General features: G+C 49.1%; 3 protein-coding genes and 2 long non-coding RNA genes across 8 annotated transcripts in view; 3 read left to right on the plus strand and 2 right to left on the minus strand.

Moving 5' to 3' along the window:
- The first annotated feature begins 360 nt into the window (after nt 1–360).
- LOC101116169 (cationic amino acid transporter 3-like) lies at nt 361–6282 on the plus strand. Its single transcript, XM_042231420.2, is given in 12 exon segments — nt 361–882; nt 1449–1609; nt 2426–2603; nt 2810–2922; nt 3076–3298; nt 3463–3602; nt 3708–3810; nt 4939–5126; nt 5322–5488; nt 5892–6000; nt 6166–6244; nt 6246–6282. Coding segments are annotated over 12 exon segments (1857 nt in total). The 5' UTR covers nt 361–523.
- A 14910-nt stretch (nt 6283–21192) lies between these two features.
- On the minus strand, nt 21193–29216 carry LOC105601998 (uncharacterized). Of its 2 annotated transcripts, none has more exons than XR_009596231.1 (3): nt 29169–29216; nt 28958–29049; nt 21193–24008 (listed from the first exon to the last, which is right to left on the minus strand). It is a non-coding gene; the product is annotated as an uncharacterized LOC105601998 (long non-coding RNA). The 2 variants fall into 2 exon arrangements; XR_003591419.3 differs by lacking the exon at nt 29169–29216 and having other exon boundaries at nt 22215–23270; nt 23854–24008; nt 28958–29051.
- An 11807-nt stretch (nt 29217–41023) lies between these two features.
- On the minus strand, nt 41024–51692 carry LOC132657792 (uncharacterized). The gene is made up of 3 exons (XR_009596455.1): nt 51490–51692; nt 41518–49529; nt 41024–41262 (listed from the first exon to the last, which is right to left on the minus strand). It is a non-coding gene; the product is annotated as an uncharacterized LOC132657792 (long non-coding RNA).
- Nucleotides 51693–52874: 1182 nt separating this feature from the next.
- Nucleotides 52875–60647, plus strand: MYADM (myeloid associated differentiation marker). Of its 3 annotated transcripts, none has more exons than XM_015100701.4 (3): nt 52875–53018; nt 56321–56398; nt 58250–60647. In XM_015100701.4, the coding sequence occupies exon 3, from the start codon at nt 58252–58254 to the stop codon at nt 59218–59220; it is 969 nt and encodes a 322-aa protein (XP_014956187.2). In that variant the 5' UTR covers nt 52875–53018; nt 56321–56398; nt 58250–58251; the 3' UTR covers nt 59221–60647. The 3 variants fall into 3 exon arrangements, with proteins under 3 accessions (XP_014956187.2, XP_060255133.1, XP_027834551.1); XM_060399150.1 differs by lacking the exon at nt 52875–53018 and adding an exon at nt 54260–56104; XM_027978750.2 differs by lacking the exon at nt 52875–53018 and adding an exon at nt 54260–54320.
- A 4131-nt stretch (nt 60648–64778) lies between these two features.
- The window catches only part of PRKCG (protein kinase C gamma), a 20585-nt gene continuing 15399 nt past the window's right edge, over nt 64779–69964 (plus strand). The window contains exons 1-4 of the mRNA XM_042232424.2: nt 64779–64877; nt 66196–66403; nt 66778–66809; nt 67788–67870. Coding sequence (XP_042088358.1) covers nt 66234–66403; nt 66778–66809; nt 67788–67870 — 285 coding nt within the window. The 5' untranslated portion in view covers nt 64779–64877; nt 66196–66233. The remainder of the gene's footprint in view (nt 64878–66195; nt 66404–66777; nt 66810–67787; nt 67871–69964) is intronic.

Consider the following 69964-nt stretch of genomic DNA (forward strand, 5'->3'; position numbering starts at 1 on the left):
GAGTCTGATAAAAACTCTAAGGCCCAGAGACATTCAAGCAATTGAAGCTTATATCTAAGGAGAAGGGGGTCAGGGCCTGGGGGTTCAAAGGGGAGGAAGACAAGTCACAGGACAATGGGGAAGAGCAAGTGCTTGGTGAACAAATATTTGCTGCTCCAGGTCTTTTTGAGATAAAAATTCTCTCTGGGAATAGCTCTCTTCCTGGCATAGGTCCCCTAATCTATACTTTCAGCAGCTGAGAGAGAGGCAAGGAGCTTCTCCTGAGTCTGCTGGGTCTAAATTGCCTTCAGCTCAAAGCAATCCCCATGTCAAAGTGGGACATTTTGGGGAGTCATGTTCCCCTTGCCCTCACTTCCAGAGCCCAGAGGCAGAGAACTTGTCTGCTATGTCCGTTTACCACCAGCTCCCCATCACTCCATTGCTTCATAGAACTGAACTCCCAGGGCCAAGAGTGGACGGACATTCCTGATGGCCTCGTGTCTTGCTTCCTCAGCAGACCGGAGCCTCCTCAGCTGTGTCTAGGATGCTGCGTCGGTATTTTCACCAGTTCGGTCGGAAGCTGGGGCCACTGGAGCCCCAGGAGAAGTCTGAGAGCCGCAGAGCTCCTCTGAACACCCTCAACCTGGTGATCTTGGGTGTGGGCAAGATCCTGAGAGCTGCCATCTACATCCTGATCGGTAAAACGGTCAAGTACATAACTGGACCAGCGATCGTCATCTGCTTCTTGGTGGCCGCCTTGTTTTCTCTCCTGTCAGGGTTCTGCTATGCCGAGTTATGGGCCCGGGTACCACGCTCCGGTTCCGTGTATCTCTACAGCTATGTCACCATGGGTCAGCTGTATGCTTTTATCACTGGCTGGAACCTCATCCTGTCCTTAGTCCTTGGTGAGATCACTGGATAAGGATGGTGTGCGACTTGAGATTAGGTAACTAGAAGTGAGGATTGGGGTGTTTGCTCATTCGTGAGCACTTTGTTATTGACCTTGCAGGGGGAGGTAACAGTGGCAAGAAAACCCCACAGGTTCATTCTACTCAGCTCTCTCCTTCTTTTCTTAAACAATTGGACCAAGAATCCAGAAAGAAAGGGACCTGTATGGAGTGGGGGAGGGGAGGCATGGCCCGCGGGCTCATCCCTTCGCCATATTGAAGTCTTTGCTCCTTTGTTGCCTTCACGGGATGTTCTCTTACACCTCAACTTAAAAACTCAGCCCTCATCTTCCAGCCCTCCATTTCCTATTGCCCTGTTTTCTTTTCTTACATAACATTGATTTCCTCTTCACATAGTAAATAGTTGACCTAAACTGTGAATCATCTGGGTCCTCTCTCCCCATCCCATGGGCAGGGGGGAGTGGAAAACATTTTCAGATTAGGTGTTTTGTCTGTTTCCCAAAAATTCATCTCATGGTGCATATTAGGAGTTCAATTAATGCCTGTTCCTTCTGCCACTGCGGGCACCGCCATTTTGGCCAGGGCTTGGAGCTACATCTTTGACAGCCTCATTGGGAACCACATCTCTCAGGCATTGCAAGGAACTTTCTCTCTGCACATGCCCCACTTCCTGGCCAAGTACCCAGACTTTCTGGCCTTGGCCCTGGTGCTGCTGCTCATGGGTAAGACCGGGCCCAGTGACCAGAGGGGAAGATCGTGGGGTGGAGGGGTGGGAAAGGCAGGGAATTGGGGAGCAGAATGGAAGGGGATTAGAACTGAAAAGCAGTGTCTAGGATGCGAGTGACCGTAAGGCAAGTCATCGGCCAATGTTTCCCACCCTTGGCGACACTGACATTTTGGGCTGGATCATTCTTGGTGTGGGGAGATGTCCTGTACATTTTAGTTTTTTTAAAATATCATTGTCGGGTGTTGAGTAGCACCCCTGGCCTTTATTCACTAAATACAGGTGATTCCCACCCTCCAGACTGTCTCCAGACATTGCCAACAGTCCCCTGGGGAATTATTTCTTAGTGTGAATTATTATAAAGTCATCCCCTTGTGAGAATTATTTACTTAGACTGACATGTTTCTTCCCCTTTACTGAGACCAAAGACGTGTTTTTAATTGAAAGGAAGTTCATATAACATAAAGTTATCCATCTATGATTCTTTACCAACTTTACTGAAACACAGTTGACGTGCAACATTGATTAAGATGTGTACAGCGTCAGGATTTGGTAGACCTGCGTATCGTGAGATAACGGCCACAGTTAGAGATGAACCACCTTAAAGTGTACAAGTCAGGGGCGATTCAGTTCAGTACATTTCCAGTGCTGTATAACAACCACCTCCATCTAGTTTCAAATATATTCATCACAACAGAAAAGTCACTGTCCATCTCCCCCATCTCAGTCCCCGGCTAGCTTAGGAACCCCTGGTCTACTTTCCGTGTCTGTGGACTTAGTTACCTAGGATGTCTCATCTTTATCTTTTCCTCAGGACTACAGGTGCTGGGAGTTCATGACTCAGCCCTGTTTAACAAAGTGTTCACAGGCATCAACACTTTGGTTCAGAGCTTCATCATCCTCTCGGGCTTCATTAAGGGTGACCTGCACAACTGGCAGCTCACGGAACAGGACTACGCATCGAACATGTCTGAATCCAGTGGCACCTCTAGGTTAGGAGGGTATCTTGGACCATTCTGATGCTCGGCGTGGGGGATGATTTATGCGGAGCTGGGACTCTGGTGGGGACTACCAGATCTGAATTGACAGACTCAATTAATGGCGTGTTGGAGCCCAGGACTCATGATATTAACCAAGGAGCTCAGAGCTGGCTGAGCAACCTCCCCCATGTTCTTCCTCATTCCTTCTCTCACCATAGGTTGGGCCCTCTGGGTTCTGGAGGGTTTATTCCTTTTGGCTTTGATGGGGTTCTCCACGGAGCAATTCTATGTTTCTACGCATTTGTTGGCTTTGACACTGTTATCTCTAGAGGTAACCTGGGCCCTGTGTGACCCCATCTGGGGTTTGGCCACAGCCTGGGCTGCCCTTGGGCACAGGTACCACTTGGAGGTTACAGAGGAAAGGGGACTTTGTGCCTTCACCCCAGCGCGTATCCCTGACCCAATACTGCCTCCCAACCTTCAGGCGAAGAAGCCCTAAACCCTCAGTGGTCCATCCCCTTGGGCATCACGTTCTCCATCTTCATCTGCTTTTTGGCCTATTTCAGTGTCTCAGCATCCCTCACCCTCATCCTGCCCTGCTCCCAGATTCAGCCTGACAGCCCCTTATCTCAGACATTTCTGCACAGTGGGTGGGTTTCCGCCAGATATGTCCTGAGTGTCGGCATCATTTGTGCTATTACATACAGGTCAGTATCTTGGCTTTCTGCCCGTCTCCTGTCAAATGCCAATCCCATCCCTTGGGATTGAGAAACCAAATAAAGGCACCTTACCCCATGCAGACCAGGGAGCAGACACCCCGGTCTCTCCTGCTTCTGCACCATCTCACACACGCTCCCACTTTCTCTTCCAGACTCCACAGTGCCATGTTCCCCATGTCTCAGGTGATCTACGCGATGGCAGAGGACGGGCTCCTTTTCCGGGCACTTGCCCAGGTCCGTGCCCGCACAGACGCCCCCATCGTGACCATCATGTCTTCCGGAAACCTCGCAGGTGAATAAACAAAACCCACTCCTTCCTTGATTGACTTTTTTAACTTGGATATTTCCGGTGGCTTCTCGCTCCCTCCTTCCATCTTGACTGTGCCCTCCATTCCAGGGGCCATGGCTTTGCTCTTCAAGCTCAGTGATCTTGTGGACTTCCTGTCAGTTGTGACCCTGCTTGCTTACACTCTCGTGGCATTTTCCGTCCTTGTCCTCAGGTAAGACTCCACTACACCTTGACCGGGGGCCTTGGACTCATGGAAATGAATCACCTTCTGCCTTCATGCTGCTTCCTAAAGGCCTTCTAGATTTAAGCTAAGAAAGTGGTGGCATAGGCTATGTAATGTTGGCTGAGTCGGGGCTGCTGTTAATATTACCTTGTTGTTGTTCAGTCACTAAGTCTTCGCCAACTCTTTGCCACCCCATGGACTGTATCACGCCAGGCTTCTCTGTCCTTCACTATCTCCTGGAGCTTGCTCAGATTCATGTCCATCAAGTCAGTGATGCCATCCAATCGTCTCATCCTCTGTCACCCACTTCTCCTCCTGCCCTCAATCTTTCCCAGCATCATGGTCTTTTCCATTGAGTCAGCTCTTCACATCGGGTGGCCAAAGTATTAGAGCTTCAGCTTCAGCATCAGTCCTTCCAGTGAATATTCAGGGTTAATTTCCTTTAGGATTGACTGGTTGGATCTCCTTGCAGTCCAAGGGACTCTCAACAGTCTTCTCCAGCACCACAGTTCAGAAGCATCAGTTCTTCAGCGCTCAGCCTTCTTTATGGTCCACCTATCACATCCATATGTGACTACTGAAAAAACCATAGCTTTGATTATAGGTATCTTTGTCAGCAAAGTGATGTCTCTGCTTTTTAATATACTGTCTAGATTTTTCATAGCTATTTTTCCAAGGAGCAAATGTCTTTTAATTTCATGGCTGCAGTCACTGGCCACATTGATTTTGGAGCCCAAGAAAATGAAATCTGACACTGTTTCCACTGTTTCCCCATCTATTTGCCATGAAGTGATGGGACCAGATGCCAGAATCTTGGTTTTTTGAATGTTGAGCTCTAAGCCAACTTTTTCACTCTCCTCTTTCACTTTCATCAGGAAGCTCTTTATCTCCTCTTCACTTTCTGCCATTAAAATAGTACCATCTGCATATCTGAGGTTGTTGATATTTCTCTGGGCAATCTTGATTCCAGCTTGTGATTCAGCGAGCCTGTCATTTCTCATGATGTACTCTGCATAGAAGTTAAATAAGCAGGGTGACAATATACAGCCTTGATGTACTCCTTTCCCAATTTTGAACCAGTCCCTTGTTAATATTGCCTTAATATCTCATATTCAGGTACAAGTCACACTTGAAGGAGAAAACAGGGAAGGAAATTGAGATGGAGCCTGAAGCTGAAGGCAGTCCTTTGGACTCTGTACCTGAAGTAGGAACCTCAAACATCCTGAAAAGTCTGTGGTTCCCTACCAGCAGCACCCCCACAGAGAAATCTGGCCGGATTGTCTATGGATGTGCCTTCCTGCTTGGTGAGCAGTGGCATTTCTCTTTGGTCACATTCTGATATTGACAGGATGAGTGGGAGTGTGTATTTCATCAGTTGAGGAGTCTTAGAGATATGATGGCCCTTCATGAGTTGGGCAGGCCTGGGAAGGGATGTGGCCCGAGGTCCTGACGTCTGTCTTCTGGGTCCAGCCTGTTCTCCTCCACCTTGACCCTTGCAGTTCTCCTGCTGGCCATCCTGAGCCCGGTCCTGGCCCAGTGGCCCAGCCAGGTGTTCTCTGGAGACCCCGTGCTCACAGCAGTGGCTGTGCTGCTGCCGCTGCTCATCACTGGGGTCACGGCCATCATCTGGAGGCAGCCCCAGGACCCCTCTCCTCTGTATTTTAAGGTAGGTGATCTTGGGAGTTCCTTGGTGGTCCAGTGGTTAGGACTCTGTGCTTTCACTGCCCTGGGCCCAGGCTCAATCCCTGGTCAGGGAACTAAGATCCCACAAGCCATATGACATGCCCCCCCAAAAAAAAAGTAGGTTATTATATGTCCCCAAACTGTCCACCTTGAGTGAATGAAGTCTGCAGGCTTTGAGGTCTGAAGACTCTGTGCTGGACCAGGGAAGGGGGAGGGCTTGCTAAAGCAGTGGACTCTTCCCTGATCCACGCTCAGTGCTTTACAAACCCCCTCGCAGTAGGCACTGAGCACACAGCCTGGCTAGGACTGTCTTCCTCCCCACTGGGGTAGGGTGTCCCTTTCAGACGTCTGGGCTGTGCTCAGGGATGACCTGCCTCTGCCCACAGGTCCCTGCTCTGCCTGTCCTCCCACTGGTCAGCATCTTCGTGAACATTTACTCTCTGATGAGGATGACCACTGGGACCTGGGCGCTATTTGGCATCTGGATGGTGGTTGGTAAGTGATTTTCTGGGCTAAAGAGGCTCCTTGAGGGGTTAAACCCAGTCTTCTTCCTACTGCCTCTGCCCTAAACTGTCAGACACCATAACAGGAGGCTTACTGGGCATTTTTAAGTGGGGTGAGCACTTTCTTTCCCTTCTCATCGTCTCATTTCCCTGCTAGGGTTTGTCATATACTTTGGGTACGGGATTCAACACAGCTTGGAGAACAACAAGCCACAGCCACCAGCCTCCACTCTTCAGACTTGAGAAAAACATCCCTGGTGCTGAGTCATCTTAGCCACAGGAAACAGATGCTATTGGAATCCCTCCGTGCACTGGAGGATCTGCTGGTTCAAGGGGCACTGTGAGCCTCAGTGGAGCATGAGGGTGAAATGCATTTGGAGCCACGTATTCACTGCCAGTGGACAAAATGACTTTTTTGTTGTTTAAGTTTTAAGTAGACTTTTAAAACCATAACATACACCCAGAAAAGTGCATGCTTCATAAGTGTGCAGCAAGATGGATTCTCACAAAGTACAACAGTGTAACCAGCAACCAGAGGAAGAAATAAAATATTAACCTGGCACATGAGAAACAACTCCTTGTACCCATTTCCAGCAAGAACACAGAGGTGGGCACACGAGAAGGAAACACAGGTAACTGTGTATTGTGTCAAGAGTTGCCCTTTAAATATTAGGTCACCAAGAAGTTGGAAAGGGCTGCTCTGGTGGCTCAGATGGTAAAGAATCTGCCTGCAATGCAGGAGACCCAGCTTCGATCCCTGGTTTGGGAACATCCCCTGAAGAAGGGCATGGCAACCCACTCCAGTGTTCTTGGCTGGAGAATTCCATGGACAGAGGAGCCTGGCAGGCTATGGTCCATGGGCTTGCAAAGAGTCAGACATTAATGAGCTATTAACACTAATTAACTAACTAATAAGTTGAAAGTAAAAGGAAGGGAACAGATGCATTGTACAGAGTAAAACAAGAAAGCTACGGTAGCTATATTAATATCAAAGTAGATTTTGAGAAAAAGAATAACAAGAGATAAAGTGGAACATTTAATCAGGATTAAAGAAAATGATCATTTTATCTTTTCCCCAGGTTTACTGAGATTTAGTTTAACATGGTTTAAATGATCATTTTTCTTTACTTTTCTGTGATCACAGACCCTTACGGTCACACAATAGAGTTGATGACAAAAAGTCCTTAATTGGAAAAAAAGAAAAAGAAAACTCCTGCATTGCCAGAGGTGGGGGAAGGGAGGAGGAAGTAATGGTTTATAGATAAATGGTTACAGTTTGGTAGAACTAAAAGATATAAAGGGACTTTATATATAGATATATAGGACTTCCCTGTGGTGTTGGAGAAGACTCTTGAGACTCCCTTGGACTGCATGGAGATCCAACCAGTCCATCCAGGAGATCAGTCCCGGGTGTTCATTGGAAGGACTGATGCTGAAGCTGAAACTCCAATACTTTGGCCACCTCATGCGAAGAGCTGACTCGTTGGAAAAGACCCTGATGCTGGGAGGGATTGGGGGCAGGAGGAGAAGGGGACAACAGAGGATGAGATGGCTGGATGGCATTACCAACTCGATGGACATGAGTTTGGGTGAACTCTGGGAGTTGGTGATGGACAGGGAGGCCTGGCGTGCTGCGATTCATGGGGTCGCAAAGAGTCGCGCACAACTGAGCAACTGAACTGACTGAGGGCTTCCCTGGTGGCTCAGACGGTAAAGCATCTGCCTCTAATGCAGGAGACCTGGGTTCAATCCCTGTGTCGGGAAGATCCCCTGGAGAAGGAAAGGGCAACCCACTCCAGTATTCTTGCCTGGAAAATCCCATGGACAGAGGAGCCTGCTAGGCTACAGTTGTAGCCTGTTTGGCTCACAAAGAGTTGGACACGACTGGGCGACACTTAGGGGCTTCCCTGGACGTCCAGGGGTTAAAACTCTGTGTTTCCACTGCTGGGGGCACAGGTTTGATCCCTGGTTGGGGAACTAAGATCCCACATGCTGCACAATGTGGCCAAAATAAAGTTAAACCAGAAAGATAAAAAGTTGTTGCTGTGGAACAGAATGCGCGAAATCAGCCTTATAGACACTGAAGATGTTGGTAATAACGAAATATTGTTTCTGAGAATGCACAGCAGCACTAGAGTGAAGGGGGTATGGCAGGCAAGAAACAAGACAGCAAAGCTATCAGATGAATTAAAAAGTAGACAGAGGAGGATTAGCAGAATTCATTGCAAGTTCTACTGAAATTACAGGGTTCAGTTCAGTTGCTCAGTCGTGTCCAACTCTGCAACCACGGACCCCAAGGCTTCCCTGTCCATCAACAACTCCTGGAACTTGCTCAAACTCATGTCCATCGACTCAGTGATGCCATCCAGCCATCTCCTCCTCTGTCGTCCCCTTCTTCTCCTGCCTTCAATCTTTCCCAGCATCAGAGTCTTTTCCAACGAGTCAGTTCTTCACATCAGGTGGCCAAAGTCTTGGAGCTTCAGCTTCAGCATCCCCAGTGGCTCAGACAGGAAAGAATCTGCCAGGAATGTAGCAGACCCAGGCTCCCTGAGTTGGGAAGATCCCCCGGAGGAGGAAATGGCAACCCACTCCAGTATTCTTACCTGGAGAATTCTGTGGACAGTCCAGAGGAGCCTGGTGGGCTACAGTTCATAGACTTGCAAAGAGTTGGACGAAATTATAGGGTTAGGACATGATGAATGGAGACTGGAACTGTTAGGTGAAACTTAGGAGGAACAGGTTGACATCACCTGATTATCATTCCTCCCTTACTGATGTGAGACAACCGGATATGCTGGACCGTTAAAACCCAGTGTGCTGTGATAGGCAAGGCAGAACACTGCCCATGAAAGAGACTTGATAAAGGCTGAACCAGAATGTACTCAAGTTTCTAGATCAACGATAGCTCATGGCAGACGTGAGGGATAGATTCAGATTTCAACTGAGAACGCAGTCAGCCAAAACCAGAGTGTGGGGAAAACGGTGCACTCTTGATAACAATTAAATAATATGACCCAAAGTGAAGAGTTAATACAGGCGTACCCTGGAGATATCACTGGTTTGATTCCAGACCACTGCAATAAATAGAATATGGCAATGAAGGGAGTCACATACAAATTTTTTTGGTTTCACAGTGCACATAAAATTACAAAGTACATAAAAGGCACTGCAGTCTATTCAGTGTACTGGGACATTGTTTTAAAAAACAATATACATCCCTTCATTTAAAAGGACTTGATTGCTGGGAAGTCCCTGGCAGTCCACTGGTTAGGATTCAGTGCTGTCACAGCCAGGGCCAGGTTCGATCCCCAGTCAGGGAACTAAGATCCCACAAGCTGAACAGCCAAAAACATACTTTATTGCTAAAAATGTTAACCATCATCTGACAACCCAGTGTTGCTGCGAAACTTCAAGTTGCAAAAAACTGCTGTGTGTGCAAAGCAGAAATAAATGGCATACGCCTGTAAGAGTGTATTGTGTATACATATTAAAATATATGTGTAATTAATACACATAAAATCTGTATACCTATAAAATATTATGTATAAAAATATATTTTTAAAGTTCATCGTTAATCTGCAATTTGCTATATGTAGGTGTCTTTCCTTTTTCTTGGACAACGGCTTGAATTTTATTCTTGTCCCTATTTCAGCCCCAGCCAGCCAGATAGCTTTCCTGAAAACAACAGAAATTTCAGGGGCTTCCCTGGTGGTCCAGTGGTTAAGACTCCACACTCCCAGTGCAGGGCGCCCATGTTTGATCCCTGGTCAGAGAACCAGATCCCACCCGCTGCAAGGAAGATTGCAACTACAGAGCCCATGTGCTGCAACCCGGACCCAGTGCAGCCTATTAAGTTTAAAAATTTAAATTTAAAAAAATTTACAGAAAATTTAGGTTTTTATATATAACCTGGATAAACAACAATGTCCTATTCTATAGCGCAGAGGACTGTATTCAATATCCTATGACAGGACTTCCCTGGTGGCGCAGTGATAAAGAATCTGCTTGCAATGCAGGAGACATGCGTTCAATCCCTGGTACAGGAAGATCCCACATGCCGCAGGGCAGCTATGCCCCTTGGCCGCAACTACGGAGCCTGTGCTCTAGAGCCCGGGAGCTGCAACTACACAGCCCACACAGCCCACAGCCCACAGTGCTGCAACTGCTGAAGCCATGTGCCCTAGGGCCGTGCTCCACAACAAGGGAAGCCACCGCAGGGAAAAGCCCAGGCGCCGCCACGAAGAGTAGCCCCCGCTCGCTGCAACTAGAGAGAGCTTGGGCAGCAACAAAGACTCAGCGCTATCAAAAAATAAATACGTACATTTTTAAAATATATATCCTATGACAAACCGTACAGGGAAAGAACATTGAGAGAATGTTTTGCTATAGCAGAAATTAACACATTGTAAATCAATTGTACTTTCATTTAAAAAAAAAGAAAAGAAAAATTACAAAATATAATAAAGTTATTCTTTCATGGCTCTGAAGGCCAGAAGTCCAAAGCCAGTGTCGCCAGGCTGAAACCAAGGTGTTGGCAGGACCACACATCCCCCTGGAGCTTCTGGGAGAAAAACTGGTCCTTGGTTTTTCCAGATGCTGGAAACTGCTGCCTAGAGGCCGCTTCCTCCATCCTCGAGGCCAGCAGCGCAGCATCTTCCGGTCTGTCTTGGTCCCATTTTCTCAGGTGCCTTGTATTTGCATTTCCTCCCTCTCGCACCCCTTGGTGTCTGTATGTACTGTCTGCATTCCAGCCTCCTCTTCTTATGAGGACCTATTCATCATGGGTTAGTACCACCGTGAAAATCACAAAATCTTATAGGTGGGTGTCTCAAGGTAAGTTACGAAGGATTTTTCAAAATGATTATTATTGGTTTGGATTGACTAGGGGGATAAAAGAGTTGCAAAAGCAGGAGACAGAGCAAATCATGAACCTGTTATTTCACCGAAATTCCTAAAATGGGTGGTTGCCACAGGTAGCCAGGGGTCAGTGAATGTCGGTGAGCAGGGCGACAAGGTGAAGTAGGCGTCTGGGGAGGTGATTAAGCATCTGCTGTCTTCCCAGGGACAATGATGCAAATGGAAAGGAATTGATTTCTTACCTCTGTGTTCTTCCCCAGTACCTCCAGAGGGTTCCCCATGGCTCACGCCTCAGGGACCCAGAAAACTTTGAAAACTTCTAATTATCCCTAAGGGACTGATTAACTCAATTTCCTTCAAACTCTACTCAAGGGAATGCATGTAGGGGTTAAAGTTGTGGGGAGAGTTGCCTTTTTCCCACCCTTGTCGCTTTTCCCCCCAAGAATGGAGTATGGGGACTTCCCTGGTGGTCGAGAGGGTAAGACTCTGTGCATCCCAGTGCAGGAGGCCCGGGTTCAGCCCCCTGATCAGGGAACTCGATCCTACGTGCCACAGCGAAAGTTCTCCCATGCCGTACCTAGGGCCTGGCAAAAAGAATGGAATATGACCAGTCTCCATAATTTAATTTTCTATTCTCCCACTTGTTTTTCAGTAGAATGATGAGTCCAAAATAAACAAAGAAACAAACAAAATCACTGCACTTAGGGAATTGGTGTTTGTTTATTCCTCTTGCATGTCCGAATTTTAGCTCTGTAATAATCACCAGAGTGATAGTCTGTGGATAGCATTAAAATCCCCTAGAGCGGGTGTGCGTAAATTTTCAGCCACCAAGCTACATCTCTTTTTTTCTAAAAATATCTCAATCAAGGGAATGCGTATAGCGGCTAAAGGACTTACTTGGTGAAAACAAAAATTTAAGTGATTAGTCAGTGGTAGAACTGCCCTGGCATCCAGTGGTTAGGGCTTCACACTTAATGCAGAGGGCTCGGGTTCAACACTTGGTCAGGGAACTAAGATCCCACATGCCGTAAGGCATGGCCAAACAACTGAAAACGTCTTTTAAAAAGGACTTCCTTGGTGATCCAGTAGTTAAGACCCTGGTCAGGGAAATTCCACTTGCCATGCCATACACCAAAATATGTATACATGTGTGAAAGTATGTAAGTCATTCAGTCGTGTCCGACTCTGTGTGACCCCATGAACTGCAGCCCACCAGGCTCCTCTATCCATGGAATTCTCCAGGTGAGAATACTGGAGTGGGTTGCCATTCTCTTCTCCAGATCTTTCCCACCGAGGGATCGAACCTGGGTCTCCTGCATTGCAGGCAAATTCTTTACTGTCTGAGTCACCAGGGAAGCCCTATACATATACATATAAAATCTCAATCAATCATCATTTGGGGGAGTTGATTCTTACCAATATATTACAGAGACTGAGGGCGGTCCTCTACCTACTTGCTTCCTGAAAATGTTCTATCTTAGGTGGGTTCGTGGCTATTTAGAATAAAGACTACATTTCCCAGCACCCTTTGCAGGTGGGTAGGGCCACTGGAACAGGTTCTAGCCAATCAGGTGTGGGCTGCAGTGTCTTGCCTACTTCAAGTTCATCCCTTAAAAAGAAAGCTTCTTCCCTTATTCCTATGTCTCACTTTCCTGATTGGAATATGGTCGTATTTGGTGAGCCATCCTGAATCACACTGCCCACATTCTCTTCTTCACCTCCCGTTTAGAACTCACTCTACGGTGTCTGGTAAGAAATCAAAAGTGTAAGCCTAAGGGAAAATATTCAGGAGTTTGAAATGGACTGAAAATATGACTTGAGTGTCTTCAGTGAAAACAAGCACATCCATTTGGCTTATTTGATCCTTTGGGGTGTCTGGGACTTTCTAAATCTTTGAGCTATTTCCACCCTTTCTTTGTATTTATTTATTTACTGTTGATTGTGTTGTTGGGTCAGGTCTTACTTGCCCAGTGGCCCGTGGGATCTTAGTTCCCTGACCAGGGATCAGACCTGCTCCCCCTGCGTTGGAAGGCTTGTTCTTCACCACTGGACTACCAGGGAAGCCCCACACTTTATCTATCCATCTACAAAGGACATTTCAGTTGCTTCCATGTCTTTATGGCCACTCATACTTGAACCCCATATTTACATGCGTTGAGTAACAACATGCATCCCAATTTTAGAAATGCTGAAGTTGAAAAAAATTATGCCTGCAGAAAAATTTTCCATCCAGTTAGTGTTAGGAAAAATTTAGCGATTCAAAGTGAGTACTTAAGACTCAGGATCAGTGCTAGCCCTCCTGATAACTCTGTAATGTCTCACACTTGAAGGTACCCAAGAGATTTGATGAAACACGAAGGAAGTTAGGAGTCAGCTTTTATATAAGAGCAGATAGAGGCTTTAGTTACCTAGCGAATATTACCTGCAAATCAGAAAGAATTTTACCTAATTGCCTAACAGTCGATTAGGGAAAGAGAAATTTATTTAATTTTTAGATTTCTAGGATGGGGGTAATCAAATTTTGAATTATTTTCCACGGGGACTATGAAGACTGCCCGTTTTAATTTTATACAGGGACCTCTGACCTCTGTCAGGGCACCGAGCCAGGACAGGCCCGAGACTGCAGAGGAGTTCTGTCACCACGAGAGGGCGCTCCGACACAACAGGTGCGGACACAGCCAGGCTTGCATCATGAGGAAGGGAAATTAACCAGGTGTTTCCTGTAATTTTTTTTTTAACTGAAATATAGTTGATTTATAAGGCGTCCCTGGTGGCCTTTTTTTTGAGTTTTATAGAGGGACCTGTGGCCGCTGTCTCAGGACGCCGAGCCAGGCGACTGCAGAGAACTCCTGTCGCCACCAGAGGGCGCGCCAACACGAGAGATGTCAGCAAAGCCAGCTTTAGGCCAAGAGGAGGGGAAACTAACGCCTGTTGAAATATAGTTGAGGCCCCAATACTGAGGCCTGGCGTGCTGCGATTCATGGGGTCGCAGAGTCGGACACGACTGAGCGACTGAACTGAACTGAACTGAACTGGATACTGTGGTATTTCAGGTGACAGCGGGTTAATTCACATTTACGCGTTTACATATATGTGTTCTTTCATATTTTCTTTTTAATTAGAGGATTATTAAAAGACATTAAATACAGGCCACTGTGCTATACAGGAAACGCTTCATCTCTGTGTTATGTACAGTAGTGTGATTCTGCTAATCCCAGATTCCTAATTTGTCCCTCCCTCCATTTCCACCTTGGGTAACCATATGTTGTTTTCTGTGTTTGTGACTCTGTTTTGTACAGAGATTATTTGCATTATTTTCTAGATCACACATATACGTGATACCAATATAACATTTGTCTTTCCATTTCTGCCTTACTTCACTTACTATGAAAATTTCTAGGTCCATCCATGTTGCTGCAAATGGCAATGTTTTGTTCTTTTTAGTGGCTGAGGACTATTCCACTGGACATATATACCACGCTTATCTGTTCATCCGTGAAGGACATTTCAGTTGCTTCCATGTCTTTATGGCCACGTCTTGAACCCCAGTAGTAAGATGCCTTCTGTGACAACATGCAAGCCAATTTTGGAAACGCTAAAGTTGAGGAAGAACGCTCATGTAGACAAACTGCCCATCCAGCTAGTTTTAGGAGAAATTCTACTGTTCGAAGTGAGTACTTAAGAGCCTTGGGACCCGTGCTAGCCCTCCTGATACTCCTCTAACGCCCCACACCTGAAAGTACTCAAAAGAGTTAATGAAACACGAGGGAATCTAAGCGTCAGCTTTTGCATATGAGCAGATGGAGGTTAACTTACCTAGTTAAAAGTACCTGCAAGTCCGAAAGAATTGTATCTTCGTTGCCCAGTTCTCGATTAAGCAAGGGAATTTTTTTTCAATTTGGAGCTCCCATAGATGGTGCTAATAAAATTTTTAATTATTTTCCACGGGGACTATGAAGACTGCCCCTGTTTTAATTTTATACGGGGACCTCTGACTTGTCTCAGGGCACCGAGCCAGGACAGGCCAGAGACTGCAGAGGACTTCTATCACCACGGGAGGGCGCTCCGACACAACAGGCGCGGACACAGCCAGGCTTGGGCCGTGAGGAAGGGAAATTAACCAGGTGCTTCCTGTGATTTTTTTTTAATTGAAGTATAGTTGATGTATAGGGCTTCCCTGGTGGCTCAGCTGGTACAGAATCCGCCTGCAATGTGGGAGACCTGGGTTTGATCCCTGGGTTGGGAAGATCCCCTGGAGGAGGGAAAGGCTACCCATTCCAGTATTCTGGCCTGGAGAATTCCAAGGACTGTATAGTCCATGGGGTTGCAAAGAGTCGGACACGACTGAGAGACTGAGCGACTGAGTTGATTTACAACATTATGTTAGTTTCTGGTATTCAGCAAAGTGATTCAAATATAAATATACCTATTCCTTTTTTCTGTTCTTTTTTCATTATAGGTTACTGTTATGCTATATAGTAAATCCCAATTTTATATATATATATATATATATATATATATATATATGACTGTATCTGTTAATCCCAAACAATTATTTTCTCCCTTCATCTGTGTTTGTGACTCTGTTTTGTACAGAGATTCGCATTATTTTTTAGATCACACATATATGTGATACCAGTGTAATATTTATCTTTCCATTTCTGCCTTACTCCGCTTTCTATGAGAAAAATCTCAAGGTCCAACCATGTTGCTGCAAATGACAATCGTTCTTTTTAGTGGTTGAGGACTATCCCACTGGACATATATACCACGCTTATCTATTCATCCGTGAAGGACATTCCAGTTGCTTCCATGTCTTTATGGCCACGTCTTGAACCCCAGTAGTAAGATGCCTTCTGTGACAACATGCAAGCCAATTTTGGAAACGCTAAAGTTGAGGAAGAACGCTCATGTAGACAAACTGCCCATCCAGCTAGTTTTAGGAGAAATGCTACTGTTCAAAGTGAGTACTTATGAGTCTTGGGACCTGTGCTAACCCTCCTGATACTCCTCTAACGTCCCACACCTGAAAGTACTCAAAAGAGTTGATGAAACACGAGGGAATCTAAGCTTCAGCTCTTGCATATGAGCAGTGGAGGGTTAAATTACCTAGTTAAAAGTACCTGCAAGTCCGCAAGAATTGTATCATCATTGCCCAGCAGCTGATTGAGACAAGAGAAATTTTTTTCAATTTGGATCTTCCATGGATGGTGGTAATCGTATTTTGAATGATCTTCCAAGGGGACTGTGAAGAGAGCCTCTGTAAAATTTTAATTTTATAGGGGGACCTCAGTCTCCGGGCGCCAAGCCAGGACTCATGGCAAACGGCCGAGGATTGTTAGACCACCAGAGGGCGCTCCGGCACCGCAGGAGCGGGGAAAGCCAGTCTTGCCGCCGAAGTGAAACCGATCAAGTGTTGCCTGTAATCAGACCGGTAAAGCGTCTGCCTGCAATGCGGGAGACCCGGGTTCAGTCCTGGGTTTGGAAGCTCTCCTGGAGAAGGAAATGGCAACCCATTCCAGTACTCTTGCCTGGAAAATCCCATGGACGAAGGAACCTGGGAGGCTACAGTCCACGGGGTCGCAAAGAGTCGGACACGACTGAGCGACTTCACTTTTCACTTTCTGAGTCAAGCTGAGTGAAAGCAAATAGAAACAATCTGAACGGACAGTGGCTTTTCCCCGCCAGGCAGCAGAGTAGAAAAGTTCGGATATCTTAGTAACACATTGAGAAATACAAGTGTAACGACTGCATTATTCTCTTCGCAGAAGGGAGGAAAAAAAAAAAACCCTCTGAATTGCGAAAACCCAGCCATAACCAGTTAGAGGGTAAAGCAAGTTCACAGGGTCGGGTGTCAGTTTGGAAATTAAGATGGTCACGTGTCTAAGATCCTCCGCGGGAATTCTATACATATTAGCCAGGTTTTTCTGTAGCGTTTTCAATGCTGATGAATACAATGTGTAAATTAAAGGCAAGGCAAGCAAATAGCGTCTTAGTTTGGAAGGAGGGAGGGGGAAACAGACACACCAGCTAAAAAGAGTCCATTCTTCTTTTACAAAACCATACTCACAGAAAACTAGTCAATCTAATCACACTAGGACCACTGCCTTGTCTAACTCAATGAAACTGAACCATGCCCGCGGGGCAACCCAAGACGGGCGGGTCATGGTGGAGAGGTCTGACAGAATGTGGTCCACTGGAGAAGGGAATGGCAAACCGCTTCAGTATTCTTGCCTTGAGAACCCCATGAACAGTATGAAAAGGCAAAATGATAGGATACTGAAAGAGGAACTCCCCAGTCAGTAGGTGCCCAATATGCTACTGGAGATCAGTGGAGAAATAACTCCAGAAAGAATGAAGGGATGGAGCCGAAGCAAAAACAATACCCAGCTGTGGATGTGACTGGTGATAGAAGCAAGGTCCGATGCTGTAAAGAGCAATATTGCATAGGAACCTGGAGTGTCAGGTCCATGAGTCAAGGCAAATTGGACGTGGTCAAACAAGAGATGGCAAGGGTGAACGTCGACATTCTAGGAATCAGCGAACTAGAATGGACTGGAATGGGTGAATTTAACTCAGATGACCATTATAGCTACTACTGCAGGCAGGAATCCCTCAGAAGAAATGGAGTAGCCATCATGGTCAACAAAAGAGTCTGAAATGCAGTACTTGGATGCAATCTCAAAAACGACAGAATGATCTCTGTTCGTCTCCAAGGCAAACCATTCAATATCACAGTGATCCAAGTCTATGCCCCAACCAGCAACGCTGAAGAAGCTGAAGTTGAACGGTTCTATGAAGACCTACAAGACCTTTTAGAACTAACACCCAAAACAGATGTCCTTTTCATTATAGGGGACTGGAATGCAAAACTAGGAAGTCAAGAAGCACCTGGAGTAACAGGCAAATTTGGCCTTGGAATGCAGAAAGAAGCAGGGCAGAGACTAATAGAGTTTTGCCAAGAAAATGCACTGGTCATAGCAAACATCCTCTTCCAACAACACAAGAGAAGACTCTACACATGGACATCACCTGATGGTCAACACCGAAATCAGACTGATTATATTCTTTCCAGCCAAAGATGGAGAAGCTCTATACAGTCAACAAAAACAAGACCAGGAGCTGACTGTGGCTCAGATCATGAACTTATTGCCAAATTCAGACTCAAATTTAAGAAAGCAGAAAAAACTGCTAGACCATTCAGGTATGACCTAAATCAAATCCCTTATGATTATACAGTGGAAGTGAGAAATAGATTTAAGGGCCTAGATCTGATAGATAGAGTGCCTGATGAACTATGGAATGAGGTTCGTGACATTGTACAGGAGACAGGGATCAAGACCATCCCCATGGAAAAGAAATGCAAAAAAGCAAAATGGCTGTCTGGGGAGGCCTTACAAATAGCTGTGAAAAGAAGAGAAGCAAAAAGCAAAGGAGAAAAGGAAAGATATAAGCATCTGAATGCAGAGTTCCAGAGAATATCAAGAAGAGATAAGAAAGCCTTCTTCAGTGATCAATGCAAAGAAATAGAGGAAAACAACAGAATGGGAAAGACTAGAGATCTCTCCAAGAAAATTAGAGATACCAAGGGAACATTTCATGCAAAGATGGGTTCAATAAAGAACAGAAATGGTATGGACCTAACAGAAGCAGAAGATATTATGAAGAGATGGCAAGAATACACAGAAGAACTGTACAAAAAAAGATCTTCATGACCCAGATAATCACGATGGTGTGATCACTCATCTAGAGCCAGACATCCTGAAATGTGAAGTCAAGTGGGCCTTAGAAAGCATCACTACAAACAAAGCTAGTGGAGGTGATGGAATTCCAGTTGAGCTGTTTCAAATCCTGGAAGATGATGCTGTGAAAGTGCTGCACTCAATATGCCAGCAAATTTGGAAAACTCAGCAGTGGCCACAGGACTGGAAAAGGTCAGTTTTCATTCCAATTCCAAAAAAAGGCAATGCCAAAGAATGCTCAAACTACCGCACAATTGCACCCATCTCACATGCTAGTAAAGTAATGCTCAAAATTCTCCAAGCCAGGCTTCAGCAATTACGTGAACCGTGAACTTCCTGATGTTCAAGCTGGTTTTAGAAAAGGCAGAGGAACCAGAGATCAAATTGCCAACATCCGCTGGATCATGGAAAAAGCAAGAGAATTCCAGAAAAACATCTATTTCTGCTTTATTGACTATGCCAAAGCCTTTGACTGTGTGGATCACAATAAACTGTGGAAAATTCTGAGAGAGATGGGACTACCAGACCACCTGACCTGCCTCTTGAGAAATCTATATGCAGGCCAGGAAGCAACAGTTAGAACCAAACATGGAACAACAGACTGGTTCCAAATAGGAAAAGGAGGACGTCAAGGTTGTATATTGTCACCCTGCTTATTTAACTTATATGCAGAGTACATCATGAGAAATGCTGGACTGGAAGAAACACAAGCTGGAATCAAGATTGCCAGGAGAAATATCAATAACCTCAGATATGCAGATGACACAACCCTTATGGCAGAAAGTGAAGAGGAGCTAAGAAGCCTCTTGATGGAAGTGAAAGAGGAGAGTGAAAAAGTTGGCTTAAAGCTCAACATTCAGAAAACAAAGATCATGGCATCCGGTCCCATCACTTCATGGGAAATAGATGGGGAAACAGTGTCAGACTTTATTTTGGGGGGGCTCCAAAATCACTGCAGATGGTGACTGCAGCCGTGAAATTAAAAGACGCTTACTCTTTGAAAGAAAAGTTATGACCAACCTAGATAGCATATTCCAAAGCAGAGACATTACTTTGCCGACTAAGGTCCGTGGTGGTCATGTATGGATGTGAGAGTTGGAGTGTGAAGAAGGCTGAGCACTGAAGAATTGATGCTTTTGAACTGTGGTGTTGGAGAAGACTCTTGAGAGTCCCTTGGACTGCAAGGAGATCCAACCAGTCCATTCTGAAGGAGATCAGCCCTGGGATTTCTTTGGAAGGAATGATGCTAAAGCTGAAACTCCAGTACTTTGACCACCTCATGAGAAGAGTTGACTCATTGGAAAAGACTCTGATGCTGGGAGGGATTGGGGGCAGGAGGAGAAGGGGATGACCGAGGATGAGATGGCTGGATGGCATCACGGGCTTGATGGATGTGGGTCTGAGTGAACTCCAGGAGTTGGTGACGGACAGGGAGGCCTGGCGTGCTGCGATTCATGGGGTCACAAAGAGTCGGACACGACTGAGCGACTGAACTGAACTGAACTGCACTTCTTTTCCGAGCTCACGGCCGGATCAAACAGCTCACGGTGCTACCTGGAGATCACCACCCCGGTGTGTGAGCCGGGGGCGCGGTTTCCTCAGACAATCCCGATGGGAGTCAGTTAGGAAGAAGAGTCAGAGCTTTTCATCCCGCTAGGAGACAAAACGGATTGTGGCAGTGTCGCCACCAACCTGACCACAGCATCCTCTGCTATTCCAGCTCACCGTGTTAGCGCCTGTGCCTGCAAGAATGCCTTAAAAACCATGGCTAGGCTTAGGACCTTTGCAAATGCGGGTGCTGAGTCACTTAAAACTGAATTTTTTTCACCTGTCGGCTCTACGGTGTGTTGTTGTCCAGACCCTCAGTCGTGTCCGACTCTCTGCGACCACACGGACTGCAGCACGTCAGGCCTCCCTGTCCATCACCAGCTCCCAGAGCTTGCTCAAACTCATGTCCATCGAGTTGGTGATGCCATCCAACCATCTCATCCTCTGTCGTCCCCTTCTCCTCCCACCTTCAACCTTTCCCAGCATCAGAGTCTTTTCCAATGACTCACCTCTTCGCATCAGGGGGCCAAAGTATTAGAACTCCATGGTACTTGGAACAATCTCAAGGCAGGTGAGCGAGATCTCATTAGATTTTCACAAAATGGAAAATGTGTTTTTCTGCGGTATATAGCAATGAAGATAGCAGGCATTCTTGTCTCGTCCTTGATTTAAATTTAGACTCTAGTGTTGTTTGTATTACAGCCTCTGATATTTGCTCGTTGGGATCCTGTATTGGGGGTTATCTATCAGTATTTTAAAGAACTATCACTTCCTATTTGGTTATGTGTTAAAATGAATAAATACTAAATTGTGTCAAGGGTATCCGGGAATGATCATGTGATTTTTTTTTTTCTTAGCTCTGTCAAGATGATAAGTTTCATTCATGATTTCCTCATTTTGGCCATCTTCGCATTCCTAGGATAAACCCCAGTTGGTCAAGATCTTTTTTTTTTTTTTAACTTTTGGCTGCTCCACATGACATGTGAGATCTTAGTTCCTCAGCCAAGGATCAAACCCACAGATTTTTGGCCACTCCATGAGGCGTATGAAGAGTTTTTAATACACTGATAAATATCATACAATTTTTAAGCACTCCCTCCTGAAACACAGTACTTTGGTAAAAAAAAAAAATGTGATGCTAATCTGATTTCCTTTCCCTTCTAAATTAACTCAATCTGTTGCTCGGATGTGCAAATAATTATTTTCCCCTACAAACACAAATGAGTAGTTTTCCTAGACTGTGTATTACTGATGAGTCTTCTTGGCCAATTTCCTCCTTACATACTTGGCTCTTCAATTTCAAATTCTTTCTTTCAGGAAAGCTGGTTAGATTACGCTTTGTATTCCTTGCTCTGTTCCATTGTCTGGGTTTTCCTCTTCAGCTATTTCTATTGTGGTATTTGGGGGTCTTCTCTGTGTCTCACTCATCCCTATAACTTTCCATCTCCATTCAAACCAGATTTTTTTCTTCTTTCCATCATCAGTTTCACTTGCTCTGTTTTCTGTGAGTCTGTTCATTCTTACAGCTTAGCTGGCATTTTGTAAATGCCTTTTTTTTTTTTAAGTTTCTAATCCTTTCTTGACCCTTGTCAGCTCTTTACATGTCATCTTTTCCCTCATTCATCTCTTTTCTGAGATTTCCTAACTTTAGATGTTGGTTTGTTTGTTTGTCTGTCTTTTTATTTTTGGCTGTATGCAGCCTATGGGATCTTAGTTCCCCAACCAGGGATCAAACCTGCGCGCGTCCCCACCCCCCCGCCCCGCATCGCAATAGCAGAGTCCTAGCGCCTGGACCACCAGAGAAGTCCCTGTTTGTTGTTTGTTCATAACAGCTTTTGTTTTATTACTGATTTCAAATAAGAAATATGTGTTCGGTTGAGCCCATCTGGTTGTATTCTAGGGTTCTCTGGGATTCCCGTAGTTTTACCAAGAGTATTGTCTGTAGGTATTTTTCGTTGCTGTATTTGCTGGGTGGGCTCTCTTGTGGGGAGAGTGAGGGTGTTTCGTTTGTGTTTGGTTTTAAATAAAGGAATTAAGGAAATTCTAAAAGAAGTCATCCTTACTTTTAAATTTTTTTAATTTTTTTAAATTATCGAAATATGGTTCATTTATAATATTGTATTAACTTTTGCTATACAGCAAAGTGATTGAGTTATACATTCTTTTTCATATTATTGTCCATTATAGTTTATCACAGGATATTGAATGTGGTCCCCTGTGCTGTACAGTAAGACCTTATCGCTCATCCATTCTGTACACAATATCGGACATTTCCTCATCCCAAACTCCCAATCCCTCCCACCCCTTGGCAACCACCAAGTCTGTCCTCTGTGTCTGTGAGTGTGTTTACGTTTCATAGATAAGTCCATTTGTGTCTTGTTTTAGAGTCCGCATATACGTGATATCATATTTGTCTTTTGTGTGACTTACTTCATTGAGTCTTATCTCTAAGGGGACTTCCCTGGTAAGAGACTCTCGCTCTCAATGCAGGGGGGACCAGGTTCAAATCCCTGGTCAGGGAACTAGATCCGACACGCCACAGCTAAGACCCAGAGCAGCCATGACAATATTTAAAAAAATGAATATTTTTAAAATTATAAAAAATAAAAAAGAATAACCTCTAGGTCCATCCATGTTGCTGCAAGTGTCATTTAAAGTCACTCCTAGCTCTCTCTAAATGTATTCATTATTCCTCAGAAATCTATTCATGATTTCCATTCATCCGTTCAGCTGTTTATCAAATGTCCATGCACCTACCACACGCACAGACATTCGTATAGACACATACGATTCGATCGACAGGCATTCATGTAGACACGTGTGATCTGATCGACAAGTCTGTGTCAGATGCTCACAAGACCGAGCAAGGAGCTTGGAACCTACAGCAGATGCTGCCTATACGTTGCCGAGCAAAACAGTTCCTCATGTTTTCTCAGCAAATCAAAGGCCCGGGAAGGGGAGTATAAACAGTTGGCACGTGGTTCCGCTCTTTCTAGAGCTTTTCTCACAGTGCATTTTGAACATCTGGGTGTTGAGTCAGCCAGTTATATCAGATTATATGGCTCCCTCCGAAGTCCATCGCATTTGTATCCACCCCCGTCTTCCGTTGCAAGGTCTGGAACAAGAAAAACTACTGAACCAGGAAGCTGTTTAATTAATCCACTGTTAACTGGGGGAAATAAGGCTTTGCATTTTGCTCTGAACCAGGGTTTCTCGGCTTCCCAGGTGGCTCAGTGGTGAAGAATCCGCCTGCCAATGCAGGAGACGTGGGTTCGATCCCTGGATTGGAAAGATCCCCTGGAGGAGGAAATGGCAACCCACTCCAGTATTCGGCCCTGGAGAGTCCCATGGACGGAAAACCCTCGTGGGCTACAGTCCATGGGGTCCAAAGAGTCGGACACAACTTAGAGCCTAAACAACAAAATCCCCTCAGGCTGCCTCCCCTGCTCCCTCCCACGGAAACCACAGTGAGGACTCTCCCCCTCATCTTGTCCTCACTCCTCCCTGCCTCCTGGCTGAGCTGGTGCTGCCCTGGGGCGTGGTGGGCTCCCTCCTCTTGGGATCTGAGAAAGTAACCCTGCTGTTTTTCCTGCTGGCATTTCTGACACCAAACATGTGTTGTTTTTTTCCCACACCAACAGCCAGTTCTCCGATCCTCCAGACCCCTAATGAGTGCCCCCAGCCACCCATCATCTTACCATCATTAACATACAGAAAGGCATTCTCAGGACTCTGGAGATGCCAGGGCTTTCTGAGCTGTCTTGGATGAAGGCCAAATACTGAAACAAATGATGCTCTTCTCACTTCCGTCACTCAGGAGATGACAAGGGTTTCAGAAACTCTGTGTCAGGAACTGGGGACAAAGATCAAATACATATTTCTTACTGTATAATAAACGTACTATAATAATAAACTATGTTTTCAATGGCGGCGGTCCCCTGGTGGCTTCACCATACCTGGATAATAGCAAAGCCTGTATTTTAAAACAAGGAGCAAGGACTTCCCTGGTGGAGCAGTGGATAGGAAGCCATCTGCCAATGCAGGGGACACAGGTTCGATTCCTGGTCCGGGAAGATCCCACATGCCGCAGAGGAGCTAAACCCGAGCAGCACAGCGACTTAGCCCACACATCTAGAGCCCGTGCTCTGCAGCAAGTGAAGCGCCAGTGAGAAGCCCACTAATTGCAAGGAAGATGCTCTGCAGCAAGAGAAGCACCAGTGAGAAGCCTGCAAATCGCAAGGAAGAGTAGCCCCACTTGCTGCAACTGGAGAAAGCCCAGGCAAAGCAGCAAAGACGCAGCACAGCCAGAAATAAATTAACTGAAGGAAGTTGCTAAGAGAGCAGGTATTTAAAAGAAAGGAGGGGGGAACAAAATTATCCTCGGTTGAAAAACCATTGTTCTAAATGTGCCTGTCAAAGTCATTTACTTATTTTAAACACAGAATAACTTTGCAAGGAAGAACAACATTATATATGTTCCAAATTCTAAAATAATCTATGCAATCTTCCATCCTGATACCTGTTAGAGTCATTTATTTATTTTATGCACAAGGTAACTTATCAGGGAGGTGTGACTTTATATTTGTTCCAAATTCTAAGATAATCTATGCAGTCTTCTATACCAGTTAAGATACTTATAACTACATCAGCAGGGTTACATAACAATCAGTGGTTCATCATCACAAGCTTGTTTAGCAAACTTTTCTCCGTTTCAAAAACGTGGTTCACAGCTTTCCATCAGCAGAATTTTTCACCACAAACATACTCACATAGTTGCCTGTTACTAACAGTCATCATTTCAAGTTTATAAACCTCAAAACTATTTAAAATAATTTAAAGATGTTGTAAAAGTGTTATCGTTTTGATGGCGGCTTATGGAGGAAATGTGTTTGGACTCTAATTTTAAGACACTGAGTGTGTAAATATTTGCTGACTTTTTTTCTTTGCTATCTATGCAAATGACTATCCCAGTGCTCATGTGGGTCAGCCATTTCTGTACTTGGAAATTGTCTGCCAAATGGGGAAAGAATCTGGAAAACAATGGATGTATTACTCTGGGTATGGCCATGAAGGTGTTTCTGGGGGAGATGAACATTTGAACCAGTAGCTTGAGAAAAGCAGATTGCCCTCTGTGGGGTGGGCCTCATCCAATCAGGTGAGGGCCTGACTAGACCAAGGCTAAGTAAGGAAGAATTCCTTCTGCCTGACTGCCTTTGAGCCAGGACATTGGTGTTTTTTCCCTGCCTCTGGACTCAGATTAAAACATTGGCTGTTCCTTGGTCTTGAGCCTGCCAGCCTCTGAACAGCCTCTGGGGGCTTCCCTGTGGCTCAGATGATAAAGAATCTGCCTGCAGCGCCAGAGACCCAGGTTCAATCCCTGGGTTGGGAAGATCCCCTGGAGAAGGGAGCAGCTACTCACTCCAGTATTCTTGCCTGGGAAGTCCCATGGACAGAGGAGCCTGGCGGGATACTGTCCATGGGGTCGCAGAAGAGTCTGACGCGACTGAGTGACTAACACTTTGACTTCACAGCATCAGCCCTCGAAGGTCTCCAGCTTGCTGAAGGCAGATCTGGGGACTCACCAGTCTCCATAACTGCGTGAGTCAATTCCTTACAATGAACTCACTCTCGATTCAGATATAGATATATACACACAAACAACCATGCTTATGGGGCTTCCCTGGCGGCTCAGTGGTAAAGAACCTGCCTGCAGTGCAGGAGAGGTGGGTTTGATCCCTGGTTTGGGGAGATCCACCAGAGAAGAAAATGGCGACCCACTCCGATATTCTCGCCTGGGAAATCCCAAGGACAGAGGAGCCTGGAGGGCTACAGACTATGGGATCACAACAGACTGGACACAACTGAGCCACTGGCTAAACCACAACAACAAGCCGTGTTATCGTCATCCTAAGAGCTGTGCCCGCTGATGAGCAGCCTTTCAAGCGCAACAGCACAAACTCCCAAATGGGTTCGTCTGCTTCCCAGAACACCTCTAGCCCAGATACCCTGGCTGTGTGCACTGGCTCTCCAGAAGATCCACAGATGAGCCCGTGCTGGGAGCCACCACGGGAGACCCCACCCATGACAAGGTCGTGTGGAAGAGACCTGTCAAGCAAGGCTTCAGAACTCAACGGGCTCCCTAGGCTTTCTCGAGCATCTACCCCCAAACCAAAATCTGTCTGTTTTACTATTTCATGACTTTCACCAACTCCTCTGACATTAACAGGGGGCTAACCCTGACCACCTTTCTCTAGAGAAAACCAACTTAGGGCTGTAGCTAATAAGTCTCCTGGACATGAGAGGAATATTTCAAATCAAACCCCCTCTGTTAGCATTCTAGCTTGCTTGGCACGTTTATCCAGACTCTTGCAGCTACGCATGTGATTATTCGCCACCTCCCAACTGTGAGAGGCATGGGAAGTCTAAAACATAGAGCCTTTTAAAGAGTTAAAAGTTATTAGAGTAGGATTTCATCATTTGGCCAATGCTTGTTGGTAAGTTCCCGTATCTCTTATCCACTGTGCACCTGGGAATGCATTAGTTAACATAGTTGGAAAGTAAGAAAAACAAGTGTAGCCTTGAAATTAACCACATCAGACTTTTGAGCTAATTGGTTCTTTCTTGTAACTCACTGCACCTCTGCTCCTTGAGAAATGTAACTTGTTTAATACTTTCTGAGGCTGACATAGATTAGAAATATAAAGAAAAAACATTTCAAGAAAAAAATAAGTTTTCTGGTTGAACAGCCTTTATCAAAAGAGGGTCATAAAATGTTCGCAGGCTTCCAAGGCAAGAAGATAATGTACACAATATTGTTTATGGGAAAGGTTTGCAGAAAAAATCCTGGTTTCGATAAAGACAAAACAGATGTAATGTTTGGGCTGACTCTGTATGACTTTGCATCTTTCATTTCCCTCTATGTATAAGACAAGGTATAAAAGTACCTTTTAAAAATAAAGCTATTGGGCCTCGCTCGAATAAGCTTGGTCACCCCGTGTTTTTCTTTTTTTCTCTTTGTTTCTCTCTTACTTTCTTTTTCAGGCTGATCCCTTGGAACACAGAGGCTCTCTGCGTTCACTTTCCTGCCTGGGCTTCTAAGACTTTACTAGCTTTCTATGTAAACCAGGGAATATCAGCCTCTTTCTATTTTCTTATCTACAACATTCTTTCCTTATATCTCTCTAAATCATCCGCTGACGCTGTTTTTCCTTTAGGTTCCCCTGCATCCTTCGGGGGCTGGACCCCGGCAAGCCCGTCTTCCTTTAAAGTATATATCTGCATGCCTCCATAACAACAGTTTAATAACCCTGAGAAGAACAGTGCATTTCTTCTAACCTTTTTCTTATGTTCCAGGCATTCTTCCAAACCTTTCAGAGGCTGAGTTCTGACCTCTGAACGGGAACTATGACCCTATCACTCCCAGTCTGGAATGTAGAGTGTCTGAGTCCACGCCCACCGGGAAAACCTCTCTGAGATTGTATCGATCCATTTCTCGAGGGCATATTGACCGGGCCCAGGATTTTACAATAGTATAAATGAGTAAGTCAACCTGTTCCTGTTTCAAGGATGCTGATGAGAGATAAGAGACTCCGGGGTCAGAGACAAAAAGACCTATCGCTCACACCACAGCAGGCAGCAGGCATACTGTGTTCACGTCCATTCTTCTTGTCCCCAAATCCCACCTGGGCGACACAGAGGGGCCCACCGGGATTCCACACATGCAGCCGTTGTGTCACAGCTGAAGGACACTGAGCTCAGGGAACTCCACCTCTGTTCAAGCACCCTGCTCTTTGACTGAGCTCAGGGAACTCCACCTCTGTTCAAGCACCCTGCTCTTTGTTTGAGAAGGAGAAGTTCCCTCATCCTCTGAGGTTGCTTGAGGCAAATTCCAGCCGAAGAAACGGCCAGGTAATGGGAGGCAAGTCCTTGGATTCCTGACATACCCAAAGGCAAAGTGTGGGGATGCTCAGGTTCACAACGGATTGCTCTTGGGAGAGCAGTGGAAAAACACTGTCTTCCGTGTCTGTGTGTGTGTGTGTGTGTGTCTGTGTCTGTGTCTGTGTGTGTGTATCTGTGTGTGTGTCTGTGTGTGTGTGTCTGTGTGCCTGTGTCTGTGTGTCTGTGTGTGTCTGTGTGTGTGTCTGTGTGTCTGTGTGTGTGTGTCTGTGTGCCTGTGTGTGTGTGTGTCTGTGTCTGTGTGTGTGTGTGTGTAGAGTTGGAGAACTCAGGTTTCTTACACGTCAGGCCCGGAGGAATTAACACTCCAAGCTCTGAGCCCCGAACAAAGGGATTACAGAGTTTTTATAGACAAGACTGTAGTGGGCAACACTAGCTGTTAATAGGCTGGTTTAAACTAAGGGGTTTCATGCGAGGAAACAGCAGTCAAGATAGGGAGGGGGATGTCTGACCTGGACAGGCCTGATTAGGCAGGTTTTCAGGGGCTGGGTGATTGCAAAGAGCAGGACAAGGGTGAGTAAGATAAACTCCAGTTCCTACACTTTTTGAGACTACGTAACCTACATGACCTAGACTTTGCAAAGGGCAAGCCGAGTCACACAGGCAGAAGGAGAAGGAGGTCACGTAAAATTTTACCTTTTCGGTGCCTGACTCTCTGCATTCCCATGGACTCTGGCCCACCCGGCTCCTCTGTCCATGGGATTCTCCAGGCAAGAATACTGGAGTGGGCTGTCACTTCCCCCCCGGGGGATCTCCCCAACCCAGGGGTTGAGCCCTTGTCTCCTGTGTCTCCTGCATTGGCAGGCGGGTTCTCCATGAGTGTGCCACCTGAGAAGATTGTTTTACCTTTCCTCGTCACCATGTCTTTGCTGATTGTCCCAGGCTCTCGTTTCCTTTGTGGTTTTATGTGCAGAGCCCATCACAGGACACAACAGACTCTATAAATATGGGGGGAGTAAAAGAATCTCCTGTCAGCTCTCCGTCCCCTGCAACCATCCAACAATATCTTTCCCCAAGACCCCAAAGCCTTTCCCCCATGTCTGCTCTGACTCCTTACCTGGCTTCCAAGCTTCAGCATCACTGTCTTTTCTCCACCCAGAAAGACTCTCAGAGCACAGAAATCCGATGATTTCATTTCCAGTTTTGAAAGCATCTAATCACTTCCCCTTCCTCTTGGAACAAAAGCCAGAGTCTTCCTCACGTTCTGAAAAGGGCTCGGGTCATCTGGCTCCTGCCAGCCCAGGATGCTTCATTTCCTGCATCCTGGTCCATTGTCCCTCCAAATCCTTGACCCTAGCCTTGGGGCTGTTTACCATATACTTAGGTCGCCTGCCTTTTAATTTCGGTTGTGGTTGTGTTTAGTCACTCAGTCAGGTCCGGCTCTTTGCAACCCCATGGACCATAGCCCACCAGGCTCCTCTGTCCATGGGATTCCCCAGGCAAGAGTACTGGAGTGGGCTGCCATGTCCTCCCCCGGGATCTTCCCAACCCAGGGCCTGAACCCGCATCTCCTGCGTCTCCTGCGTCTCCTGCATTGGCGGGCGGGTTCTTTACCACTGAACCACACTCTTATGTACGGTCCTCATGCTGATTCTCCCCTGTGTTTTGAATGTCCAGACGCGCTTAGGATCCATAGCGGGGCTGGCTCCTCCTCCTCCTTCGGTTCTCAGCTCAGATTCACTGTCTCAGACGGGGTTGGTGCCTAACCTGGTCAGTCTAAAGAGGGGCTTCCCCCAGCTCGCCAGACCCCCATGCAGCCTTACATTTATTGAACTTCTCATACTTGAAAGCATTTTATTCATGTCTTTGCTTATGTATTGTCTGTCTGTCTCCTTGGAATGCAGCCCTTGATGGACTGTGTCTTTTTTTTTTTTTTTTTTTTGTCCTTGTAGTTCTATTGAGATATAATTAACACACAGCACTGTGTAAGTTCAAGGCGAACAGTATGATGGTTTGACTTCCATACGCCGTGAAGTGATTATCGCAATAAGCTTAGTGAACATTCCACCGTCTCTCATAAATGCAAAATTAAAGAAATAGAAAATAATTTTACCCTTTTAGTGAGAATCCTTAAGATTTACTCTCTTAACAACTTTCTTTTTTATTTATTTATTTACTTTTGGGGGGCTGTGATGGGTCTTAGACATTGCCATTTATAGAAGGAAATGGCAACCCACGCCAGTATTCTTGCCTGGACAGTCCCATGGACGGAGGAGCTTGGTGGGCTACAGTCCACGGGTCGCAAAGAGTCGGACACGACTGAGCGACTTCACTTCACTTCTTCACTTCTTTATTTGAAAATGAAAGTCGCTCAGTTGTGTTCCGCGGACTATACAGTCAGTCCATGGAATTCTCCAGGCCAGAATACTGGAATCGGTAGTGATTCCCTTCTCCAGGGGATCTTCCCAACCCAGGGATGGAACCCAGGTCTCCCACGTTGCAGGCGGATTCTTTACCAGCTGAGCCACCAGGGAAGCTCAAGTTAATATCCACCATCTCCTATAAATACAAAATGAAAGAAATAGAAAATATTATCTTTTCCCTTTAGTGAGGACCCTTGGGGTTGACTCTTGACAATTTTTCTTTTATTTATTTACTTTTCTTTGGCTGTGATGGGTCTTAATTTTTGCACTCGACGTCTCCATTGTGTCAGGTAGGATCTCTCCTTGCGACACACAGACTCTCTAGTTGGGGCTCACGGGCCCAGTAATTGCAGTGCCGGGGCCCAGCTGCTCCACGGCATGTGGGGTCTTAGTTCTCCGACCAGGGATCGAACCCGAGTCCCTTGCACTGGAATGTACAGTCGTAACCACTGGACCACCAGGGAAATGCCTCCTAACAACTGACACACATAATATAGAGCAGGGTTGATCATACCCACCATGTTGTACGTGACACCCTACTACTTGCTTAGGAATGGAAATTTGTGCCTTTTGAGGCTCCTGGCCCCACCCCCACCTCTGGTGACCACACGCCTGATTGCTTATCCTCTGAGTTTGTGTTTTGAAGTATAACTGACCTACAACACTATGTGAGTTCCTGTTACTCAACATAGTGATTCAATATTTCTATATACTTCAGAATGATCACAGTCTAGTCACAGTATGTTACCGTACAAAGATATCACATAGTTACAAACTGTATTCCCCACACCATACATTCCATAGTCATGATTCATTTCTTTCTGGCCAAGCCAGGCAGCATATGAGATCTCAGTTCCCCAAGCACGGATCAAACCCTTGCCCCCTGGAGTGGAAGCTCAGAGTCTTAGCCACTGGACCACCGTGTAATTCAAAGAAGATTGCTGTTGTTCAGTTGCTAAGTCGTGTCCAACTTTTGTGACTCCGTGGACTACAGAACACCAGAATTCCCTGTCCTTCAGGATCTCCCTGAGTTTGCTCAAACTCATGTCCATTGACTTGCTGATGCCATTCAACCTTCTCATCCTCTGTCGCCCCCTTCTCCTGCCTTCAGTCTTTCCCAGCATCAGGGTCTTTTCCAGTGAGTCAGTTCTTTGCATCAGGTGGCCAAAGCATTAGAGTTTCAGCTTCAGCATCAGTCCTTCCAGTGAACATTCAGGGTTGATTTCCTTTAGGATGGACTGGTTGGATCTCCTTGCAGTCCAAGGGCCTCTCAACAGTCTTCTCCAGCACCACAGTTTGAAAGCATCAGTTATTCAGTGCTCAGGCTTTTTATGGTCCAACTCTCACATCCACACATGACTACTGGAAAAACCATAGCTTTGACTAGATGAACCTTCCATCAGCAAAGTGATATCTCTGCTCTTTAATGTGCTGTCTAGGTTGGTCATAGCTTTTCTTCCAAGGAGCAAACGTCTTTTAATTTCATAGTTGCCGTCACTGTCTGCAGTGATTTTGGAGCCCAAGGAAATAACATCTGCAGGTTTCCATTTTCCCGCGTCTATTTCCACTTTTTCTGCATCTCTTCACGCCTCTTCATCGCCCCCATCTGCTTCTTTCCACCGTAGCCCTTTTCCTCTGGCGACCCCTTGGTGGTTCTCCGAATCTATAACTCCGTTTCTGTGTTTGTATTTGTTCATTTGTTCTGTCTTTCTTTTCAGATTCCACGCATATGTGAAATTGTACAGCATTTATCTTTCTCTGTCTGACTTATTTCACTTAGTGCAATACTCCTGAGGTCCACCCATGTTGTCACAAATGGCAGTATTTCATTCTTTTTTATGGCCGAGTGATATTCCGTGATGTAATGGACCGTGTCTGTCCGATCCCCTGCCGTCTCCCCCGTACCTACGACCCTTATGCACAGTCAATAAATCGCTGCTGGAGGAAAGAATTGTTATCATCTTTATCAGCGCTTGGTTACCTCAGTCATGTCTGACTCTCTGCGACCCCACGGACTGTAGCCCGCCAGGCTCCTCTGTCCATGGGATTCTTCAGGCAAGAAGACTGGAGTGGGTTGCCATTTCTGCTTCCAGGGGATCTTCCCGACCCGGGGATCGAACCCACATGCTCTTAGACCTCCTGCAGGGCAGATGGGTTCTTTACTACTAAATGCATTTTTCCATCACTAGAGGGCGATCTCGGCATGCGAGAGCCCGCACAGGTCTCGGATTTGCATAGAAAACTTGGCAAGACCCTGTAAGTTTCTGTCCTGAAACTGCCTGCCCCAGACTCCCACCCAGGAATAGACTGAGAGCGACCCCAGGGGGAGAGCCCCCGCGGCCAGCACAGACTCTCACTCTCCAGTTCATCTGGGAAATGACACTTCATTCTGGAAACCGCCAAGGATCCTCATTCCAGGAGAGGAACTGGGCCTGGTAGCAGCCGTGCAGCAGCTCCTGACCCGCCAGCGCGGATGCAGCCTGATTTAGACGCCAGACCCCAGCGAGAGATGCCAGAGGACCCAAGTCTGGAAATAAGGACCCTTGGCGTCAAGCTCTGGCCTTCCTTCCTGCTGCCTGTTTGACAGGTCAGCAATCACTGATTGATTGTTATCGCTAACTCTATCTTTGCAGCGAGGCTCATGTTTCCTCCCCAGGGACCAGCTCGCTAAGTCTCCTTGCAGACTCCAGGTTACGGTGCATCTGCCTTCATTTCCAGTCGTAAGGCTCGCTGCTGCGTGGTGTGCTCGGGCGCTCAGTTGTGTCCGATTCTCCATGACCCCATGGACCCCAGGCTCCTCTGTCCATGGGATGCTCCAGGCAAGAATACTGGAGTGGGTTGTCATTTCCTCCTCCAGGACATCTTCCCCACCCAGGGATCGAGCCTGCATCTCCTTCATCTCCTGCATTACAGGTGGATTCTTTACCACTGAGCCACCGGGCAAGCCCAAGGCTCCCTGCTAGCCAGATGAAATTATATACCCAGCTTCTGACTCGGTAATAATTTACATGGTAGCCTGCAAAGGAAAAAGGACAAAATGGTGGCCATATCAGGAAAAAAGGTTGCAAACTGGTACCAGCTTCTAGTTATAAAATGTCAGTCCTATAAAATATTGCATCTGTGTAAGGAGGTATGGGGCTTCCCTGGTGGCTCAGTGGCAAAGAACCCGCCTGCCAGTGCAGGAGATTGCTGGTTTGAGCCCTGGGTGGAAAAAGATCCCTGGAAAAGGAAACGGCATCCCACTCCAGTACTCTTGCCCAGGAAATCCCATGACAGAGGAGCCTGGTGGGCTATACTCCACGGGGTAGCAAAGAGTCGGACACGACTGAGCGACTTACCTAACTAACAGAGTAAATCTTAAAAGTTCTCATCACAAGAAAGAAAGAACAAACCCCTGTAACGAGTTCACTGATAGTCCGACGATTAGGACTTGGCGCTTGCACAGCTGTGGCCTGGGTTCAGTCCTAGCTGCGGAGCTAAGATTCCCCCAAGGCACCCAGTGCGGCCAAAAATAGATAATTTTTTTAATAAGTTTTTAAAAAATTGTAATGACATGGTGATGAATGTCGACTAGACTTATTATAGTGACCATTTTGCAAAATATACAACTATGAAATCATTACATCACATACCTGAAACTAACATAATGTGATATGTCAATTATACCTGAATGTAAAAAAAAAAAAAACAGAGAGAGGGAATTCCCCGGTGGTCCAGTGGTTAGGCTTCCATGTTTTCACTCCCAAGGACCCAGGTTCCATCCCTGTTCGGGGAACTAAGATCCCGCAAGTCCCTCAGGGTGCCCCACCCCTTCGCCAGGAGAAGAAAAGAAAAAAGATTTCAACAACAGGGGTAGCCCCTGAGGGCATTATGCTAAGTGCGGTGAATCAGATGGAGAACTACTGTCGACCATCACTCCTGTGTGGAATCTCAGAAGCTGGAAGTCATGAAAACCAAGCAGAGAGGGGTGGCTCCCAGGGCAGAGGGCTGGGGAACACCACCACCACCACCACAAGAAACACCCCAAGAATATGAGAAGGAACACCTTTTCAAAGGTCTCGTCTCTGCCGCTACACCTAAATACTTGGTCTCTCTTTCCTCCTTAGACGCCACCACTGGATGGCTTCTTGGGCACGCTTCCAGTGTTTATGCAAAAACCCAGACAACAGGAACGTCCATTCCCCTGTGCCAACCTTTCCTCAGACGAAGGATGGCGCAGCTCCTGAGCCACTCTGCATCTCGTGGTTTCATTGAACGATAGATCCGGGATGTTTTCCTAGGCTCTGGTCACACCTCTGTAAACAGACTCTCCTCCAGTTACCCACTGGAGCTGGCTGTCTCCTGACTAGAAGGGAGACTAGTGGGCCCCCCTGGTGGCTCAGTGGGAAGGGATCCGCCCATCAGCACAGGAGACTCGGGTGCAATCCCCGGTCCAGGAAGGTCCCACACACCTCGAGGCAATAAGCCCGTGCGCCACCACTACTGAGCCTGTGCTTTAGAGCCCAGGAGCCAAAACCACTGAGTCCACGGGCTGCGGTTACAGAAACCCTGGCTGCCCTAGGGCCTGTGCTCCGCAACGAGAGCAGCCGTCGCAGTGAGAAGTCCAGGCATCATAGCTAGAGAGTGGCCCCCGCTAACTGCATCAGGAGAGAGCCAGGACGCAGCAACAAAGACCCAGCCCAGCCAAAAATAAGTACATTTTAAAGGAATTATTTTAATGGCTGATTGGTACGTTGGGACATCTGGAAGCCACACAACCTGGGTGGCCTACACACACCCTGGAAGCCAGGGGCTTGGTGTTTTCTCGGGGATGATAAGGCCAAGAGGCTGTGCAGAGGGTCTGGACGTGAGAGGTCATTTTTAACTCACAGTTGCCGCACCCACATTCCTGTCAGCACTAGTCTCAATCCCTACACTCCCCTGAGGTTCTCCAGACGTGCCCAGGGTCCCCCTAACAGAGGCTCCACATTTTCTTTTGGGAGAGACTCAATTTCCAGCACCCACTTCACTGTCATGGAAACTTGGGGGTAAATTGCAATTCATGAACTGGTTCCAGAGAGAAAGTGGGTTCTACTTGTATCATTTCCCACTCTCCTTCAGAGACTCCTTTGTGCTACAGTTCAGTTCAGTCACTCAGGCATGTCTGATTCTTTGTGACCCCATGGACTGCAGCACACCAGGCTTCCCTGTCCAGCACCAACTCCCGGAATTTATGCAAACTCATGTCCATTGAGTGGGTGATGCCATCCAACCATCTCAACCTCTGTCATCCCCTTCTCCTCCTGCCTTCAGTTTTTCCCGGTGAAAGGCTGTTGCTCAGCTGTGAAAGATAGCAGGATTCTTGGCCTCTGGAGGAGAGGAATTCAACCCGGGGCCAGTGACGAGGCTCGATCACTCAGAGCTTTGGTGTGATAAAGATTGATTAAAGTATAAAAGAGACAGAGAAAGCTTCTGACATAGACATCGGAAGGGGGCAGAAAGAGTGCCCCCCTGCTAGTCTTTAGCCAGGTGATCCCTGTCTGTTAGAAAGCTATTAATCAGATAAAAGAGACACCTCAAGGCTGAGGGAGTTTCACCAGCCCCCACCCCCCCACCCCCCAATATGCATTTTTGAGATAGGATGGAACGAGGTGTGTCATCCCCCAGCCATACAACAAGTGATCCGAATACTGGTTTGCTGAGCTGTTATCAGCCCAAGGTTTGAGAAAAGGAAAAAAAGTTAGTCTTAGGTGGAACCATTTTGAAGAAATGCAAATTCCAAAGCAAATACATAGTTTCATTAACATAGCTTAAGAAAAGCATTTCCATAAGAGAAGCGCATTGGTGAGCTCAAGGCTTAAGAAAAGTGAAATTCAGGTGGAACCAGGTGTCACCATGACCACACAGAATCTTAAGAGGAACCTCCTTTTAACTTTGTATAGAGAAGGAAAAAAAATCTGACACTTGTAATTTGTTTCCTCCTGCCACTTAAGGGAGAGATAAAAATGTCTGACCCTTGTAGCCTATTTCCTCTGTTTGGAGATCCCTGGCCTTCCTGCCTGTTATCCTCTCAGCAGGATCAGGGTCTTTTCAAATGAGCCAGTTCTTTGTATCAGGTGCCAAAGTATTGGAGCTTCAGCTTCAGCATCAGTCCTTCCAGTGAATATTCAGGACTGATTTCCTTTCAGATGGACTGGTTGGATCTCCTTGCAGTCCAAGGGACTCTCAAGAGTCTTCTCCCAACACCACAGTTCAAAAGCATTTGAACTGTGACTTTGTGCCGCAGTGATCATCAAACGTGACATCACTCAGCCAGAAGAAGGAATGAAATCGGGTCATTTGTAGACATGTAGATGGACCTAGAGACTGTGAAACAGAGAGAAGTAAATCAGAAAAAGGAAAAGAAATATTGCGTATTAACACATATATGAGGAATCTAGAAAAAATGGTAAAGAGGATCTTATTTGTAAAACAGAAATAGACACACAGACGTAGAGAGCAAATATATGGACACCAAGGGAGGAAGGAGGTAGCGGGGGATGAACTGGGAGCTTGGGACTGATACAGATGTCGGGGAGTTTGTAACGGCCTCGGTTCTATCTCGTCACAACGAAACTTTGAAGCGACGGATGGACCAGCATTACAGCCCTCGGACAGACCAGCGTTACAGCTCCGTGTTACAGCTGTTTTATTTAGAAAGTGAAGGAAAATAACATCCTTGAGGCATGAAGGAATGCTGTGAAGAGAAGAGGCCCCCAGCCCAATTTTGGTTCCTCTTTTCATATGCTTTTTCTCCTCCCCCTGGGCCTGCCCTATGTAAATAGGGCTAGCCAGGAGCGCTGTTTGTTTTACCTGAGGTCACCACTACGGATCTCAGACCTTTGTTTGTTCTATTTTCCAGGACTTTTCACTTCCTTGTCTTTTAGCCACTGACATTCTGGATTCCTTTTCCCTATTCTAACTACCTAACGTATATATATATATATATATATATATATATATACACATATATATACACATATGCACACTATCAATATTGATAGTCTGTGTGAAATGGATGACTGGTGAGAGCCTACTGTATAGTTCAGGGAACTCTCTCTACTTAGAGCTCTGTTGTGACCTAACTGGGAAGGAAATCCAAAAAAAGAGAGGGGCTGGCTATACGTATATATGTAGCTGGTTCACTTTGCTGTACAGCAGAAAGTAACACAATATTGTAAAGCAATTATATGCCAACAAAAATCAACTAAAAAAAAAAAAAAACAGCAAGAAAGTGACTTGGGGTGAACAGATGTCTTATTTCATTTGCGCTACTGCAATCGAATACCACCGAGCGGGTAACTTACAAACAAGACATTTATTTCTCATGGTTCTAGAGGAGGGAAGACCAAGATCGAGGCAGCAGCAGTTTGGTGACTGGCGAGGGTTTGCTCACTGGCTCACAGATGACTCCTTTCCCGCTGTGCTCTCACACGGCATAGGGTCTGGAGGACGCGCTGATGAGTCTCTCTTTTTTTTTTTAATTGGAGTATAGTTGATACACAATGTTGTATTCGTTTCAGGTGTACAGCCCAGTGAATTAGTTATACATAAACATACAGCAGTAGTGTAGTGAAAGTCACTCAGTCGTGCCCAACTCTTCTCAACCCCATGGACTGTAGCCTGCCAGACTCCTCTATCCAGGAAATTCTCCAGGCAGGAATACAGGAGTGTGCTGCCATTCCCTTCTCCAGAGGATCTTCCTGACCCAAATCTAGGTCAAATCTAGGTCTCCTGCATTGCAGGCAGACGCTTTACCATGTGAGCCACCAGGAAAGAGCCCACAGAGGTCATTACAGAGTACTGAATAGAGTTCTATTAGCTATATATGAAGGGATCCTTCATTATGACATCCACCCCATTTACAAGGGCTCCACTTTTATGACCTAGTGACCTCCCAAAAGCCCCCACTTCCAAATACTCAGGTTAGGAGTCAGGATTTCAAAACATGAATTTCAAAGGCCACAGACATTCAACCTATAGCGACAGAAATTCCAGTTCAGTTTCCCACGTTTCATTTGTACACGATGATTCTGTGTCCTGTTTAAGAAGCTGTTGCCAATTTCAGTACGCAAAGAGGTCTTCTTCTTGAGCATGCTCTGTTTATCTTCCTCAATTAGACCTAAGAAGCATCTGGAAATTTATTTGGGGATATGGTAAGAGGGGGCTTCCCAGGTGGTATCGGTGGCAAAGAACCCATCTGCCAACGCAGCAGACACAAGAGATGGGAATTCGATCCCTAGGTCAGGAAGATCCCCTGGAGAAGGAAATGACAACCCACTCCAGTATTCTGGCCTGGAGAATCCCAGGGACAAAGGACCCTGGTAGGCTACAGTCCACAGGGTGGCAAAGAATCTGACAGGGCTGAGTTGGGTAGGGTCATTGGCTGAGGAGTTCAAAACAAACCAACAAGTTCATCCTTCCTCCGCTGCGGTGCTGTGTGCGCTTCTCCACGTATCGGTAGCTTTCAATGTGTGCGCGTGTGTCTGAAATCTGTGTTCTGTTTCCTCGGCCCGTATACCTTGTCTTTGTGACAATACCATGTTACCTGCCCCATTCCCTTCTGCAGCCCCAGGTTCATCCACGTGGGCTTTCTGCTGTTTCAGAAACACGTCGACGGGGGTGCGGGTGAGGACAGTCCCCTGACGGGAGGGGGCCAAGGGGTTCCCTCTCCCTCGAGGCACGTGCTCTTTCCCGCGCCCAGAATGTCCAGCTTTCCGTGGCCTCTGGCTCTTCTTCGTCCTTCAGCTCTGAGCTCAACCGTCACACCCTCCAAAGGCCCTTTCGCTCAGCCTAAAAGAGACTTGTGCGGATCCTCCATACCTTTTGATTTCCTGCTCAAAAAGGACAACTAGTCGAGGGGTTTGGTTCCTCCCCGCCTCTCCTCCAACATGCAGGGCGGAGCAGCGAGCTTCTTGGCGGTCGGTCTTGCGCACTCGCCCCTGACACCCAGCCCTGAAAGGAAGACCGACGCCCTTGTTCCATTTCCAGGCTGAACGTGCTTTACCCTCTCCGTCCGCTAGAGGGCGACCCACACGGATGCGCCCTCCCCGCCCCTCGCCCCCACTGCAGGGCCCAGACCGCCTTGAGTTGTTTTCGTCTGTTTGGGCCTGGCTCCATGCCTTTTCGCTACAGATTTAGACAGAAAGACCGCAAGTGGTGAAAACTTGGGTTCAGCCCCAAGATGACCTGAGACGAGGTCTTTCTATGGAAGCTGCCTCTGTTCTGAGGTCCCAGAGGGTATGAAGAGGTTACCTGGCCCAGGTAGCTCGTCCGGGAGGTGACCCGTCTCCAGGCCACAGACACCACCCCCCCAACACACACCTGAAATCCCCAATAGGTATGCGATAAATCCCATGCCTGTGGATCGTGGTTTCATCAGTCTTGGCCTTCAAGCCTTCGCAATTTTTTATGTTAGATTCCCCACTATTTTTTTTTTTTTGATCCCCACTTATTTTTATCTGTGAAGGCGAACTGCGACATTCCTCTAGTCTCCTCGTAGAAGCTCAGGAGAAAAAGTCATCTGTATTCATTTGTCATCGTAAGGCTCCTTGCCTGGCAGATTATAAATAGCTCGTTAAAATGCATGCATCCTTCTGTGGTTGGTCTTGGTAATGCATTTACCAGGAGAGAGGACTCAGAAAATGCACCAAAAAGGGTAGATAAAGTTCCAATTGCCCAATCCTCCTTTCCCTTTGGTCTGAGCCCATTTCTTGTGTAGCTTTCCAGAACTTTCTATGGCATATTTTATATCATATTAATATGCACTATGCATCGTATAATAATTAGCATAGACTGACGTGGAGTCATTGTCCTAAGTATTTTCTGTGCCTTGAGTCATATAATCTATATATAGATATGATTTTAAGTAAGTAATGTGTTCATGTGTTTAGAATTTGAAATTTATACACATACAGGAAGAAGTTTCAGTCCCACATCTCAGTTTTCTGTTGTTGGTTTGTGTTTTTTCTGCTTTGGGTTTGTTTTTTGTTTTGGTTTTGTTATTTTGCTACACAGCAGGAGGCATGTGGGATCTTAGTTGCCGACCCAGGGATGAACCCTGAGCCCCCTGCAGAGGAAGTGTGGGGTCTAACCACTGGACCATCAGGGAAGCCCCTACTTGTTCTGTGGGGGCTTTTGCCCGCTCTTGGGGAGGTCTGCACTTTCTCGAGTCTCTAGTGGACAGTTGCAGTGTTTATACAAACAAACACAATAAAATAGGAATGCATCTTCTTATTTTTCTATTTTCTCATCAGAAGGTTAAATCCTTGTAACAGGGTCCCACATCTTGCCTTTTTCGCTTAAGACTGTTATCCTGGGAAATCTTCCATTTAGGTAACTAGAGCTTCCTAATTCTTTTTTTTTTTTTTAAGATATACATCTTGCCGCATTATCTGGAGATGCCAGAGCTTATTTATCCAGTCCTTTATAAGCAGAGACTTGATTTATTTCCATCTGATAAGTACGTTTAGGAGGGGAGTTTTACAAACCAAAAAAGATTTCCTTCCTTCCTTCCCCACCCCCCGGCCCCTCCACCAAAGGCAGCCTACGTCTTTCAAACAGAAGACTTCAGTCTATTTTGCTGAAGAGATTACGATGAAAATCACCATCTGTTAATCCAATCTGCATCTCAAGGAGAAAGAAAATCATCTCATGGGGGTGAAACCTCCTCTCAGAAATGTGGGGGGAGGTTTCCTGGGGGTCTCCAGCAATGGTGAGAGTTGCTACCTATCCGGGTTCTGATCTGCAAATGAAAGGCGTTGCTTCTGCCTGTGGGAAGCAAAGGAGGGGCTTAAGGGCAGGACACAGAACGGAGCAAATGGCCGAGCTCAGAGGATGGCTAGAGAACGTAAATTGGCCGGAAGCCAAGAATACACAGCGGAGAGAATGCTCTTAAGTCACGTGCACCCAGCCACCCAGGCCAAGAAGCTGCCTGGCCACCACCCCGCCCCCGCCCCCGCCCCCGCCCCCGCCCCCGCCCCCGCCCCCCATCACTCCCTCCAGTCAGCACTCAGCACCTCATACCTCCGCCCTTGAAGCTGTGCTCTTAATTTCCAATGTCCTTGCTTCTTTCCCGCCCAATTCAAAGCCCCGGAAGGAAGCGATCAGCTAAGAGAGGGAGAAGAAGGCGGGTCTTGGCCCCTTTAGTCTTCCTAATAAATCGGACAATAGTGGGACTTCCTGGTGGTCCGGTGATTAAGCCTCTGCCTCCCAATGCAAGGGGCATGGGTTCAATCCCTGGTGGGGGAACTAGAGCCCACGAGTCGCCTAGCCAAAAAGAAAAGGTCAGACAATAGCTCCCACCTGTGTGCTTACAAGAGGTGTGAAAGTGAAAGTGAAGTTGCTCAGTCGTGTCGGACTCTTTGCGACCTGATGGACTGTAGCCTACCAGGCTTCTCCGTCCATGGGATTCTCCAGGAAAAAATACTGGAGTGGGTTACCATTTCCTTCTCCAGGGGATATTCCCGACCCAGGGATCAAACCCGGGTCTCCCACATTGGAGGCAGACGCTTTAACCTCTGAGCCACAAGAGGTTTAACTAACCCAAATAGAGGGTCCCGTGCTGGGAAGTTCCTGGCCTGTAGTATTTATACACGCTGAAGCCTGGAGAGGAAATTCTAGAAGCAGTAGCTTTCCACAGCCACCCTGACACCAAAGACCAGAGAAATTTCTTCACAGAGCAGGAGCCCTGGAGAGCCACAGATGTCTAACAGCTTTAGGAACCCTGACTTCCTGTTTATTCAAATTTTTAAATTTCGTTCTGTCAGATATCCTTTTAGTGCATATGGGATAGTCACATGGTTTTTTTCTACTTGGCTCTGTTTATGGGATAAATCTCATTAACGGTTTCTGAATATTAGCCATCCTTCCATTTCTAGGATAAAACCCACTTAGTCACAAAGTTTTGTTTTGTTTTAAATACTGCTGGGATCTGTATCTAGCACAGGCTGAAAGTGAACGTGTTAGTGGCTCGGTTGTGTCCAACTCTCTTGCGACCCCATGGACTATGGCCCACCAGGCTCCTCCGTCCATGGGATTCTCCAGGCAAGGATTGAACCCCAGTCTCCTGCATTGCAGGCAGAGTCTTACTGTCTGAGCCACCAGGGGAGCCCAGTACAGGCTTCCACACTCCAAAAAACTGAGAGTTTCAGATTTCTGAGTTTAAGAAACAAACACACTTCAATCCAATATGATGACCCCGCTGTGTGCTTGAAATGTGGCCAGTGGAACTACAGAATTGAATTTTACATTTTATTTATGTATTTTTACATAATTTTTTCTATTTCTTTTTTTCTTTTCTTGACTGAGCCTTTAGGCATGTGGGGATCTTAGTTTCCTGACCAGGAATCGACCCTGCACCCTCACCCCACCCCCCAACATCCACACCCACCGCTCTGGAGGTGCAGAGTCTTAACCACTGGACTGCCTGGGAAGTCCCGTCTTCTTTCTTTTAACTTTTGTGGTAAAACACACATAACACAAAATTTACCTAAAATTTTCCATTTTTGAGCATACAGTTCGGTGGCCTTCATTCACTGGTGGTACAACCATCAGCACTCTATACATCCCAGAACTTTTTTTCCCATCATCCCAAACTAAAACTTTGGGCCCCTGAAATATGAACTCCCATTCCCCCTGCCCCCAGCCTTGGGTAACTACTATTCTACTTTCTGTCTCTAAGGATTTGGCTACTTTAAGTAGTGGAATCCTATAGTGTTGGGATTACTACAGTATTTGTGGTAGTGGGATCCTATAGTGTTTGTTACTTGGTGTCTGGCTTATTTTACTAAATGTAATGTCTTCAAGCTTCATCCATTGCCGGGGGCCAGCGTGAGGAATTCCGCCCATGGCAAAGGTCATGAGGAAGGAGGCTTGGCATACGCAAAGGCGTGATCAAGCCTCAGGAAACCCCCTGTTCCCGAGCATCTAACCCCAAAACCAGAGTCTGTTTTATGCTCTCACCTACACCTCTGACTTTACGGGGGCTCTCCCCCATAACCGTTTCTCTCTGAGAAGGAGTAAACGTGCAGCTCCAAGGCAATAAAAATTCTTGGGCGTGACAAGAGTGTTTCAGCTTACGGACCCCTCTGAAGGTTATCTAGCCCACCTGTATAGGTTTGTCCGGCCACATGTGATTGCTTACAGCCTCCCAACCTGAGAGGCACGAGATGTTTTAGACTTACTAAAGGCAAATTATTTTGGGGAGTTAAAATTATTAGTATAGTTGGTTAGGAATTATATTGGTGAAGGGTCTCTTCATTTGTTGTGTCAATAATTGCTGCTAATTCCCTGCTCTGGGTGGGACAAGGATGTCTCAGGTCAAACCTCTCTGCTGACAGACTAGCTTGTGTGACAGGATTATCCATACTAGGCACATGATTGTTTACTACCTCTCAACCATAAACAGCTCAGAGAGTTTTGGAGTATTTTGAGAGTCTTAATTAGCATAGGACTTTTTCTTCTTGTTGAGTCAATGATCGCCGCCAGGCCTCTATATCCTTAGGTACCTGGGAATATATTAATCAATGTATTTGGAATATAGCAAAGGAAATATGGTAGTTTTTGATATTAGCAATACTAGACTTTTTGAGTTAATGGATTTTCTCTTTTGTAATAGATCACTGTACTTTGTTATATATCACTGTGTCCTTGCTGTGTAAGAATGTAACTTTATCATATCTTAAGACTAAATAGATCTTAAGGGGAGCATCGGTGAAAGGATTTTCATTTGTTGGGTTGATGTTTGCTGCTAAATCTCCATGTTCCCTACCCTTATAATGAATATAACTAGCATATAGGAGAAATAAGTATTAACCTTTAAGCATATAGGAGAAATAAGTATTAACCTTTAAGCATATAGGAGAAATAAGTATTAACCTTTAAGACTAATCATATTAACCTTGGGTTGAATAAATTCCTTTCTTGATTGTAACTCACTACACCCTCACCCTATAGGAATGTAACTTTACTTGGAGGGTGGTGCCTGGTTTAAGAAAAAACACCCTTGGAAGAAATAAGTTTTTTTGGTTATCAGAAAGAAAGGATCATAAAATGTAAGCAGGTCTCACTCATGGCCAGAAGATGACATAATATCTCTAAGACCTTTTTTTAATACATTTATGTGAAGCACCTGATTTTGACAAAGGTCAGGACTGCTGACCCCCACGTGACTCTGTATTCATCCCTATGTGTAACAAAAGGTATATAAGCAAACCCCAAAATAAAGAAATCGGATCAGTTTCCGGAAAGACTGATTCCCCCATGTCGCTTCTTTCTTGCTCCCGTTTTTCTGGCTGAATTCCCATCTGGAGCATGGATGCTATTTCACGTAATCCAAGTTATTCAGCCTCCTTTTCTCCACTGATCTTCCTACTACACTATCCATTTCTAATCTCTCTATATCTGTGATTAAATATGTATTTTTCCAAAGACGCCGACTCCGTCCCCACCTTCGAATCACCCTGGATCCACCGGGGCTGGACCCCGGCAATCCATGCTGTGGAATTTCATTCCTTTGGGGAAATGTATTACCCAGCGACCTCTGACTAATACAGAGATGTATAGAAGTTGATGGATTTGAAAGAGAATATAGGGGACTTTCCTGGTGGTCCAGCAGTTAAGACTCTGTGCTTCCACTGCAGGGGGCATGGGTTAAGATGCCTGAATTAAGATTCCCGAAGGGGCTACAAAAAAAAAAAAAAATTTTTTTTTTCAAAGTGATAGGTTAGTTTCCATGGGGCTGCCATAACCAAGTGCCACAGGCTGTATGGCTTAGACAGAAATTCATATTCTCACAATTCTGGAAGTTAGAAATCCTAGATCGAGTTGGAGGTTGGTGTCTTCTGAGTTCTCTCTCCCTGGCTTGTTGACAACCATCTTTTCTTTGTGTCTTCATGTGGTCACTCCATGAACGTTCTTAGCACCACTGAACAGTACATGTCCAAAAAAGGCAAGTTTAGAAGGTAAGTTTTCTGTTATGTGTGTTTGACCACAATTGAAAACAACGATTAGTTCTCAAAAAGTCAGTGAAAGGTTCTGTGAGCAGGAGAGACTGAGTAATAGCAGCAGAGTATCCCTTGTTAAGAGCGATAGTAAGTTGATGAGAAGAAGAATGTATTTAAGGGTCAAAAAGACAAGTAGAAATTTTTTAAGTCAAAAAACTAAAAACAGAACTACCATATGATCCAGCAGTTTCACTCCTGGGTCTGTATCCAAAAGCAACAAAAACATGAATCTGAAAAGATGCATGCACCCCAGTGTTCACGGTGTCATTACTGTAACTGTCAAGATATGGGAGCAATCTAAGTGCCCATCGACGTGAATGGGTAAAGATCCGCACACACACACAATGGGATACTAGTCAGCCACAAAAAGAAAGGCCATTTTGCCATTTGCAACAACATGAAAACTTTGGAGGGTATTATGCTAAGTGAAATAAGTCAGACAGAGAAAGACAAATACTGTATTTTATCACTTGTATGTGGAATCTAAAAAAAAAAAAAGAAGAAAATAGTTAATATAACAACAATAAAATAAAAAGAAAACAGACTCGCAGATGTAGAGAACAAACCAGTGGTTACCAGTGAGCAGAAGGAAGAGGGGAGGGGAAGTATAGGGGTAAGGGATTAAGAGGTACAAACCATTATGTATATAATAAGCTACAAGGATATATGGTACAACACAGAGAATATAGCCAATGTTCTAGAATAACTGTAAACGGAGTATAAACTTTAAGAAGTGTGAATCACCATATTGTACACCTGTAAACGTATATAATATTTTACATCAAATCTACTACAATTTAAAAGACAAGAAATGCAAAAAAAAAAAGACAGGATTAGCGTGAGATAGGAAGAACTTCACTATAGTTCAAGAACAGTTCTGGAAATATTGTCACATTCTGGTTTCAGTTTGGGGAAGTTGAGGAACTGACCAGCCAACGACCTCTGTTCTCTTTCTAAATAAAGAAGGTAGGTCATAGACTGAGAATGCAGGCTGAGGGCAGAGATCAGAGGCTAAAAATAGTGTGCTTGTCACCATGACAGTGAGAAAGAGCCGACCAGAGGATTGCCACAGGGCTGTAGGCAACACCGTAGGAGCCCAGTACTGTGTTTGGTTGCCACGTCTTTGTGGCTTTCCTGGTGGCTCAGATGGTAAAGAATCATCTGCAGTACAGGAGACCTGGCTTCGATTCCTGGGTCGGGAAGATCCCCCGGAGAAAGGAACAGCTACCCATTCCAGTATTCTTGCCCGGAGAATTCCATGGACAGAGGAGCCTGGCAGGCTGCAGTCCATGAGGTCACAAAGAGTCGGACATGACTAATGCTTTCACTCTTTCACTTTCACTATATCGTTATGCCTTGTAATATGACTTTCTCCAGTGATGTTCAATTGCTTAGGGATAAACACATGCAAGGGAGAAACCCTGATAGATGGGCTTTTTCTTTTTTTTAATTTTTATTCTATATTGGCTGATGCTCAGATGCTCAGTGGCGTCCAATTGTTTGCAACTCCATGGACTGTAGCCCAGTCTCCTCTTTCCATGGGATTTTCCAGGCAAGAATACTACAGTGGGCTGCCCTTTCCTCCTCCAGGGGAACTTCCCTACCCAGGAATCAAACCTCAGTCTCCTGCAAGGCAGGCAGATTCTTTACCAACTGAGCCACCAGGAAACCCAGTTTTATACTGGAGTACGGTTGATTTACAATGTTGTGTGGCTTTCTGGAGTGCAGCAGAGTGATTTAGTTATACATATACATGCACTGGAGAAGGAAATGGCGCCCCACTCCAGTATTCTTGCCTGGGAAATCCCATGGACGGAGGAGCCTGGTGGGCTGCAGTCCATGGGGTCACAGAGAGTCAGGCATGACTGAACAGCTAACACTTTCATATACTCTTTTTTTTTAGATTCTCTTCCCTTATAGAGGATTGAGTCGAGTTCCCTGTGCGCTATGGTAGGACCTCGTGGCTTATCTGTTTTATATATAGCAGTATGTTTATGTTAATCCCAAACTCCCAATTTACCCCTCCACCCTCGACCTTTCCCCTTTGGTAGCCATAAATTCGTTTTCAAAGTCTGTGAGTCTCTTTCTGTTTCATAAATAAGCTCATGTGTGTCCTTTTTGAGATTCACACGATCGGTGTCTTTGTCCCACTTAACGTCGCTTAATATGATCATCTCTGGGTCCATCCACGTTGCTGCCTGTGCGCACGCTGAGTCGCTTCAGTCGTGCCCAGCTGTTGGCGACTCTGTGGACTGTAGCCCGCCAGGCTCCTCTGGCCATGGGATTCTCCAGGCAAGAACACTGGGGTGGCTTGCCATGCCCTCCTCCAAGGGATCTTCCCGACCCAGGGATCAAACTCACGTCTCCTGCATTGGCACATGGGTTCTTTGCCACTAGCACCTCCTGGGAAGCGCCGTGTCGCCTCATGCCTTCTCTCTATGGCCGAGTGACATTCCATTGTATATATGGACCACGTCTGCCTCAGCCATTCATCTGCCAGCTGGACATTTAGCTGGTTTCCATGTCTTGTCCCTTGTGAACAGTGCTGCTGTGAGCGTAGGGGTGGCACGCACCTTTTCAAAGTATGGCTCTCTCTGGATGTGTGCCCAGGAGTAGGATTGCTGGATCATATGGCTCTGTCTTTAGTTTTTTAAGGAACTCCACACTGTTCTCCACACTGGCTGCACCAATTTGCATTCCCACCTACAGGGTAGGAGGGCTCTCTTTTCTCCTTATGCTTTCCAGCATTTGTTACTTGTAGACTTTTTTAACGATGGCCATTCTGACCAGTGTGAGGTGATACCTCATTGTAGTTTTTTTTTCCAAGTGTAGGCATTTTTTAAAAATAATCACATTCAATGCCTAACACTCTCCACTTTAAGAAGCTATCTGAGCCTAAACTCTATTTGTTCATTTATTTTATTTTAAAATTTTGGCTGCACTGGGTCTTCATCTTGACACGTGGGTTTTCAGTAGTTGTGGTGCATGGGTGGGGTGGGGAGGGGATTTATCTTACCGAACCCATGTTCCCTGCGTTGGATGGGAGATTCTTAACCACTGGACCACCAGGAAAGTCCCCTCATTGCAGTTTTGATTTGCATTTCTCTAACAATTAGCGATGTTTAGCATCTTTTCCTGTACTTTGTGGCCATCTGTATGCCTTCTTTGGAGAAATGTCTGTTTAGATATTCTGTAGTCTTTTCCTTTTTCTTTTTCAAGACTGGGGTAATAAAAAGACAGAATGGCAAAGGAGAGTTAAATATCCTAGTGTGAAAAGAAGGTCATTGAAATGATAGGCTGTGGAAGCATGTCTGAAGAGGAAAGCAAGGAAAGAGCATGCTGATGGACTGGGGGCTCCTATCAAGTCAAGACAAGATCACAAGTGGCTATTGCTAAGGAAGCAGGATGGAAGGAGAAATCGTTGATGTCTGAGAGGCATGGAGAACCCAGTGGAGAGGTGGATGCTATGGTGTGCAGGGTGATGTTCGCATAGGTCTTCCAAGTCAGTGCCTCCCAAACATTGTCACATCATGGGGCAAAGAGAAACATGACAATATTTTCTGCAGCTCTTGGAGATGAACAAGAGAGCCTGGCAAGAGCCAGGGGCAACCAGGCCACTCTGAAGGCAGGGGGATCCGTGCAACCTGTTCACGGCGTATCTATCTAGAAGGATGCTCTTTAGAGAATTCCAGGAAACTATGTGGGAAATGAGCGCAAGGGACCGAGAAGTCCACAGACACCGAAAAGGTGATAGCTACGGCCAGAGAACAGACTAGGGGGAGATGTCGATCTCAGTAAAGGGAAGAAAGAATACAGACAGTCCCACACTTAGGATGGCTTGACTTAACTGTTGAGGTTTATGATGGTGCAAAAGTGATTTGCACGCAGTAGACACTGTACGTCAAATTTCGATCTTCTCCCAAACTAGACATATGCTGTATGAGACTGCTCCAGAATCACCAATTTTTCCACCAACTTCTGCTTTCAGTACGCTATAGACTCTGTCCTGGCCAATCGCAATGCTGATAAGACCTGGAAAGCAGAAGAGAGCAGATAACATACTTCATATGTCTTACTAAAATACACATGCCAGAGCATGGGAGATAAAACCCCATAAAAACTGGTAAGTTTGTCACTCAGGAACTTTCCTGAGAATCCCATAGTCTGAGGACAGTGGGAATATCCCTTCCAAGTAAAGGAGTTATTACTCCTTGAACCTTTTCTGATGGTTTAGTTGCTCAGTCATGTCCAACCAACTCTTCGCGACCCCATGGCCTGCAGCCCACCAAGCTCCTCTGTCCCTGGGATTGTCCTGGCAGAATACCGGAGTGGGTTGCCATTTCCTTCTTCAGGGGATCTTCCCAACCCTGGGATCGAACTGGCATCTCTTACGTCTCCTGCGTTGACAGGCGGGTTCTTTACCACTAGCACCATCTGGGAAGCCCTAGTTAGCTCTGAATGAGGGCTGGTTGCCCAAGGAACCAATTGTGTGATTGGGGATTGAAACTCTCAGCCTCACCCCCTGACCTCCAGAGAGGCTCGGGAGATGGAGCTTGTGCACCGATGGCCAGTGATTTCACCAACCATGCTTCCATAATGGAGCTTCCATAAATACCCTGAATAACGGGATTCAGAGGGCTTCCAGGTGGGTAAATGCATCACAGTGCTGGGCGATGACACGCCCAGAGAGGGGCTGGGAGCCCTGCACCATTCCCCATATCCTCCCCTGCGTATCTCTCCTGTTTGGTTGTTCCCAAGTTGCACCCTTTACAATAAATCAGTAATACCCTGGTGGCTCAGATGGTAAAGAATCTGCCTGCAATGCAGGAGACCCGGGCTCAAAAGATCTCGGGGTCAGGAAGATCCCCTGGAGAAGGGCATGGCAACCCACTCCAATATTCTTGCCTGGAGAATTCCAAGGACAGAGGAGCCTGGTGGGCTACAGTCCATGGGGTCACAAAGAGTCAGACCCGACTGAGTCTGACTTGCACGTTCGATACCAAGTGCCTCCTTGAGTTCTGCAAGCCATTCTAGCAAATGATGGAAGCCAAATCCTGGGAACACCCCAATTTCTAGCCAGTCGGTCAGAAGCAGGGGAGGCCTGGGACTTGTGGCTGGAGTTTGAAATGGGAGCGGTCTTATGGGACTGAGCCTATTACTTGTGGGGTCTGACGATAATTGCAAGAGGTTAGTGCGCCCAGATTCGGAGAAGGCAATGGCACCCTACTCCAGTACTCTTGCCTGGACAATCCACGGACAGAGGAGCCTGGTAGGCTGCAGTCCATGGGGTCGCTAAGTCACTTTCACTTTTCACTTTCATGCATTGGAGAAGGAAATGGCAACTCACTCCAATGTTCTTGCCTGGAGACTCCCAGGGACGGGGGAGCCTAGTAGGCTGCCGTCTGTGGGGTCGCACAGAGTTGGACACGACTGAAGCAACTTAGCAGCAGCAGCAGTGTGTCCAGATTCAGACACTCATCAGACACTCAGTTGCTGTCTGAAATTAGGGAATTAGTAGCTGATGTGGAAAACAAACACACGGGCACTTGTCAGAGGTGTCAGGAGCAAGAACCAGCTCATAATCTGTCCCCAAGGGTTTCCCGGGTGGCTCAGTGGTAAAGAATCTGTGTGCCAGTGCAGGAGACACGGGTTCCATCCCTGGTCCGGGAAGATGCCACGTGCTGCAGAGCAAGTAGGCCCGTGTGCCACAACTATTGAGCTGGGGCTCTAAAGCCCAGGAGCTGAAACTACTGAGCCCACGAGCTTCCCTACCACCAGAGAAAAGCCTGAGCCGCAACGAAGACCCAACATAGCCTAAAGAAAGTTTGTTTTTTAAACCTGTACCCAGGTCTATTCCCCCCCCAAACCCTCCATTACAGACAGTGCTAGTAAGACTTAAGTAGACCGGATGACCACCCCGCAGCTCTCGGTCAGCTTCTCCCCATCCCCGCCACCCCCGTCTCCCCAGTGCCCGCTTAACGTTCACCAGTACCTGCTGATGGACAAAGCAGCCGTGGTGGGCTACGCATGGATCTGCCTCATCACAGCTACGGAGCTTCGTCACGGCTGGAGGCCCACCTTGCTGTCGTCAGCAAGCAGTGTTGGGCCCCCTAATGTGCCATGGTTCTCTCAGGAGATCAGCCAACACCTGGTCACCCGAGGAGCACCTTGGACCTCTTCCATCGCGGACTGGGTGCTGACCTTTTCCTGCCTGGAATAATGAACTCTGGGTTCTGTTTGCTTTCCTAGCCAACAGCAGCATCTGTGTACAAACTGAATGGCCCCATTCACCGGCAGGTTAACCCACGCAAGACTGCTCCTGATCAAAGGGCCAGGTTTGTTAGGAAGCTAGGGGGCGGGTCCACACCCCAGCAGCAGAAAGCAGCTGCTCTCACTAAGAGAGGCACAGCCTGCTGGAGGCTGGGTTTCAGTGCCCGGTGGCAGACGGCGTCTCTGGGGTCTGCGTGCTGTCCCGGCAGGATGTGGGTAAACACTCTGAACCAGTGGCACATACCTTCTACCAGCTTACACCAGACCCAGGAGCCCTCCAGGGTCACGTCTCAGGATCACACCTGATGACTCACTCTTTAAATGTTTGCTTCCTGTTCCTGCTACCCTGCACTCTGCTGTTTTGAGGTTTCAGTGTCTTAAAGGGGGGGTACAGTGCCACCGGAGAGCACACCGGCAGTAAACTGTGAGCGGTGATGGCCTCTTTACTATTTGGCGGGCGCATCTCAGGAGTGCCCTGGTGGCTCAGACGGTAAACGAATCCGCCTGCAACGCGAGAGACCCGGGTTCTATCCCTGGGTGGGGAAGATCCCCTGGAGTAGGAAATGGCAACCCACTCCAGTATTCTTGCCTGGAGAATCCCCACGGACAGAGGAGCCTGGCAGGCTACAGTCCATGGGGTCGCAGAGTTGAGCACCACTGAGCGACTGGCTTCATGGCTTCAAGAGTGCCACTTTGGGGTCAGGCAAAGATCTGGGCAAGAAAGGGGTAAGAGATGCTTCTTTACAGAGGGTCAAGGAGGTGCGTCCCTGGAGATCCTCCAACGAATACCTACCTTGTCCTGGCTTCCTAGACATCCCCACGGGGGGCTCCTAGAGACCGTTCCCCTATGCAGGGTACATAAAGACAGACAAGGTCTGCGGCCTTTGCAGGACACAAAAGGGGGCGTACAGGCTCCACAGCCCTTCAGCCCCCACCTCTCCCCTCCCCAACTGCAGAGAGCACAGCGTTCAGGTGCCCCCCCCCAACCCCTCCCACCTCCGTAGAGCACGCAGCCCCGGGCTCCGAGCTCCAGCATCCTCTCGGACCCCTCCCTTCGCGACGCGCTCGGCTCCCACCCTAGAGCTCGGCCTCAAAGCATCCTTCCTCAGTCGTCGGCCTGGAAGACACCCGGCGGCGGCGGCGCGGGCAGCGCCCAGGGTAGCGCGGCGTCGCGGAGCAGCCGCAGTCCCGCCGGGCCCCGCCCAGCGGCAGCCACGAGCCAGGCCGCGCCGGGGACCAGTGCAGAGCGCGGTGAGTGAGCCGGGCCAGCAGGGAGGGACCCGGGAGTCCCGGTCTCCGCTCCGCCCCAGCCCCAGGCCGAGCATCCCGACCTTCAGCTCCTGCTTGCTTCTGGCTCTGTCCATTCGTTTCAGGGCCCCGAAGCGGACCCTAAAAAAGGACCCCGCGCTCCCCCCGCCGCCACACTGGGCCCCGGGCAGAGCACTCCCTGGGCCCCCTCCCTCCCTGCAGCAATCAGGAATCTGGCACCCTCAGCCCCCAGCCTCGCCCTTATTAAGCTTCTGAGCCCCTCCCTTATTCCAGGAGCCAGGAATGCAGGCCAAAAATATCTCCGGCTTCCAGATCCAAGAGGCCCGGCTTGCAACCCCATCTGCTCCGAAAACCCGGGAGTCTGAGCCGTAATTGCTCCTAGGAGCCAAGAATCTGGGCCCACAGCCTGGGGCTCCATGTCCCCGTCTCCCACCGCCCTGATCCCAGAAATCTTGCTACCAACAACCCCCAGCGACACATGGAACTTTGGGGTCCGGTCCATCTGTCCCTTTTTGCGCGAACCGCATTATAGATAGAGGACTAGGAGGGCCCACTTTACTCCTCCCCAAAATTCCTTAAACACTGCAATCCAACCACTGTTCTTTTGGGGACCCAGGAACCCCCTAAAGTCTAGGGATCGGCACATTTCCCATTTCGGGGATCCGGGAGACCCTAGCAAACAGACCCCAGTAAAGAGAGGCCCGCTCTCCCCAGCCGCTTTGTGACCCAGATGTCCAGGATTTCATCCATCCTGGCAGAGGAGGGAGACGAGGAGGGAGGGGGCTGGAAGGGGAGAGGGAGAACAGACCGAGGTGAGACGGGGGTGGGGACCCGAGCTGGGGGGTGGGGGGGCGGCTTTGCCCTAAACAAAGGCCAAACACACGGGTTGCCATGGCAACGGCCTTCCCGGGCCGGCCCTGGAGAGTTCTCCATCCAGCGCCGGGGCGAGGAGGGCAGCCCTCCTGAGCCCAGACCCCTCCAGCTGTTGTGTCTTCCTGTTTTGTCACCACGGAAACAGTGACCTCAGCCCTCCGCCCCTCCACTGGTGGGGCGGGACCACTGCGGCGCGGTTCTTCGCCGGAGGGGGTGCGGCCTTGCCTCTGGCCCCGCCCTCGGGGCGGGACTGGGATAGCCCTGGCCGGGGAGTCCCTAATCCGGCTCGAGCCCGGAGTTCCGGCCCCGCCCACCCTCGCTCCCCGGCCGGCCAACCCCACCCAGACCGCAGACCCTTCTAATCTGCAGCTGTCGCCTCTGCTGCAGCCGCTGCGGTCGCTGGCCTGTAAGGTGAGGCTGCGGGAACCCCCAAGGGTGGGCGCAGCGTCCAGGATTCTGGGTGCGGAGGGATTCCAATTGTCTCAGTCCTGAGAAAGGTGGTTTGGGTCAGGACTCGGGTCCTGGAGAGGAGACGGCTGGGGGCCTGAACTCACACAGGTCGTACATCTGAAAAAGGAGGTGGGGTGGGGCCTGGACTCCTGGGTCTGATGGAGGAAGGGCTGGGGGCCTGGACCTCTGGGTCTGGGGGAGAAGGGGCTGGGGGACTGGAGCCCTAGGTCTGAGGGAGGAGGGGCTGCGGGTCTGGACCCCTGGATCTGAGGGAGGAGGGGCTGGAGTCCTAAACTCATACAGGTCTTACATCTTTAAAAGGAGGTGGAGTGGGGCCTGGACTCCTGGATCTGATAGGGCAGGGGGCTGGGGAGCTGGGAGGCTGGGGGTCTGGACTCCGGAGTCTGATGGGAGGGGGACCGGGATTCCTGAGTTTGAAGGAAGAAGGGCTGGGGACCTGGACCCCCGGGTCTGAGGAGGAGGGGCTGGGGACCTGGACCCCCGGGTCTGAGGAGGAGGGGCTGGGGACCTGGACCCTCGGGTCTGAGGAGGAGGGTCTGGGGATCTGGACCCCTGGGTCTGAGGGAGGAGCGGCTGTGCTCCTGGAGGAGCTCGGAGTTGGGAGTCCTGGGTTTGACAAGGAGAGTGGCTGGGGTCCAGAATTACGGACCTCCTCTCCATCCAGGGGGCAGAATCCGAACTTTGGACGCAAAAGGCCAGAGAGTGAGCTTCAGTACCCATGCTGCCAAAGTGAAGATGGAGCTGGTTCCCAGGGGGTTGAGAGGACAGGTTGGGGTTTCAGGGCACGATTCTGAGTTTTGGAGTGATGGGGTGTGGTGTTCGGCGCGGAGGTGGGGACAGGACTGGGGCGTGGCCGGGGACGTCCTGAGCTGGGTTCGGAAGCCAACAGGGCGTTCCCTCTCCCTGCTTGGGTCTCCGGCGGCTCATTCCTGAGCTCTGACCTGGGGCCAAGGCTGGGGGCTCGGAGAGTGGGGACGGACCCCACTCTTCCAGGTGGTCGGCGCGCTAACTCCCCTTCCCGGGGAGCCTCACCGAGGCCCCGCCCTCTGCCTCCTGGGCGCGCCCCACTTCCTACTAACGGGTCAGGGGAACGGGAGGTGGCAGACTCCTGCGGGGCACCTCCCAGGTGGCCCGGGAGGTGGCGGGAGGTGTGGTCACTGTCTCCGAACTGGCTTCCAGTACTGTGCAATTTCCCGCCCCCATCCCTACCCCGAGATGCGAGGCGTGCACAAGGCGAACCCAGGGGCCCAGGTACCCAGCCCCTCCTCCTGGGGCTCCGGGCTCCCGGCCCGCCTTTTAGGGACCCAGAATCCACATTTAGAAGGACCCAGGCATTCGACCTAGCAGCTTCTCCTCTTCTAGCCCTGGAGTCCGAGCTCCACACTACGCCCCCCGCCCCCAGCATCCCTCCTTCCCTTCACCCTTCCCCTCCCCCGCCGGAATCCCAGGAGCAGGGCGCGGGTCGCGGCGCCGCCTCCCGGTCCTCGCCACATTCCGAATGGCTGGGCCGACTTGCAGCCCTTATAAGGACGGAGACGCGGCGCTGCCCGGGCGGCCCGCCCCGGCAGCCGCCGCCCAGGGCCCCCCCGCCGCCGCCGGCGGCCTCCCCCCAGCCCTCCCCTCCCGCGGCTCTCGGGCGGGAGCAGGATTAAGATCACTGCCCGCCCCCGCCGCCCCGCGGGGCAGGCACTTTTCGCCGCTTCCCTCCATTCCCGCCCGCGCAGGTTTTTTTGGGGGGCGGGGGGAGGGGAGGAAGGAAGGGGCGGGGCTTCCCTCGAGGTCACCGTCCGGGATTCCCGGGCCAAGTCCCCGCCCTGGCTGGGAGGCGCGCCCGGGGTCCACCACACCGCCTCGCCGCGTGCTCTGGGCCAGCCCGGGCGGCGGGTGGGCGGGGCAGGGTCTGAGCTGGCCGCTGACGTCTTCCTCCTCCCCTTGATCAGCCCTTTTCCAGGTATCTGACCCAATCCGCCTCCAGGGCCGGATCTCTTTCTGGTGGGGGTCCTCCGCCAAGACCGCTGGTGAGTGGGGCTGGGGGGTCACAGACTCTTGGGTCCGAGCCGGGGAGGGGTTCAGGGATCTGGACTCCTGGATCTGAAGGAGGAGGGGCTGGGGAATTTGGCCGCGTAGATCCTGAGACCTGAGGAAGAAGTATGTTCAGGAACCGGTCTCCTGTGTCCCCAGGAAGCTATTGTGAGGGACAGCTGGGCTGTGACCCTGCCCTCCTACACTGGAAGGAGGAAGTTTTATTGCCCGGGAGTTGAGAGAGGCCTTTTGAGCTTGCAGGGGGTGCTTCCCTGGTGGCTCAGTGGCAAAGAATCCACCTGCAATGCAGGAGACGTGAGACTGAGGTTCTATCCCTTAATCGGGAAGATCCCTTGGAGGAGGGCACCGCAACCCACTCCAGTATCCTTGCCTGGAGAAGAATCCCATGGACAGAGGAGCCTGGCGGGCTACAGTCCATGCGGTCGCTGAGCAGCAGTAGCTGAGCAGCAGTAGCCGAGAGATTAAATATTTTAGGGCCTGAGTGAGGATCTGGACACCTGGTCAGGAGATTGAGGCTGGGCCTTCATTCCTGAGTCTTTGGGACAAGGACGCTGTCTTTCTGAACGAGAGAGACCCAGAAATTTCAGTGGCCTGGGTCAGGGGAGGGGGCTGAGGTTCCTGGAAGTTGGGGACTAGCTGGCTTGGTTCCTGGAGGGGCCTGGACCTTATGTTGGGGAAGGGGGAGAGGCAGGAGGAAACTTAACTTCCTTTGGGTTGAACTTCCCCAGGCTTCTCAGGTGCGTGCAAGTTCCCCAGGCTTCCCAGGTAGCGCTAGTGGTTAAAAGCCCACCTGCCAGTGCAGTAGACCCCAGTTGTATCCCTGGGTTGGAAAGATCCTCTGGAGAAGGGCATGGCAACCCACTCCAGGGTTCTTGCCTGGAGAGTCCCATGGACAGAGGAGCCTGGCGGGCTACAGTCCATAGGGTCACAAAGAGTTGGACACAACCGAAACGACTTAGCACACAGGCACCCTAGACCTAAATCTCTGTGGCCACAGGAGGCGTGCTCCTGAGGCTGGTAATACCCAGTTCCAACTGGGGACAGACTACCCTTCAGTGAGAGGCGACAGGCTGGAAGATTGGGAGCTCTGATCAGATGTGGGTTCCTGAGTGATGGCTAGACTCTTGAATGTGTCTGGAGGCTGGAAATGTTTGTTAGATCAAAGAAAGTCCTGGCTGCAGATCCCTGGGTACTCAAAGGGAGGAAGTTGCAGCGGTGGGGTATTTAAGAGATCACAGAAGACAGGGTCTCTTCTGATGGGGGGTGGTGGGAAGGGCACAAGACCAGGACACTTTAGAGCAAAATTTTTTTTTTGGCTGTAACCCAAGGCATATAGGATCTTGGTTCTCCAACTAGGGATTGCCCCCTGCATTGAAAGTGTGGAAAGTCTTAACCACTGATCCACCAGGGTGGTCCATAGAGTAGAATCTTGAGTGGCTGGGTTGCTGAGTCCCTGGGGGAAGGAGAGCAGCTTTGTGTGTCTGGAGTGGAGGGGGGAAAAAGAGACATGATTTTACAAGAGTTGGCTTTCAGGGCAAAGAAAGAAGGGTCCTGGGGAAAACAGAGACAGGGTACCTACCCTCCTGAGCTCTGACATGAGGCTGAAGGTGGGGAGGGGCTAACATCTGGACCACCGGCATCCCTGTAGGCCTGGGACTGGCCCGGTTTGAAAACTGAAAGGCCCAAATCCTGGGTACCCCTCCAGCTAGAGTCCAGATTACACCGTCCACAACAGCCCTTCCAGGGAGGCGAGTGCCCCAGGGTAGGGGGCACCCTGGATCCTCAAATTTGAAATGTTCTTAGGATCTTCTCTCTCCTCCCCCCAGCCATGCCGGTGACGGTAACCCGTACCACCGTGACAACCACAATGTCGTCATCCTCCGGCCTGGGCTCCCCAACCATCGTGGGGTCCCCTCGGGTGCTGACCCAGCCGCTGGGCCTCCTCCGCCTGCTGCAGCTGGTCTCCACCTGCGTGGCCTTCTCGCTGGTGGCCAGCGTGGGCGCCTGGACGGGGCCCATGGGCAACTGGTCCATGTTCACCTGGTGCTTCTGCTTCTCCGTGACGCTCATCATCCTCATCGTGGAGCTGGGCGGGCTCCAGGTGCGCTTCCCGCTGTCTTGGCGCAACTTCCCCATCACCTACGCCTGCTACGCCGCCCTTTTCTGCCTCTCCTCCTCCATCATCTACCCCACCACCTACGTGCAGTTCTTGTCTCACGGGCGCTCCCGGGACCACGCCATCGCCGCCACAGCTTTCTCCTGCATCGCCTGCCTCGCCTACGCCACCGAGGTGGCCTGGACCCGGGCCCGGCCCGGCGAGATCACCGGCTACATGGCCACCGTGCCTGGGCTGCTCAAGGTGCTGGAGACCTTCGTGGCCTGCGTCATCTTTGCCTTCATTAGCGACCCGGCGCTGTACCAGAACCAGTCAGCCCTGGAGTGGTGCGTGGCCGTATATTCCATCTGCTTCATCCTGGCGGCCGTGGCCATCCTGCTGAACCTCGGCGACTGCACCAACGTCCTGCCCATCTCCTTCCCCACTTTCCTGTCGGGCCTGGCCCTGATCTCCGTTCTCGCCTACGCCACGGCCCTGGTCCTCTGGCCACTCTACCAGTTCGACCAGAAGTACGGCGGTCAGCCGCGGCGGCAGATGGATCCCGTTTGCGGCAGAAGCCACGTCCACTACGTGTGTTTCTGGGACCGCCGGCTGGCCGTGGCCATCCTGACAGGCATCAACCTGCTGGCTTACCTGGCTGACCTGGTATACTCAGCCCGCCTGGTTTTTGTCAGGGTCTGAGCCTCGTCCCCGGGGTGGGGCTCTCCCTAACTCCCCCTTCTCGCCGGAGGCCTTTCGCAGAGCTCTGGCCCCCCCCCCCCCCCCCCCCCCCCGTCCCGGTGTGCTCTTCCCGGCCTGCTCCCACCTACATTTCTCGCGTCCTTCCCAGCCCTTCCTGCCCCCTTGTCTGTGTCCCTCACGCCTCCTCCTGCATTGCCTGTCTTCCTGTTCTGTTCGGTTGCCACATCCTGTTTTACTTCTGCCTGCTCTCTTCTCCCATCTTCTCTGCTTTGAGGCTCTCTTCTCTTTTCATCCTGTGTGTTTCCACCTCTGCCTCCTTTCCTGACCCCTTGGGAGCTCTGAGCCTTCTTCCTTCTCAGCCCCACCAACCCCCCATCCCACCTCCAAAGGTGCTGAGCTCCACTTCACACACCCCCTTTTGCAGCTGTTCATACCCTGGGCCTCTGGAGGGGCCTCCTTGCCAAAGCATGCCTGCCCGCCCTGGCTGTGCCTTAGTTGATGTGTGTGTGTTATGTGTATGTGTGTGTCTGGTGGCGGGGGTGGGGTGGGTAGTTAGGAGTTGAACCCCCTTTCTCCTAGTGGGGATGGGGGTGTGTACAGTGTTCCTCCCCTTTAAGTTAAAAAAAAAAAAAAAAAAAACCTCTGGAGGTCAATAATTTCCAGTGGGCTGGAGGCTTAAAGCATAGACCCTGGGTCCCTAGGCCCCACCTGGTGCTCAGCCTCACCTGAGATTGGCTCCAGAATTTTTGCCAGGCTTATTAAAAACCCACTGCCTAGAGGCCATCTTAAAGGAAGCAAGGGATAGATGTATTCCATCCCAAAGACTCTTTGCAGAGTCTTTGCGGCAAAGAACCACAGGGTCTTGAAGACAACTGTCTCAAGTATTTGTGAGGGACAGGGACGTGGCCCTCCAGCTTCAGTGTTAAAAACAGCATCTCCTGCCTTTGCTAGGAAGAAAAGAAAATGGCCACTGCCAGCCTTCAAGGTGATGTTAGCCTGGGTTTGTTTGTTTTTTTCCTGGTCACAAGGGCAACAATCACTGGTTGGCCCTGTTGTTAAAAGGGAAGTTTCTTAAAATTTTTTTTTTTCCTGGAGGGTGGGGTGGGGGGATGGGAATTGCTACTATGCCATAGTCAGAGGAATCGCATTGCACTGCTTCAGTGTGTGTGGTGCGCACACTGGTGTGTTTCTGTGTGCTCGTAGCTTCCTGCTGCAGCTTCCTGCTTCTCTGGGACTCACGTGTATAACATGATCTATATAAATGTACAAATATATTTTTAATTTTTTTTTTAATTCCCTGGAGCTTCTAATTCCCATCGGCCCCTGCTGTCAGTCAGTCACGGGAGAGAAGCCTTGTCCCTTCTCCCACATCCATAATGTTCATTCTTTTTCTTTTTTTAAACCTCACTATAAAGATAAAAGAAAGACTTCTGCCTGCTTTATTCACGGGGAGGGCTCCAGGAGAGAGGGCAAGGCCCAGATTTCTGGGACTGGTAGGAGAAAGAGGCTGGGATCAAAACAACCTTGGCCTCATCAGAAAAGAAGTGAGTCTGGATCCTCCAAATTTATCCCTCAAATGAAGGGAGCTAATTAGGATAGACATGAACAAGATTTCTCCCTCTTTAGGATTTCCCTGATGGTTCAGTGGTGGGGAATCCACCTGCCAGTGCAGGGGAAACAGGTTCTATCTCTTATCCGGGAAGATTCCACGTGCCACGGAGCAACTAAGTCCCTCTGCCTTGAGTGCTGAGCCCGTGCTCTGCAGGGAGAGAGGCTCCTGCAGGGAGAAGCCCCTGCTCCCCACAACCAGAGAAACTGAGTGCAGCAACAAAGACCCAGCACACCAAAAATAATTTGTAAAAAAGAATTTTTTACAAAAAAAGAACAAAGACCCTTCTTTGGAGTCCCACAAGCATCTGAGAAATACCATGTCTGATTCTGAGTGCAGCAGAACCCAGGCACCACTTCTTACCATCTCCCCTCTCAGTCATCACACAGTTCAGTTCAGTTCAGTCGCTCAGTCGTGTCCGACTCTTTGTGACCCCATGAATCGCAGCACACCAGGCCTCCCTGTCCATCACCAACTCCCAGAGTTCACCCAGACTCACGTCCCTCGAGTCTGTGATGCCATCCAGCCATCTCATCCTTGGTCGTCCCCTTCTCCTGCCTGCAATCTCTCCCAGCATCAGAGTCTTTTCCAATGAGTCAACTCTTCCCATGAGGTGGCCAAAGTACTGGAGTTTCAGCTTTAGCATCATTCCTTCCAAAGAAATCCCAGGGCTGATCTTCAGAATGGACTGGTTGGATCTCCTTGCAGTCCAAGGGACTCTCAAGAGTCTTCTCCAACACCACAGTTCAAAAGCATCAATTCTTCGGCGCTCAGCCTTCTTCATAGTCCAACTCTCGCATCCATACATGACTACTGGAAAAACCATAGCCTTGACTAGACGGACCTTAGTTGGCAAAGTAATGTCTCTGCTTTGGAATATACTATCTAGGTTGGTCATAACTTTTCTTCCAAGGAGTAAGGGTCTTTTAATTTCATGGCTGCAGTCACCATCTGCAGTGAATTTGGAGCCCAAAAAAAGAAAGTCTGACACTGTTTCCACTGTTTCCCCATCTATTTCCCATGAAGTGATGGGACCGGATGCCATGATCTTCATTTTCTGAATGTTGACCTTTAAGCCAACTTTTTCACTTTCCTCTTTCATCAAGAGGCTTTTTAGTTCCTCTTCACTTTCTGCCATAAGGGTGGTGTCATCTGCATATCTGAGGTTATTGATATTTCTCCCAGCAATCTTGATTCCAGCTTGTGTTTCTTCCAGCCCAGCATTTCTCATGATGTACTCTGCATAGAAGTTATATAAGCAGGGTGACAATATACAGTCTTGATGTACTCCTTTTCCTATTTGGAACCAGTCTGTTGTTCCATGTCCAGTTCTAACTGTTGCTTCCTGGCCTGCATACAGATTTCTCAAGAGGCAGGTCAGGTGGTCTGGTATTCCCATCTCTTGAAGAATTTTCCACAGTTTATTGTGATCCACCCAGTCAAAGGCTTTGGCATAGTCAATAAAGCAGAAATAGATGTTTTCTGGAACTCTCTTGCTTTTTCCATGATCCAGCGGATGTTGGCCATTTGATCTCTGGTTCCTCTGCCTTTTCTAAAATCAGCTTGAACATCAGGAAGTTCACAGTTCACGTATTGCTGAAGCCTGGCTTGGAGAATTTTGAGCATTACTTTACTAGCATGTGAGATGAGTGCAATTATGCAGTAGTTTGAGCCGCTCTTTGGCATTGCCTTTCTTTGGGATTGGAATGAAACCTGACCTTTTCCAGTCCTGTGGCCAGTGCTGAGTTTTCCAAATTTGCTGGCATATTGAGTGCAGCACTTTCACAGCATCATCTTTCAGGATTTGAAACAGCTCAACTGTTTTCAGGAGGAATTCCATTACCTCCACTAGCTTTGTTCGTAGCGATGCTTTCCAAGGCCCAATTGACTTCACATTCCAGGATGTCTGGCTCTAGATGAGTGATCACACCATCGTGATTATCTGGGTCATGAAGATGTTTTTTGTACAGTTCTTCTGTGTATTCTTGCCACCTCTTCTTAATATCTTCTGCTTCTGTTAGGTCCATACCATTTCTGTCCTTTATCGAGCCCATCTTTGCATGAAATTTTCCCTTGGCATCTCTAATTTTCTGGAAGAGATCTCTAGTCTTTCCCATTCTGTTCTTTTCCTCTATTTCTTTGCATTGATCGTTGAAGGCTTTCTTATCTCTTCTTGCTATTCTCTGGAACTCTGCATTCAGATGCTATATCTTTCCTTTTCTCCTTTGCTTTTCACTTCTCTTCTTTTCACAGCTATTTGTAAGGCCTCCCCAGACAGCCATTTTGCTTTTTTGCATTTCTTTTCCATGGGGATGGTCTTGATTCCTGTCTCCTGTACAATGTCACGAACCTCATTCCATAGTTCATCAGGCACTCTATCTATCAGATCTAGGCCCTTAAATCTATTTCTCACTTCCACTGTATAATCATAAGGGATTTGATTTAGGTCATACCTGAATGGTCTAGTGGTTTTCCTTACTTTCTTCAATTTGAGTCTGAATTTGGCAATAAGGAGTTCATGATCTAAGCCACAGTCAGCTCCTGGTCTTGTTTTTGTTGCCAGTATAGAGCTTCTCCATCTTTGGCTGCAAAGAATATAATCAATCACTGTATTCTTCCTAAATCCGACAGAGGATGAGATGGTTGGATGGCATCACTGACTCAAAGAACAGTTTGAGCCAACTCCTGGAGATGGTGAAGGACAGAAAAGCCTGGCAGGCTGCAGTTCATGGGGTCGCAAAGAGTCGGATGTGACTTAGCAACTGAACAACAAAATCCTGTTTATGTCTGTCTCATTCTCTAAGTTCCTTTAGTTTTGCTTCACCCAAGCTATTGTTCCAGCCTACTCCTTGGATACCCTACCTGCAGCCCACCTTGACCCAGGAGGGTGCCTTGCTTTCAACATCCGGATCTGGTCCTGTCCTCTGCTCAAATCCTTCCACATTCTGCTCCACATTGCCCAAAGGTAACACCAAAGCCCTTTCATCAAGGCCTTCAGGATCTGACCCTGCCTGAATTCCCACTCTCAGCTCCATTTTACCCTTAGTGCTAAGCTGCCTGACACACATGGTCAGCTGAAAACTTCCAAGAAGATCAAATGAATTACTCCTGCCACGAATCTCGATCCCACAGAAGGTCATCTTGTCAGGTTTCTCCAGGACGATCACAAATACATAAGTAGCATGATTTGGGGGGAAATTCAAGGATCGTGCAACCCATTTTTTCCACCTACAGCCGCAAAAGCAATTGGGAAGAGATACTGCAAAAAGGGGGAAGGGTCCTGTTGGAGGCGGGGTAGGGCTATCTAGAGCAGGCTTACGCCCTTTTGGGGAGGAGAAGCCTCCACTGTCCACCCCGGAATTCGGACCTAAATCAATCCCCACCTTCTCGAACGGCGTCTCCCTCCCCACCCGACGCTTGGCCCTCTTCTGGAATGCATCAGAACAGCTGTAGGACTAAGGGTGCTATGCTGGCAATTCGAGAAGAACCCAAGCCGAACTAGAACAGAGCGTGGTGGGGTTCCTAGGTCCGTTTTCGGGGCCACCCCCGCACCCTATCCTCTATCCTGGGGGACGGCGGACGCCTGGAAGCGGCTGGAAAGCCAGTGACTCCCCCACGTTTGGGGGTTTAATACTCGGATTCGCTGACTCCCCGACCCCCACGAGTCCCAGAGAACCTGCAGTGGGCATCTCGCGCCCCCGGCTCGCCGCAGCGCCACGCCCCATTTCGCGGAGCATGCCGGGAAAGAAAGTTCTCAGACGCCATGCCAGAACAGCCGATCCGCAGGCCCAGACTACAAGTCCCAGAGTGCATTGCGCCTCGCAGTCCGGCCCGGCCGTGGTTGCCCTTGGTAACAGAACCTGCCTCTCCTCCCCTCCCACCCCCAAGGAGCCGGAACTGGGAAGTGCTCTGAAGCCGGGGGAGGGACAGACTGCCTCCAGAGAGAGGCAGAGACTCCGGTGGGGAGACGGAGGGGAAGACAGGAGGAAACCTGACCGGGCCAAACGTTCGGAGAGACCCTCCCAACCCCCGGACGGAGATGCCCAGGGTATTTCAGAGCCGGCGGGGGGCGACAGACTGAATCAGTGAGACACATGGAGGGAGGGAAAGACCTTCCACCCACCCCCTCGTCCCCGAGCTGAGAGGGATTCACAGAGACAGAGAGACATACAGAGTGGGTGAAGAAGGGACAAGAAGATAGAGCTGGAGAGGAGAGAAGGAAAAGGAGAGAGGTCAGCTTAAATATTCAGAGAGAGACCCCCAGCAATGGATAGAGACTCACAGAGTCAGAGAGTGGTCAGGGAGGAACAAGCACAGAGGAACGGGGAGGGACAGAGAGAAAGCATCTGCAAAGAACCAGAAAGAAGAGAACATAGAGAATGAGACAGGGAGAGAGACACGGAGGAAAGGGGAAACAGAGCTCCACAGAGACAGAGACGGAGGGAGAAGAAGAGATTCAGGGAGACAGACTTGGAGTGAGAGAGAGACACACCAAGACCCAGGAGGGGGTGGTCCACAGGAGGAGTGACAAACGTAGATGGAGACACACAGCGAAGAAGAGAGAAATAAAAACAGGAATTCTCAGAGACAAGGGAAGGAACCCAGACCCAACCAGAGAGACAGAGAGAAAGCTAGGGATACAGGGAGAGGGACAGAGGCCGAGGGAAAGGGACACTCCCGGAGAGAGACACAGACGTACAAAAATCACAAGAAGCCCAGAGGGAGAACTCGAAACTTGGGTGACATCCGAAAAAGTGAGACGTCAAGACTCCCTCCTGCTCACCGTTGGATCTTAGCATCAATACAAAGTTTGTGCAATGAAACGGAGACACAGTCAGACGGAGATTCTAGCGGAGTTGCGGTGGGCTCACAGGAGTCGCCGCGGCACCCTGGAGGGGGTCGGGAAGGGGCCGCGCGGCAGACTGGGGAGGGGGCAGGACACAGCTCAGAGGATGCCTCCCCCCCTTCACCCGGCCTCCGGAGTGGGTGTGCGCACGTGTGTGTGTTGGAGACGTAGGGCATAGTCCCTGGGCTCTCCAGGAAGGTAGGGGGACGCCTTTAAGCCGAAACCCCGCCCCTCGGTCGTCATGGCAACGCCTCCCCCCGCCCGGGGCTCCCACATTTCAGCAGGTGCTGGAGCCGGAGCTCCCACCACCGCCGCCGCCCGTGCCTCCGGCTCCTCCACGCCCGTGCTCTCGGCTCTCGCTCCCCCTGGCGGAGCCGGCGCGCCCCGGGGCTCCGCTCCCGGCCCCGCGCGCTCGGCTCCTGGAGGTGCCTCGCCCCTCTCACTCCCGCCGCGGCATCTCCCGCCGGCTCTTCTGTCCTGCCGAGCCTCCGGCTAGTCGCCCTTCCACCTGTTTCCCCAGACAGGCAGGATCCCGGTCCCTGCTACGTTCCGGGGGCCATGTCCGGCCTGGGCCCCGGCGGAGGCGATTCAGAGGGCGGACCCCGGCCCCTGTTTTGCAGAAAGGGGGCTCTGAGGCAGAAGGTGGTCCATGAGGTCAAGAGCCACAAGTTCACCGCTCGCTTCTTCAAGCAGCCGACCTTTTGCAGCCACTGCACTGACTTCATATGGTGAGGGAGGGGCTGGGGCCCCGGGGGATGCGGACCCTTAACGAGCAGGAAAGAGGGGGCTGCGGCCCTGCCTCCTGGCCCCAGGCTGGGCGCAGGTTAGGGGCCGGCACTCCTGGGCCAGAGAGAGGGAGGCGGGGGTCCTGGCCTTCCGGGTCCGAAGGAAGAGGCTGGGGGCCTGGGCTCCTGGGTCTGAAAGAAGAGGGACACGACGAAGGGGGCAGGATTTCGGGGTCCTGAGAAGAGGAGGCTAGCTGGGGTTCAGACTGCTGGGTCCGACGGGAGGGGGTGGGAGTACGCGGGCCTCCCACGACCCGCAGAGGAGAGGGGGTCCAGCACCCTCTTCTGCACTGACCTCAGATCCTTGACTCTCACAGGGGGATTGGAAAGCAGGGCCTGCAGTGTCAAGGTAAGAGCAGGGGACCTGGACTCCTGGGACCCTCGGGAGGGTGGAGGCTGGGGACCCGCAGCCTAGGCTGCTTGGCACGCGCGTTCGCTGGTCCCCAGAGAGGCGCGGGGGAGCCCGGGGCGGGGGGTGTGGCAGAGACACTGCCTGCAGTGGGGGGGGGGAGCTCTGACGGCGGGGCCACCGCGGAGGTGGCACTGGGGGCCCCTCCCTCGGCCGGCTCCAGGTGGGGACAGATATTTGGAGAATCTGTTGCCATGGGAACAGGGAGATTTGGAAAAGGGGAGCTGAAGGGGGGCTGGAGATGCAAAGTCAGAGCCCCCCCAGACTGCCGTTGCCATGACAACAACACCCGTCCTAGCAAGGGGCAGGCCGGGTGGGGTCACCGATGGGCGGGTGGGGGCTGGGTGGGGCCGGCAGATAGGGGGCTGGGGGAGGGGGGCGAGTCCTAAAGTGCCAGCTGCTGCTGCTGAGAGCAGACTGAGTCAGGGAGCGGGGCGGCCGCCGGCGTCGCCCCTAGACTCACTTCTGCCCAAGTTGATGCTCTCCCTCCGTTCTCTTGAAGGACCGCTCTGTTTCCTCCCTTCTAGTCTGCCTGCCTGGCTCTTCACTTTTTAATCTCTGTCCGTGGATCCTGCTTCCTGTCTCCATCTCTCGCCCTCTCTGTGTCTCCTCTCTCTGTCTCTGCCTCTGTGTCTCTGTCTCGTCTTTGGCTGTGTGTAGGCACTGGGCGCTCTGTCTTTCTCTGTTTCCGTGATTCTCTGCATCTCTGTTTCTTCCCCTGGGTCCTCCTTTAGAATCTCTGTCTTTCGGTGTCTCTCTGTCTCTCTCTGCCTGTCAGGGTCTCTTTGATTTTTCTGTGTTGAACCCTATGGAGATCCCTCTCTCCTGGGTTTCTTTCTGTCTGGGTCTCCCCTCTTTCTGATTTTCTGTCCACTGGGGTCTCGCTCCGCTCTGGGTCTCTATGATTTTCGCCTTCAGTCTGCAGTTTTGTGGTTCATCGACGATGCCACGAGTTTGTGACCTTCGAGTGTCCAGGCGCTGGGAAGGGCCCCCAGACGGACGTGAGTGCCCGGACACCCGGTTCTCCCTCCTCGGGCCGCGCCCCCGCCCTCACCCCCTCGGCGTCCGTCCCAATTTCTCCTGCTATTTTTAAGGCTGGGAGGGGAGGGGGGCTGGAGAGATAGGGAGAGCTAGTCTGGCCCAGATTCCCTGCCCTTGGCCTGGAAAGGGGGAATGAGAGGGGACCGAGACTGGCTGGGGACCCAGGTAGGGGACAGAGAGGAGGCCGGGTGAGGGGACCTCGGCGCTGGAGGAGGTCGGCTGTGATCCAGGAGTCAAGAGATTTAGAAAACAGAAGGATGAGGGGCAGAGAGAGAGACAGAGAGAGGGAAATTGATGCAAGCACTGAGATCCTGAGATAGGACAGAGAGAGAACGCCCAGAGATGCAGAAAAAAAGAGACCCAGGCAGATTGGGGGAGGGGGGAGAGAGCCAGAGCAGTGGAACAGAGTCAGCAACATGGGAGGAAGGAAAAGGGAACCCAGAAAGACTGGGAGAGACAAACTCAGAGACGGAGGGGCAGACACTCAGAAAGGGAAACTAGGGTAGAAAATGGTAGATACAGGAAACCGCTTAGCAGGTGCTGAGAGAAGGAAGCCCAAGAGATCTTGTCATATACACGCACCCACATATGTGCACTTATAGACGCCCCCTCTGGCACACACAGACACCCATGTGCACACACATATGGATGCATATTAGACCCCTGTGCGCACACACACACACACACAAATTCCCCCATGTTGCACACTCATACGTGCATGCACGCGTCCCCCATATACACACACACAGATACAGACAGCCATTCTCTCCCTCCTCTCCACCCCCAACATCAGGGGGCTGACAAGAACTGTCCACCCTCCATGCCCACCCCTGATCCCTCCTTCGCTCTCTGTCGGGCCCTGGGGCCCCTCTCTGTGAGCCTCAGTTTCACCCTCTGTAAAGTGGGGCTGCCATCTAGTGCTGACCTGGAGAACTTTCCAGCGTGAGGGAAGCATTCTGTATCTTTGTCGTCCAGCTGCCAACCACCATAGCTAGCGGCCGAGGGACGGTAGTTTAAAATCCTGCTTGGTTTAGTCGCTAAGTCATGTCGGGCTCTTTGCGACCCCCTTGTACTGTAACCCGCCAGGCTCCTCTGTCCATGGGATTCTCCAGGCAAGAATACTGGAGTGGGTTGCCATTTTCTTCGCCAAAAAATCCTGCTTAATTTGAATTAATAAATAGCCACCTGTAGGATTTCCCTGATCCAATGGTTGATTCCACACTCCCACTGGAGATGGCGCAGGTTCAATCCCTGGTCAGGGAACTAAGATCCCACATGCCACGCAGAGCAGCCAAAAAAAGAGAAACAGCCGCCTATAGTTAGGGCTCCCGTGTGGGATAGGCATCAATCTAGACGCCCCCAGGCTTGTTTTGACAGTTTAGTGAAGTCAGGCAGCATGAGACTAGCCCAGGGTTTGACACAGAGTTGGAGATGGTTTTATGGTTAGCAGATGGAGAAAGAGGCGGATTGAGAAAGAGAGAGAGCACACCACGGAAGTCCATGAGGCATTTTGCCAGCTTGTCAGGTCAAGAAAACTGAAGTTTAGAGGATGCGACTTCCAAGAACATAGATTGAGCTCCACTGTCTCCCAGCACCTACACGTATCATTTGCTGCCTTCACTGTCCACCTCCACCACCACCAAACACTCCATCTGATTTACCCAGGGCTCATTGCATGCACTTAACAGGGATCTTGTATATAGCATAAGAATGAATCTTCTCAGCAGCTTATAAAGTTAGGTATTGTTCCTGGCCCCATCTAACGGAGGCTCTTGGGCCGGGACACCTGGGCTTGAGTCCCGCCTGCACCGTGTGTTGGTTCTGTGGCCTTCCAGAAGTTAATTTACCTCTCTGCAGCTCTGGAGTTCCTTGTCTGTAAAATGGGGTTTAATACCCATGCCCTTATCTGATAGCATTGTTTTAAGGACCGAATAAGCCAACTCCTTGGGTATGAATACCTGGTATGTAGCAAAAGGCAAAATTCTAATTTTTATCATTGTAAAATTGTTACTATTCTTGGTGAGGAAACGAAGGGAAATAGTGTGGACAAGGCC

This window comes from Ovis aries, chromosome 14 (genome assembly GCF_016772045.2).
Source record: "Ovis aries strain OAR_USU_Benz2616 breed Rambouillet chromosome 14, ARS-UI_Ramb_v3.0, whole genome shotgun sequence".
Lineage (NCBI taxonomy): Eukaryota > Metazoa > Chordata > Mammalia > Artiodactyla > Bovidae > Ovis > Ovis aries.

What these genes read in the sequence shown, in the direction of transcription:
- MYADM (XM_060399150.1), top strand. Translation starts at nt 55,879, where the DNA reads ATGGCTGGGCCGACTTGCAGCCCTTATAAGGACGGAGACGCGGCGCTG. An exon ending in CTCCATTCCCGCCCGCGCAG is followed by an intron (nt 56,105 to 56,320) that starts GTTTTTTTGGGG and finishes CCCCTTGATCAG; the next exon opens with CCCTTTTCCAGGTATCTGAC. An exon ending in GTCCTCCGCCAAGACCGCTG is followed by an intron (nt 56,399 to 58,249) that starts GTGAGTGGGGCT and finishes TCCTCCCCCCAG; the next exon opens with CCATGCCGGTGACGGTAACC.